This window comes from Lygodium microphyllum, chromosome 5 (assembly GCF_053477565.2).
Source record: "Lygodium microphyllum isolate KBCC chromosome 5, Lygodium_microphyllum_v1.1.10, whole genome shotgun sequence".
In the NCBI taxonomy this organism is placed as follows: Eukaryota; Viridiplantae; Streptophyta; class Polypodiopsida; order Schizaeales; family Lygodiaceae; genus Lygodium; species Lygodium microphyllum.
The window spans coordinates 15,913,071-15,985,159 of record NC_141139.1 but is presented as its reverse complement, the minus strand read 5'-3'; the positions used below and the strand labels follow the sequence as shown (position 1 = coordinate 15,985,159).

At 39.5% G+C, this 72,089-nt stretch overlaps 1 protein-coding gene across 4 annotated transcripts; it reads left to right on the top strand.

Moving 5' to 3' along the window:
- The first annotated feature begins 15,245 nt into the window (after positions 1–15,245).
- On the top strand, positions 15,246–59,908 carry LOC148035531 (ubiquitin-conjugating enzyme E2 7-like). 4 transcript variants are annotated; one of them, XR_015690832.1, is made up of 7 exons: positions 15,246–15,468; positions 15,550–15,652; positions 16,077–16,174; positions 16,374–16,474; positions 16,609–16,690; positions 58,528–58,643; positions 58,751–59,908. XR_015690832.1 is itself a non-coding variant. In XM_087677488.1 (7 exons), exons 1-6 carry the CDS (start codon positions 15,423–15,425, stop codon positions 58,603–58,605), a joined length of 504 nt encoding a protein of 167 aa, XP_087533614.1. In that variant the 5' UTR covers positions 15,250–15,422; the 3' UTR covers positions 58,606–58,643; positions 58,751–59,877. The 4 variants fall into 4 exon arrangements, 3 of the variants coding, with proteins under 3 accessions (XP_087533615.1, XP_087533614.1, XP_087533613.1); XM_087677488.1 differs by having other exon boundaries at positions 15,250–15,468; positions 16,609–16,686; positions 58,751–59,877; XM_087677489.1 differs by having other exon boundaries at positions 58,528–59,884.
- The last annotated feature ends 12,181 nt before the right edge of the window (positions 59,909–72,089 follow it).

Sequence of the window (72,089 nt, the reverse complement as noted above, 5' to 3'; positions counted from 1 at the left end):
CAAAAGGATAACCAACAAAAGTCTCTTAGGAACTCTACAATAATTAAGCAAACCCAAGTGTCAAGTGGATTTTTCCCAAGATCAGAGCTACCAACACCTATGGAGAAAATAGCCTATTTCATGCATAGGACATATTTTGTTGGATTGGGAGATAAATCAAACTCCAAGAAAATCTACAATATTATCCCATACCTAAGGAGCCATATGATGCAATATTCATGTGAGTGCATATATTTATATATACATTCATCGTGTATAAACACGGATCCATATCACTACGAGTATATCCCTATGAATGCATGAAAGTATCAAACTTATGGTATTATTCCCTAGGTGCTTGCTTAAGGCTATAAAGGCTCTTTCTCAACTTTCCACTAAGTGTTCCATGTCCTTTTCCATAAAGCCCTTAGTCTATTGTGCATATGTGTCCTCATGCAAGTCCTTATCATGTAGAAAAGCCATTTTCACATCCATCTAACAAAGGTCCATATCCAACTATGCAATCGAGGCCAAAACCAAGCATAGGATAGTCATTTTGACTACAAGAGAAAAGACTTCTTTCAAAGTCAACACTATGCTCTTGCTTAAAACCCTTAGCAATTAATCTGGCCTTATATGCTGGCTTGGGGTGCCCAAGGGTACTCTTCAACTTGTACACATACTTGCATGGCAATGTATGTTCCCATTGAGCAAAGGAACCAAATCCCATGTATGATTTTTTTGCAATGAATCAAACTTAGACTACATGGCCCTCTCCCAAGAGTAAATATCACCTCTATGCATGGCCTTCTCATAAGTTAGGGGCTCACTAGAAGTTCTTACTATAACATAGTCCTTGGAGGGCTCAAATCAATTGGGCTAACATCTATCTCTAGTAGACTGTTTCAAAACAAGTGGTGGAGCTTATACATCTTATCCAACATCCTGATCATGGGCTACCAGAACATTAGTTGCAAGCTATCTAGCTAGCTGCATGATAACAGGAGGCTCCTCCTAAAATATTACCCTACATACATCAACTACTAGGTTACTTATGTCAATATTGTGGGAGAGAAGGAAGGAGTCTCACTTGTAGCTTTCTTGCTTGCACAATGGGGGAACACACACACAGGTGGAGGTTGAAAACAGTTTTCATCTTCTTAGTTGTGTAAGCCAAAAAGAACTCAAGTACAAAGAAATAGAAGAACCCTATATATGGGTCTCAAACCAAACTCAACTAACTAAGGTGGCATATTAACTGAGCCACGAACTAGAGTAGATAAGGGTAGCTGTCATCTAGCTATTATTCATGGGTGGTGTACCAACCGCATCTGCAGCTAACAAGTCGGTGACATAAATGCACAAGGGTCACCCTGGCATATCACGAGTGGAGCTCGATATCTCAACACTCCCCCTCGAGCTCAATCCCAATTCCTGCACACCAAGCAGGTCTCTGAACTTGCGCAGCTTCTCTGGGCCCAATGCCTTCGTGAATATGTCAGCTACCTAATCCTCTGTGATGACATAAACTAGATCAATAAGACCTAGTAAAACCCTCTCCCGCACATACTGATAATGCACCTCAATGTGCTTTGTTCTAGCATGATAGACTGGGTTATTTGCTAAGTGTATACTACTCATGTTGTCACAATAAATGACAACTGGCCCATTTGTAGGCTGATGCATATCATAAAGTAGCTTATGCAACCAAGCTACCTCACATGCAGCCATTGCTGCACCCCTGTACTCAGCCTCTGTGCTCGACAAGGCAACTGTAGGTTGTTTCTTGCTGCTCCAAGTGACTACAGCACTCCCAAAAGAGAACACATATCCACTGGTAGATCGTCTATCAGAAATACTACCAGCCCAATCAGCATCAGTGTATCCATGCAACTATATCTAAATCCCAGTCTCATAAAATAGTCCATATTGCAATGTGGACTTCACATACCTAAGTATGCGTCTAGCCGCATCCAAATGTGGTTTCCTTGGAGCGTGCATAAACTGACTTACCAATCCAACAACAAAGCTCAAATCTGGCCTGGTAATAGTCATATAAATCAAACTTCCTACTATGCATCTGTACATAGTAGGGTCTTCCAGAAGCTCACCTGCATCTGCGCTCAGCTTCGCATTCTGCTCCAAAGGAACTGAAATAGTCTTACAGCCTATCATCCCATATTTGGACAGCATGTCCAATCCATACTGCCTCTGCAAGAGCCGTATTCCACTTGGTGATCTAATCACCTCAATGCTGCCCAAGAAATAATGCAGCTCTCCCAAATCCTTCATCTCAAACTTCTGTTTCAATAGCATTTTCACATGAAGGATATCTTCATCACTATCACTTGTGATAATCAAATCATCAACATAAATGACAAGCAGCATAATACCTTTCTCTGTTTTTCTCACATAAAGTGAGAAATATGCCTTGGAAATCTGAAAGCCAATAGTGACAAGATACTGTCCTATCTTGTCAAACCATGCTCTAGGTGCTTGCTTCAAGCCATACAAGGCTTTCTTCAACCTACAAACAAACTCAGGATGAATAGCATGCACATAACCTGGTGGCTGCTCCATATAGACCTCTTCTTGCAAATCACCATGCAAGAAGGCATTCTTTACATCCATCTGATGTAAAGACCATCCCTTTGATGCAGCCATAGCAATGACTGCTCTTACGGTTGCCATCTTTGCAACCGGACTGAATGTTTCTTCATAATCAATGCCATATGTTTGTGCATACCCCTTGACTACTAATCTTGCCTTGTATCTGTTCACAGCACCATCTGCATTGTGCTTCACCTTATAAACCCACTTACAACCAATTGCATTCTTATTTTTAGGCAAAGGTACCAATTCCCATGTAGCATTTGCTTCCAAGGCATCCATTTCTTCATCCATGGCTTTCTCCCATTTTTCTTTTCCCATGGCTTGCTCAAAAGAAGTGGGTTCTGGTTCATGTATCACTTTGACTGTATAGGCATAGTGAATGGCTGTAAATCCATCATATTTCAGCCTATCCATAGGATACCTAGCTCTGGTAGACCTGCGCAAAGTAGGTTCACTCCCAGGTGCTCCCAAAACATCCCTGGTCTTCCTTACTCCAGGTGTAACAATAGAAGGAATACCCAACTCATCATCAAAGCTCTATTCTGAGCCACTGGATTCACCATCCACATAAGAGTGACCTGCATTCACATCAAACATGGACTGATCTACCTTCTCTTTTCCTTTTCGTGAAACCTGCATACCGCTATCTGCATTGTTTTGAGGAGATTCTCTTGATCTCAATCTGCCTGTCCATGGCGAAGAATGTGAACCACTGCTAGAGGACACTCCAGGTCCACTAATATTTTGTGACTGTTGCTATGAATTATGTGCAGCATTGTCATTTTGTGCATCTACATCATCAATCACATTTACTGGTTTATACCAGCTACTCATCTCATCAAAAACAACATCTCTGCTCATTGTAAACTTACGAGTAGAAGGGTTATAGCATCTATACCCAATCTGCTCTGCAGAGAGTAACCAATAAAGATGCACTTCTCAGCTTTTGGATCCAACTTGGATCTCAACTCATCTGGCACATGAACATAGGCAATGCACCCAAAAATTTTCAAATGAGAAATATCTGGTTTCCTACCAGTATACCTCTCCTCTGGAGTCATCCCATGTATTGCTTCAGTGGGAGTCCTGTTCATTATGTAGACTGCTGTAGCAACTACTTCAGCCTAGTAAAAATCTGGTAAGTCTTTTTCGTTGAGCATGGCACGAGATACCTCTCCAATATGCCTGTTTTTCCTTTCTGCAATTCCATTTTGTTATGGGGTATGACTGCATGAATATTGCTGCTTTATGCCATGCTCCTGCAGAAACCTTCCAAACTCATTTGAGAGGTGCTCTCCCCCTCCATCTGACCTTAGGCATTTTATTTGCAGGCCTGTTTCTTTTTCAACCATAGCTTTAAGAGTTTTGAAATGCCCAAACACTTCACTTTTCTTTTTCATAAAATATACCCAAACTTTTTTGCTATAGTCATCAATAAAAGTGACAAAATAATGACAGCCTCCAATAGATACAGCTTTAGTAGTCCACACATCAGAGTGGATAAATTCCAATGGCATCTTACTCTCTTGAACATGTCTAGGAAATGGTTTCCTTGCCTGTTTTCCAAATTGACAGGCTTCACATACCTTATGCATTTCTGCAACCTTGAATTTAGGCAATCCTGCAACAATATTTTGGGCTTGCATTGATTTAAGTCGTTGTACATTAACATGACCAATGCGTTTATGCCAGATATCAATATCTACAACTACACCGGTCCCATATGCAAACATTGCTGTACTCAATTCAGGCATGTCTGCTTCCAACGTAAACATTCTGCCTTTCTTCTTTCCTTTTGCTATCAAGCGACCTTTATTTTTCATATCCTCAACAAAGCATCCATGAGAATTAAATCTGACCTGCAAGCCCTGCTCAACCATTTGACCAACAGAAACCAGGTTCTTGGTGATATTCGGGACATGAAATACATCCGACAGGTATTTCTTTTTCCCATCCTGCATAGACAAATGAATTTTTCCAATCTGCACAATAGGATGTGCAGTATCATCACCAATCTCCACAAATCTTGGTTTTTCCATTTTCCTTGCATCTTGCATCCATTCTGCATGACCTTTCATGTAGTTTGATGCACCTGACTCAATATACCACACATCGTTGCTTTCTTCCATACTTGTCACAGAATTGGTCATGTGCTGCACCATAAACAAATGCTCATTTTTGTCATCACCCTGTCTACTAGAAGATGCATAATTCCCTTGTTGCAATTTTCCATTCATGATGACATTCTGCTTTTTATAGCAGTCTTTAGCCATATGACCCATTTTACCATAGTAGTAGCATTCAACATTGCTGTTTGCATTTTGCCCTCTTTGCTATCCACCACGACCTCTTTAGCTCCCCCTGCCTCTAGAGTTACCACGTCCTCTTCCATAGGACTGGTTTTCTTGAGTTTGCTGCATATTCTGATTTCTACCACGGCCTCCAGATCGGCCTCCTCTACCTCTGCCTCTACCTCTTCCAGCATTTGAGTAGAAGACAGCTTCTTTTGAAGTTCCTCCTGAACAAGATGCACCACCATTTCTCTGCTCCTCAGAAATTAGAAGAGCAATCAACTCCTCAAAATTAGAAAATCTTTCACGGACGGAAATGGATGTTTGGAACTGTGCATAATCCTTTCCTAGACCATTCAAGGTCACAGAAACTAAATCATCATCTTCCACTGGCGACCCAATGGAAGCAAGTGCATCTGCAATCTTCTTCACCTTCATGTGGTAGTCATTGATGCTCATACTTTCTCTTTGCACATTGTGCAACTCTTGCTTGAGCTGCATTTTCCTGGCTTGCGTATTTATGCTATACATTTTTGACAAAGTATCCCGCGCCTCCTTTGGCGTACTTGCATCCTGAATATGCACAATCATAGAGTCTGAAATACTGATAGACAGCCAGTACATAACTTTTCTGGCTCTCTCATGCCATCCTTTAAATGCCTGCATTTGCTGTTGATTGGGAACATCAGGAAGAACTGGTTCTTCTTCATTTCCTGCAATGAATTCCCAATATCCTTTTCCCATAAGAAAATTTGTCATTCTAAACTTCCATGCTTGGAAGTTGTTTTTGTCAAGCTTTTCAGTGACAATCTATGAAAGAGAATCAGACGCCATTATAGAACACTGCAAAGAATTCTGTCACTGCAAAAAACACAGCTTCAGCCTCACAAGGGCAAATCTGCAAAACTGACGAAAGTGGTATTTGACCACATAGTCACTTCCTAGTGACGATTTTGCATCAACAGGCAACAAGGATGATTCTGTAACTCCCAATGTCTCTCGCACAGGCATACGATGCAATTTCTATGGTAACTTTTCACCGACCTGTAGAACAGTGGTCGCACAATAAAAAATAGGGCCTTTTCCTGAGTGTGTGCGGAAAACTTTCGCCTCCAAAACAGGCCGCGAAATGGCCTCGAATCAAAAAATAGGGCAACCATAGGCTAAATCCCCCTCCCGCAGCATATACTACCCTCTTGCTATACCGCGAAGGGCGTCTCAATCTGAAACAATGCACTCTTGCACTTCCCGACTGTGCTACCTGCAGAGACTTGCTCCCAAACTCGAAAAATGAAAGCAACACTGGTCCTCTTACCAGAACACCGCGAACTTGGTTTGCTTTCTTGAGCTCCTTACCACGAACCAGGCTCTGATACCATGTCAATATTGTGGGAGAGAAGGAAGGAGTCTCACTTGTAGCTTTCTTGCTTGCACAATGGGGGAATACACACACAGGTGGAGGCTGAAAACAATTTTCCTCTTCTTAGTTGTGTAAGCCAAAAAGAACTCAAGTACAGAGAAATAGAAGAACCCTATATATGGGTCTCAAACCAAACTCAACTAACTAAGGTGGCATACTAACTGAGCCACGAACTAGAGTAGATAAGGATAGTTGTCATCTAGCTATTATTCATGGGCAGTGTACCAACCGCATCTGCAGAGCTAACAAGTCGGTGATATAAATACACAACGGTCACCATGGCATATCACGAGTGGAGCTCGATATCTCAACAACTTATGCATCGTATTCGCACAGAAAACAACGTCATGGCTATGGATAACCTTTTGACCATATGAATCCCATAGGTGATAGCCCATTTCATCTACATCCCTGTAACCAAGAAAGATGCATTTCACTGACTTAGGATCTAGCTTATTGTGTTTGTCCTTCGGTACATGGCTAAAAACCTTATCCAAAGACTCTAAGATGAAAAGCGAGGGAGGTTTTTCAAACCATACCTCCTCTGTAACTTGACAATCAATAGTAGTGTATGAGGATATATTTACCAAATATACTACAATAGTAATTGCCTCAACCTAAAAATATTGCAATAAGCCTACTTGACTGAGCATACTTTGGACTCTTTCCTAAATAGTCAACTAATGCTCAATAATAGCATTCTAGGGGGAGGGGATGTATGAGGCAGTCAACTAATGCTTAATATCCCTCTCATCACAAAGTTGCTCAAATGCTTTGGATACATACTCATCCCCATTGTCAGACTTAATATATTTCAACCGATCCTAGACTAATTCTCAATAAGAGCAAGTCAACACTAAAAGATAGATAAGACATCCGAATTATTCTTAATAGAATATACCCATACATTATGCAAATAATCATCAATGAATGCAATAAAGTACTCTAGGCATGGGACCCTATACATCAAAATGCACAAGATTCCACCCATGTGCATGATACCAGAGTTCTTATGAAAACTACGTGTCTACTACCATAAAGGCAATGGTCACAAGAATTAAAACATTTGTAATCGAGAGGTGAAAGATATTATAATCGAGTAAGCATTTTTATTTCTTTTAAGGACATGTGCCCAAGGTGAGGATGCCATAAAGATATATGTGGTATGTTAGTCCCATAGCCAAAAACATGGTCAAGAGATCCATATACAAATAAAGGATAGAGGCTGCTAGGCTTGGCACCTTGAGTAAATACAAGATTCCCATGCATATTCTTCCATGCGGAAACACCAAAAGATACATAATAGTCTGCATCGTCTAACTATCTAGCAGATAGAAGGCTTTTGGTAAAAGCCGATACATGACATATAATATACAAAGTAAAAGAGATACTTGAGAAAAACTATAGCCTTACATCCCCAATACCAATAGTATCCAATGCCAAGTCATTTCCTAGTCACATAGAGCTTCTCATGCTGCACTAGAACTAAAACCAATCCTTGTACAAGGTAATATGAAAGAAAGCCCCAAAATCAAGTAGCCAACATCGAGAATATGTAGATGAAGCATCAATCTTCTAAGATGCATCAAGAGAGGAAACTGCTAAGATGTACTCATCATTGTACTCTGGCTACACTGCATTTATCTCTTCAATCTTTACACTGGACTTACTAGGGACAATGTTGCCATCATCAAACTTTTCCTATACTTTTCCCTTTTCTTTCTGGTCATGTTTACCATCATCATGCATCTTATGGCACTATTATTGAATATAAATTTGCTTTCCATAGTAATGAATATAACTTTTCTTTCCGGTCATGTTTACCATCATCATGCATCTTATGGCACTATTATTGAATATAACTTTGCTTTCCATAGTAATGATATGTCAGAGAGGACTTACAACCATGAGACTTACTATGAGGCTACCCACAAGACTGAGACCTGTGTGAATTTGTACCACGGAGGTCATCACTGCTCCTGTTGCCATCATGTATGTCCCTAACAGTTAATGCATGAGAAGTACAGGAGGCATCCATATTCTCTCTATTTATTTCCTCTACGAGTAAAGCACCCTCAATATCCTAGAGTTTCAAGCCATCTTTAGGAGTATTAGCACACATGGCTGTATGGAAATAGTATCCCATGACTTGGGAAGGGTACCACAAGCAAGAACAAGGGAGGTAGGTTATCTTTGAACTTTATACCTTGTGCGAGGTCGACTAGCTAAAAATCGAATGAAACTCGTTTAAATGAGCAGGCATAGAAATCCCTTTTTTCATGCAAGGGTCCATAAGTTGTTTCAACCAATATATCTATGATGCAAGACTTTGCTCATCAAAAGAATGCATATCTTTTCCCATAACCACCAAGCATTATCTTCAGGTACCACAACATTAAAATAAACATGATTAGACAATGACAATATAAGGGTGGATTCACATAGCTCATCCAACTCATTCCAATCACATTGATCGATACCTTAGAGCTTAATACTCTTGGTTTTCAATGGATTAATCTAATGCTTTTGTAGCAATACATACAATATTTGGATCTTCTAATAAGTAAAATTTGTGCCAAATAGTTTGTCAATATTGAAGATAGCACTATCATTCAAAGAACAAACCACTCCAAAATCCAAGAGAATGGGCTAATGCAAACGACTACAAATCAATCCTAAGGCTCATCCAAAACAAGGGCAAAACAAGAGGGAATGCCAAAGTAGAGAGCCGTCCACTGCCAACAAGCAATAGATTGCCAAAGTAAGATGTTTACTCTCTAAGACAATGTTGAAAACTATAATTGTAGCACTGTTGTAATAAATACAGCAGTATGACCAAGACCACTATGTGGGAAAATAATCATGAAATACCAAGCTTCCGCTTCTAGGAATATCTAAGTAACAATCGGGATATGTAAAAGCAACTAACAATGAATATGCATACAAATGGTACTAAAGTCAAACAGAAACTTGAGATGGGGGGGGGGGGGGGGGGGGGGGGAGCGTCACTAACCAATACATCCCATAGGCATGGACATCATGTATATAAGATATCTGAAGAGCAAGTGTAGCCATCAAATACATAATTGGTTGAGTGGAGAGTAATGAAGCTCAATACATAATCAAAAGGCATGTATACATTGTTAAATCCTATTGATAGAGGTAAGTGTCGGTGTCCAAAGCATGTAAATCAAATCGGCCCACTAGTAGGTGTAAATGCATCCAAGAGTATCCAAGAGAGCATGTACACATAAGGCAAGACTCCCATTGTCTCAGTAAACCAAGCTCAACTACATAGAAGATCCAAAGCTCTAATGCAATGTATCCAAGTAAATGTAAATATCTCAAAAGCACATCCACTGAAGCATACCTGAAGTGTGAAGGAGAGCAATGCAAGGCTCAATACATCGAGTACATAACATCCGAGTGCCCAAAGACATCAACCACTACATCGAAGAGCATAAAACCTAATGATTCTTCAAACTCGTAAAATGACAATCACTAAAGCAATTGAAGCATGTATCTAAAGCTCGAAGACATCAAAGGTAGCTCAAATATTAGTGCCAAAGCATTCCATAATCATATTCGGATCCAAGCATCAATGCTAAACATTAATCGATTCAAGTGGCATACCCATAGAGGATGTAGACTTCAAATGCATAAAGCTTACTATGAATAGCTTGCTACCCATAGTGTATACATCAAAGAATCCTGCTTAAAACTAAGATAAGCAAACTTAAACTAATCCAAAGAGCACCTCAAGACATGTGCCAAGCATATAAGCATCAAATGGAGCTTAAATAATGAAGAAATGGGTATCCTTATTTGCATGATAGCAAGTTGTCCTAAGTATACAACCAATGATTGAGATACCCACTTGCAAGTAGTGCTCAAATGGACCCCAAACAATTTTGGGTATACATACCGATAGGTTGAAGCAATGGCTACCATGAATTTGAGTTGTACATATTCGAATCTAGGACAAAGTAAATCAAGAAGAAGCTCCTTAAATGCTATGCTCTGATACCAATTGAAGGGTGGAGCTTGAGTGGAATCATGAGCAAGTGAAAGCAAGAGAGGTGTGAGCTATGGTAGATGGAGCAAGGGAGAAAGAGAGAGAGAGAGACACACACACACAAGATGTGGGAACTCCAACAGTCACAATGTGTGACCAACCTTCCCTTATTCAATAGTCGCCGAAAGAATAAAGAATAAAGTGATAGTGATGGGTGTTCACATCTACAATATACAAGTGTGAAGTCATGGTGCATGTAGTAATTCAAAGTGACGTATGCACATGCACCTTTACCCTCAATAGAAGAAGTGAATGAGAAGTTGCTAGATATGAATGAAGGAGGAGTACGAGTCCCATGTGAGAGATTGTAGCTTCCAAATATATATTCAATCAAAGTGCAAGTAAAGAAGGAAAAACCAAGAGGAAAAGTAGTAGCAACCAAGTTTATAGGAGCCTCTTGCCAAGTTGCAAAGCTAGAACTAAGTAATCCAATGACCTTGGCTCAAAACAAAGCACTAAACAGGCACGTGGCCAACACAAATACTAGTATTTGACCTAGGATCATGGCATGTAGCACCAAGCAAGTGGAGAAATTGGTGAAGAAAGGAGACATAATGTACTTACACTTAGTCAAATCACCATTAAAAAAAAGTACATGATGCCCTTAGTAGATGATCTTGTAGTCAGGTTGCATGGAACTAAGTACTTAGTCGCATAAATCTTAGATCAAGCTACAATCTAATTTGCATAACTCAAGAAAAACATCCCAAAAACAACGTTCCACATTCAACATGGTAGCTATAAATGGCTAGTCTAGGACTTAAACTTAGCAGGCATGTTCTACGTGGTGATGGATGGAATCTTTAGGGAGGGTATAGATGTCTTTGTCATCATCTACGTAGATAACTTCATACTCTTTAGAAAAACCTTAGAGGAATATACAACATAGTTGAGGTAGGTCTTGGACAAGCTAAGGCAATCCAAGTTGTATGCAAAATATGAAATATGTGAGTTTATAGTAAAAGAATTAGATTTTTTGGGATTCATTGTGTTTTGTTTGAGGTTTGTGGAAGATTATAGCACGGTAATGACCCTGCTTTCACAGTTTACCAAAGGAAAATTGAACTTCAAGTAGGCATGAGATCGTAGGTGAACAAAGGAATTAAAGACTATCTCAAAGCTATGCTTCAATGGATCAAGAGGATTGGTGGGCCTTGTATCTTGATATGCTAGAGTGGTTCCACTACAACACCACAATCTATAAAGCAATAGGTTACACCCCTTACAATTTGGCCACAAGGAAGGAAATCATCACCCCCTTGGCCTTGGTGTTAAGGTCAATGCAATAAAAATGCCAAGATGTAGAAGAATTCCTTTAAAAATGGAGAGAAAGAAATGCAATACCTAAGAAGAGTCTTGGGTAGAGTAAAGTCATTCATGACCAAGCAAGCCAACAAAAAGTGCAAGAAAGTACTCTTCACCAAGGGAATTTTGTCCCAGTCACTTCCAAGCACATGACACTGCCCAAAAACATGAGGAAACCATACAAAATCATTGAGGTCATCAATAAAGTTACCAAGAAGTTGGACTTGTCAGAGAGCATTTGTGTACATAATACATTTCATGTCTTCTTTTTACAAAAATTCCACCCAATTACCTGATTGGAGAGGCATGTTCCATTACTTCGTTCTAATGACACCTTCGAAGTCGAGGTAATCCTTATGTGCCAAGGACATATGTTTACCTTGAATACATCACCAAGTGGAAAGGCGGCCCTCTCAAGGACACTGCTTGGTTAAAGGTTGAGCAAGAGGTGAGAGCACAAGCAAAAACAAGAAGATGCAAGAGCTATGGAGGTTCAAGCAAGAGAGAGCAAAATATGTGTATGGGAACTCCAATAGTCACAATTTATGACCTTCCTTCCCTTATTATCATAGAAAGAATTAGGAATAAAGTGATAGTGATGGGCAATTACTACTTTTAATGTACAAGTGTATGAGCAATAAGTACAAGTAAATGTAGGTAGCCCATTGCAAATGCTATCTCAGGTCTAGTGGCTATCATGGCATACATCAAGATACCCACCATGGATGCATACAAGATCTTGGCCATCTTTGCCTTCTCATCATCTAATTGGGTATAATTTCCAAGACTAACCTTCACATGAAATGGTAACTGGGTAACCAATAGGCTTACCACCCTACATATGGAATAGCTTAAGGACTTTATGAATGGACAAGTAGAGGAGTCCCTTGGAGCAATTGCACATGGTTAATATATCATGTGAGAGGCATAACCCATGTCCTTTATCTCAAGGCTCTTCTTGAGCTAAGTCTTCAAATCATCCAACTCATGAGCATTCCTAGCAATCACTATGTCATCAACATATAGCACCAAAATGATAAGGCTGCCATCATAAGCCTTCTTCATGTAGACACAATCCGTATCCGTATGGGAATAATCCTATGAGTGCATGAAGGCATCAAAATTACGATACCATTCCTTAGGTTCTTACTTAGGTCTATAAAGTCTCTTTCTCAACTTGCACAATAGGTCTCAAAGCCCTTAGGCAATTTGCATATAGATATCCTCATGCAGGTCCCCATGTTAGAAAGCTATCTTAACATCCATTTGGTACAAGTTCAGATCCATTAGCACAACTAAGGCCAATACTAAGCAAAGAATAGTCATCTTGAACATTGGGGAGAATATCTCATTAAAGTCAATTCCCTTTTCCTACTTAAAACCCTTAGCAACCAAATGTGCCTTGTATGCTAGCTTATGGTAGCCAAGGGTGCTCTTTAACTTATACGCCCACTTACATAGTAATGCATGTTTATAATCTGGCAAAGAAACCAAATCCCATGTATGATTTTTTTGTAGTGAGAAAAACTTAGACTACATGGCCTCTTTATATTACACGAGATGGCATTATGTGAATGGAAAGATCGTGGCAATTGATCAAGACTTATAAGATGATGCTGATAATTTTATGATGATGTTGGAGGTTTGGTTGGAGGATGAGCTCTTAACGATACTCAATATAAGGGCAAACATCTCATTATGTCAACAAGTGCAAATGGACCTAATGAATGAGGACCTAAACATCCTTGTTGCTTATTTGTTCAAGTGCAATGGTTACAATGTAAATAGAATATGTAATCCAAAAGTGTATTACATAGAGGCCTCAAAACAATTAGGATGACTAGAGCATGATGATCATGCACAACAAGCAATCATGGACCATTATATCATCTAATGCTACTGTAGGCTATCTAATTAGGGCAGATTGTATTATAAGAGAAGGAATACAATGTATCTCAACTACATGATCTAGCCTCATATGCATCTTTTTCTCATGGAATACAATATAATAATGGTTGCGAATAATCTTCCGAGCTTACACGATAGCCCATCTCACATGCATTACCATATCCAAGAAAGATAGACTTAATAAACTTTAGATCCAACTTGTTGTGGTTTTCCTTGTGGATATGGCAAAAAGTTTGACATTCAACGACTCGCAAGTATGCATATGAGGGAGGTTTACTAGACTATACCTTCTCTACAACTCTACTACCAAGAGTAGTCTATGGGGATCTATTAATAAGATGAATTGTTGTAGTAATTGTCTTAGCCTAAAAGTACAATGATTAGCATATTGTGGAATCTTTCTTGAATAGTCCTATTCATGCACTTTACAACACCGTTTTAGGGTGGGGTGTAAGGGGCGGTCAACTAATGCTTAATACCCCTTTTCATCGCAAAATTGCTCGAATGCCTTAGAGACACATTCTTTTATCGATTTGTGATATAAGAAGAGGACTGATGGGCCAATCCCTAATTGGGTTAGTACACTTGTGATTAGAGGCCATGGCAATTAGCAGGGGAGGAGCATGTGTCACGTATATGTGGTGTACTAGATACCTTATGTTGGGTACTCCAACTCGGAGTTAGGTAGGAAATTAGATGAGTGGACTTACAATGTAATGTTTTGGAGTTTTAAGAGGTCTTCTAGTCAATGCTAGCCACTCATGGTTGTAGGGGCATGGGGGTTGGTTGTTTGATGTCTGACGATGAGCTTAGAGTGTGAGAGAGCCACTATCGATGGGCCCATTTTAGATCCCCATAAACCTCTTTGAAGGGGGTTGAGTGTGAGGTTTCCTCTCCCCCTTCTCCACTTTTGGGGCTTTGTAGCTATGCATTGGTGTTGAAGCCAAATGTACCTATATACGGGCAATAATGGTGCTCTTAATTGAGGTCTTCTATGTGTGATTCCTCATACTTCATGGTGAACCCTTACACATGGGACATGAGGAATAGCCTAGAGATGTATTTATGTTGCATCTTTCTTTATTTTGAGCAATACAAGAGGATAAAGTATACCGTCCCCCCCTCCAAAGAAGAATAATAAGAAGAAGATGAAGATACAAGGATGCCCTTATATGCAAAGGCCTTTGCCCATTAAATCCTCCCTTTGCACACAAGGTCACTTGAAAATGATGACTGTACCTAGGAACACTTAGGGATTCTCCCAAGGGTGATGGCCTAGAAGTTGACACTTGGGTTCACAATCATGAGGTTATGGTTTAAGTCTTGTTGGTTGCATCACTTGGTTGGACATCTATGTTCACATGTGTGTGATAAAGCTTTGCTAATCATTTGGCTTGTAAGCTATCCTATTCGTGCATAAGAAAAATGCTAGCTTGGCTCTCTCCCTCTTGCTCGCTCTCTTGGCTATATTTGGAAGGGAGGCATGCTCCCTTGAGGACGTTTAAAGCACTTGAATTACAAAAAATTCTACTCCTAACCAGCCTTGAAACCGAGGGCTAAAGAGCAAACGAATCAAATCCCTCTATAATATTGCAAGATTTAATTTAAGTTCATCAATATTATGAAATGGTAATTCAAACAGATGCCGCCTAGTCTTGGGGTTTGTACAGAGGAGACAATATTTGTTGTTGGTATGATTTTCACCTTTAAAGGCCCGTGGGAGACTGTTCATCTCTTCTGCGCCACACCTGGTACTTTTTTTCCTTTGGTTCCCTGTCTTTAACCACTCCAAAGTACCCCCCGTCCCTTGCCCTCGCGCACAACAGCAGCCATGGCAGATACACAAGCTAGCCTCCTCCTTCGCAAGCAGCTCAAAGGCATGTTTGTGTAACGAACCTTTGCGTTGGTGGAAATTTCTTTTGAACCTCTCTTGACGATTCCTTCCTTTTCCCTCGCAGATCTCACTAGGAACCCCGTGGAGGGGTTTTCTGCAGGTCTCGTGGACGATTCAAACCTGTTTGCATGGGATGTCGCGATTATTGGCCCCCCTGATACTCTCTAGTATGTATTTGCTTTTGGAAAATGTTGTGTTTATAATCGTTAACAATGCAGAATACAAGAACTGCACATACAGGCATTACAATTGAAAGCAGGCAACGTCTTCTAGCATCGTCAAGAAACGAGAACTGTTTCCGTTGGCATTACAATTGCTTGCAAAATTGCTGGAACTATTTGTATATATTGATAAGCAAAACATCAGACATACAGCCGGTGATATCACATTCTATGGTCAGGCATGTAATGATGAATCTATACCATAGGGTACATGGTTGTTGCATGCATAGGGGTATATTGATCTAAATGATAAAACAGCATATAGAAATGATCTGTCTTTTCACATATGTACACATCCATGCTCACTTTTTTGATGTCAAATAAGCAAGAGGCATTACCTTTATTGTCATCATGTGTTACATGAATGCAGTGAAGGTGGTTACTTCAATGCCATCATGAGTTTCCCAGAAGATTACCCTAACAATCCTCCATCAGTTAGGTTCACATCGGAAATGTGGCATCCAAATGGTAGGTGACCTTGAATCTTCTTGTAGTAATCTGATTAAACCTGAAGCACTAGCTTTTGTTCAGAGAATAGTAGGGTATTTGAAGCTTACAGCATGCATGTCAGAGTCCGCCTTGCAAAACACTCATATTGCCAGCCATCACACTTCACAAACAATTGATGATATCTCTTGTGCAATTTGTTGTCTTCTCCTCCTTTTAGTCTATCCAGATGGGCGTGTATGTATATCAATACTCCATGCTCCTGGAGATGATCCAAGTGGTTATGAACTTGCAAGTGAACGCTGGTCCCCTGTACACACGGTACATTCCATTTTTCAGATGTTGTTCTCAGAAAGCTGTGCAAGAGAACTGCTTGGAATTCTGCTACTAGTTTGAAACTTATGAAGTTCTAGATCATTTTTCCTTACACTGTAGAAAATGTATGTGGGTTGCAGGTAGAAACTATACTTCTGAGCATCATATCAATGTTGTCAAGCCCGAATGATGAGTCACCTGCTAATGTGGATGCAGCTGTGAGTAAGCATTTCTAGTGGGATTTGATAGATAGTTGGCGTATCATTCTTTCACTTTTAGGTTTTTTCTGGGAATTGAGTGCCTTTTTTAAACTGAAGGGAATGCTGCCTGAACGAATAGATTAGGTATGAGGTGGTAAGTTAGCAAGCATGAACTGATGGCTTTTTGGGGATTTGGTGATAGAAGATACTTGTTGATAATGCATCATGTGCTTGGTTGGCAAATTTGGAAACTTGGACCGGATGTATCTCATTAGCAAGACTGCTGAGTTTCATGACAAAACCATGATTAGATAGATCTTTGTGGGTGACAATCGTAACCTTATAACCAACTTATGCCATTGTTGACTTTGGGCATGTAGTGCATGTTCAAATTGTGCCATGCAATGGGACATTTTCCTTGTATCTTGATTGATTTGCCAATTTTACTTAGGAGTGTACTTCAACTATATGTAGTGTTATTGGGACCCTCACACAAATTTGAAAGTAGAATCATGTTCCAAGCCATTGATCATGGCTAAGCTTGGTTCATGAATTGTTCCTTAATAATTGGGAAGCGATCCTTGCAAGGAGACAACCCAACAAGGTATATCTAGGAGGAATCAAGCACAAAGTACTCCACAGGCCAGTAGTTGTGTTTTAAGAACGTTTGTTAGTTGCATTGATAGTCTCATCTAAAAACCCAGCTATTGTATTTTTCTAATCATGTGAACTAGAAAGTATCTCCATGTTGCTTGACGAAAACCATTGATGTGGAAGGGATGCCTTTGGCCCCTTCACTGTCGGACTATAGGTTCACAAATAAGTCTTTATTGCTTGCTAGATCTCTCACTATTGAAAAGGCCTCTTTGAACACATAAATAGGATGAAATTTTTATATTGGTAGCAAGAAGATATGCGTTTATACCATCCTTGCACACTTGTAAGTTTCCTTTAACTTGCACAAAAAACTTTTTAAGAAAGATAAGTGCATTTGCCAACTCATGACAAAACATAGTTAAAGCAGCAGAATTCAAGGTGAAGAGAACTCATAGTGAAGATAGACTATGTTGTTATGATACAATGGGCCTTAAATCTCCATGTCTTTGGTGCATCGGAAATGAGGTAATTTTTAAGAGGAGTTAGAGATGTCGATGATAGCTCTGAGAGTGTGTCATACCTTGAACGGATCCTTGAACTTAATGTATAAATTTGGGTCATAAGGAGTAGAATGGAAATTGTGAGTCCTAAGAGAATAATCCATTCTATGGAACCAAGAGTGTGGTGCTTGCTTCAACCTATAAAGAGCTTCCCACAAGTGAAAGACCTTGTTTGAATAGTTCGGAAGAGGTTACTTCACATAGATATTCTCATCCAAATATCCATTTAGAAAGATTCTTTTGATATCCATCTGATATATAGGCCAACCATGGTAAGAGGCCAATGCAAGTAGTAGATGGAATGAAATCAATTGTATAATTAGTTCAAAAGTTTTTTGATAATCAATGCCATGCTTCTGTCAAAACCCTTGTACCACAAGGCAAGCCTTGTAATATTCAAAGTTCCGTTAGCTTTCAATTTGGTGTGGAAAATTCATTTAGTCCCAATGACTCTTGTGGCTTGGATACTTGGCCTGTGAAAAACATGGATCTAGAGTATGGCTATGGTAGCTTGAAGACATAGAGTGAACTTATGAAGACAGAGTTGAAGATAGAATGTCACACAAGTGAATTAGGTTCCAAGATAGAGACTTAACTTATAAACACAATCTTGTGTGGTTGGATAATGACTCAGACACTTGATTGAAAGTACAAAAGTACCATTATATTGCATTTAAAATGAAAGGAAAGTACAATGCTTTATAGGTTCAGGATAGGTAGCACTATGCACCACTATGCTTATAGAATCCAGTAAGCTTGCATGTCCTTGGCCCAATTGCTCCATACAAAGAGGCACATTGGGTGTGATTGCCTAAATCTCAATACTCCTTCTCAATCATAACCAGAAAGACACAAAGTGTCTAGAGGTTTTAGGGAGTCACCACCTGTAAAGTGTGGGCATATCACAGACATGGTAAATACCAGAGGTTGTTGCAAAACAAAGCTAAGTGTGGGTACCAAAAACATGGTGGACATCTAGAGGTTGTAACAGGGGCCTCACAAAGTGTATAAATGTTGTAATGCCAGGCTACATGAGGAGTTTACAAAGCTTATGACAGAAGTATTATGGTTAGGTTATACAAGGCTTTAAAAAAGTCTATCAAAAAACTGGGAATAGAAGGACTAATGAGGCTTGTCCTTCCGCTCTTGATAGTCTTCTTCTTCTTCTTCCTTTGCTCTATGATCTTTTTTTTTTACAACCTGCAAGATAGGCCTTTTGAGACCTCTTTTTGGCACGACAGAACTTCTCAGTGTGTCCGGTCTTTTTGCAGAAGTCACAAAATAGCTGGTTTTTTTTTCCTTCGTTCCTGTTACTAACATACAACATTTGTTCGTCTTTAGAAGTATTTGACTCTTCTTTATTTTTCGCCTTTTTTTCTTCTTCCAATAGAGGGGTCTTAATGCCAACCAGTTTAGGGTTTGGCATGATTAAAGTGGTTGAAACATTATCATAATTAGGAGGTAAACTTTTCAACAAGATACCAATATATATATCTTCATCCATTTTTAGATTTATTCTTGCAAGCTGGGTTAAAAGATTTTTTGTGTAGTTTAGATGGGATGCTAGGGATGTATGAGGCTTCATGTTAAGTCAAAAAAATTCAATCAGTAAACTATACTTTGAGGACTTGGATCGTACACCAAACAAATCTTCCAATCTATCCCAAGTGTCATGGAATGTGTGACGTGTCACAAGCATCCACACGATGGATGTAGCTGCTATCCAACTCAAGCTTTATAATGGCTTAAGCCTTGTCATCTCCTTTTTACCAAGTAACTGCAAGAGTTGCATCCTGGGGCTTTTTCTCTTGTCCATTGGTGATGGCCCATAGAGCCTTCTTCATTAAGATGAGCTTGTGATGCGGGTTTGCCAGGTATAAAACTCGACTCCTTTGAAGCGACATGTCGATGAGTCTTTACCCATGCTGGAATTGCTAGAACAATAGCAAATTAGCACCAAATTCTCAGATTTGAGCAGCAAAATAGTTGATTGTATCAAAAGACACAAGTGCTAAGAGCACTAGACGAGTGTTAATAGACACCGTGTTTGTATCTTCTTCCTTGAATCTTCCAAATCTTCAAAATCCTTCAAGATCTTCCAAAATTGAATCTTCCCCTCCTTGTTTTGATGTTGGGAACTTCAAATTTGAGTGACAGGAACTTTAGAGTGCTGGAACGAGTGGGAAGATGAAGTGAAAAAAGCTTTGAAGAAAGTTGGCCATGGAGAACTAATAATTAGGGTTTTTGGTTGACTAGTTTTTCTTAGATTATTGTAGCTACAGTAAAGCATTTGGGCTCAAAATTTATCAGGAGGAAGCTCATGTGATGGGCTTCAAATGCCCTATAGGCATAGAGTGAATCGCAGTACGCAGATATGGATCAAGATGTACAACAACACGAAGGCGCAAAACACGACAACGACCACGAATTTCTAGAATGCTGGAGTTAGAGATTACCAATGTCTATGTTTGAGGTGTCAGGAGAAAGCGCCATGAGGTTAGGAAGATATGCCCAGAAGAAAGCTTCAGCTGAGATGGCTTGGTTGAAGAGATCGAGAGGCTCCAAGGTGGATAGGTGCAGTCTGCTATGGTTGCCACATTGTGGAATATGAAAATGAAGTTGAAAATGAAGTCATGAGTGGACACTGAGCTGGACTGAGGTTGAGAGAGATTGAGAGAGTAGAGAGAAGAGCTGAGTTGAGCTAAGCCATGCTCGGTTGAGCTCTGATACCATGTGAAAAACACGGATCTAGAGTATGGCTATGGTGGCTTGAAGACATAGAGTTGAAGACAGAATGTTGGACAAGTGAATTAGGTTCCAAGATTGAGACTTACACTCATAAACACAATCTTGTGTGGTTGGACAATGACTCAAACACTTGAGTGAAAGGACAAAAGTACCATCATATTGCATTTAAAATGAAAGGAAAGTATAATGCTTTAAAGGTTTAGGATAGGTAGCACTATTCACCACTGTGCTTATGTGATCCAGTAAGCTGTATATCCGTGGCTCAACTGCTCCATACAAAGAGGCACACTAGGTGTAATTGTCTAAATCTCAACAGTGCCAATGTTTGAGTTCCATTTTTGTCAATGCTCTTTAGCGTCTTCTCCATGCTTGATTGCCCCTCTAGATAGTTTAGAGCCTCTTGCTAACTACTTGGCTTAGAGTATGCTATATAATCTAATGTAAGTATGTGGAAGCCTAATAGATCTTCTAGGTCCCTTTGAGGTGGTATTCAGTAGAAGAAATCTTGAATCTTGCTAACTACGTTGCTTAGAGTATGTTGTAATTGGCCCACCGAGTATGCTTCTTAGAAATCATTGGTTGGTTGAGAAAATGTCTCAGACTATCTCATGAAAGATAGTGTCTTCAATCTTTTAAGTCTTGATTGATGGCCATCAACTTTTTTTCATGGGTAGTAGCATTCTTTTTTGCATTTTGCACCTTCTACTTGCTTAAGCAACTATATACCCTTCTTGGTTTAAGACTGCACCAATGCCGTTTCTTGAAGCATCCCATTCCATAAAGAAAGGATTTGACAAATTAGGTGTAATCAAAACGTGTCCTTTTTTGATATAGAACTTTAGAGCTTCAAAAGCTTCCTTCTCTGAGTTCGTCCATCGGAATTCTATTGCTTTCTTAGTCAAATTATGCAAAGGTGCAACAACTACGAATCATTTAATGAATCTCTTGTAATAAGAGCATAATCCCAAGAAACTTCGAACTTCATGAACACTAGTCAATTCTAGCCATTCTACAATAGCCTTGATATTTTTGGATCCACTCGAATCCCATCTTTGGATACAATATGGCATAAGTAGTGAATCTCTTCTAGAAAAAATTCACTTTTTTTGCCATTTATATAAAGTTTGTATGTATTAAGTTCTTGAAACACTATCTATTGTTGCTTATGCACTTTTTCATCTTCTGAATGAACCAAAATATCATTAAAGAAAGTACATGTAAACTTCCGGTATACTCTAACAATTCTTTCCATCATTCTATTGAAGGTTGCAGGAGTGTTGGTGAGATCAAAAGGTAGCACAAGAAACTCATACAAACTAAAAGTTGTCCTAAATGTTGATTTGAGAATATCTTGAGGAGCAACTCTTATCTAATGACGCTTGAATGGAAGGTGGATAAAGCTTGAGCTTAAATTGAAAGTGTAGATGAAGCTTGAATGGAAGGTGAACGAGGAAGAGGGATAGGGATACGGAGAGAGAGAGAGAGAGAGAGAGAGAGAGAGAGAGAGAGAGAGGGGGGGGGGGGGGGATAAGAGTAGGGTAAAGTGTAGATAAGCTTGAATAGAAGGTGTAGATGAAGCTTGAATGAAAGGTATCCACAAGCTGAACGCATGAAAATTGAACAAAATAGTACGAAATGAACGTACAGAACGGTACCACATAGAATGCTTTATACATGAATGAAATGCAACCATAAAATAAACCACGGATACCAAGTGCCTAAACTATATAGAATGGGCCGATTTGCTGCAATTCTGAAAATTAGGGCTTTGAAACCCTAATTTTCGTATACTCTAGGCAACAAGCTGATGTTCTTTTTTTGTTCTTGGACTTGATCAAGCTAAGTAGAAAGAGCTTCTTAAATGAGTGCTAGATTGCATGTGCAAAGCATGTGGCCGAAATTTTAGCGTTAGAGCCTGTTGAAAATGAAGCCAGAGACCTTCAATATATAAGTGTGGGGCTTGCATGCTTAAAAGTGGAAAATAGAGGCTATAAATAACAAGTGTTAGCTGAAAATGACAAGTTGTCTTTTCTTTGATATACCATCCAGATGATCCTATCTTCAACTCAAAAAGAGATGGATGACAACTTGAGTATGACACTAATGAGATTCCAAAATTCTCAACCCAAGGAGGACACACCAATTGGGATACATATTGTTGTTTAATCTAGGGCATGGCATTAGTCATGTCAGATTTGAAACTGATAAGGGCTCGGATCTCAAATTTTTAATGATGTTTATTGAGTCCTCTAGCTTGCGGTGAATCTCTTATTTGACCATAAACTTTGCCATTTAGAAAGATGTCTCTTTACACCAATTACGGTCAAGACACTTGATGCCAAGTTTTGTTTAGTAATTGCTCACAATGAGCTATAGCCTAATAGTCTATATCTAATGACACAATTTGTATACAAGCCAACGGCCACAGTTTTCAAGTTTGATCATATCCACACTTGATTGCAACCAAGACTCCTTAAGACAAGGAGCAACTTTGGCACTTTCGTGTATGACACCTTGGATACGACTCTCTTTATGAGTTGTCATGGCATTAGATGGTTAAAAGCCTTCCATACCTAAAACTTTCAAGGAGTTGTCATAGCATTAGATGGCTGAAAGCCTTCCACACCTAAAACTTTCCAAGGATGTGTGCAATGTGAGATTGCGCAATGGAAGACAAACATGAATGTAGAGAGAAGCGAAAAGAGAGATAAAGAGGAAGTACAAGAATATTGTAGTGATCGAAGAAGAATGTTGATACAATGATGATGGACTAATTTGTCCTTGCACGCAGTCCAAAGCGTGAGTGAGGGCACCAGATCAAGCTGATGATGATGGCAACACCAAGCACGGAGAGTTGGAGTGTGTACTTGCAAAGGGAAGATTGAAGATTGAAGAGTGTGCGTGTGTGCCAAGTGGGGGGGGGAGGGTTGGCTATAAATAGCAAAGACGTAAAAAAACTGGTCGACTTGGTTTGGAGAAGGCAAAAAATGTTGGCTGACCAGCAATAAAGACTGATCACTGAAGAAAAATGCTAGAAAAAATAGCGTACACCCCAACAAAAATCCTAGATGGCAATAACAATGTTTGACAGGTGTCGACAGACTATGGTAAGTAGTAACTGGTCTAGGAATGCACACAAGAAGCCTACAAATAAAGAAAGTGCGCCTACATTGCCAGAGCTCCTATGTCTTCGTTAGACTTTGATAAGAGCTCACAACCAAGAGATGACAAACTGACATAACTAATACAGGCATGTTCAGTTCCTGGGAGGGTTTGAAGACCCAATAACCCCATGTGATGAAGCATAGAAGCCTTGGGCAAAGTCTTCATGAAGAGATCTCCTGCATTATTCTCCATGGGACAATGGGCTATCGCCAACTCGGAATCCATGATCCGCTCTCGAACATAGTGGTACTGAAGCTTGATGTGCTTCATGTGAGCATGAAACATAGGGTTCTTGGTTAGAGCTAGAGCACTTTGATTGTTCACCTATAGCTCCGTAGGTCTTGGTTGAGGAAAGCCAATCTCTGCTAACATGCAACAAAGCCAAACCGCTTGCATAGCTGCAGATCATAAGGAACGATACTTTGTCTTTGTAGAAGAAAGGGCCACAATAGGCTGCTTCTTGATTCTCCAAGAGATAGCTCCCGATCTAAGGGAGAAGGCATAACTGGTAGTGGACCTTTGGGAATCCACATCACTTGACCAATCAGAATCACTCCAATCAAAGAGAGTAGCCCCCTTCTTGAGTGGGAGTCTTCATGAAAGAAGACAAAAGAGCCACAACAAAATAAATATCCGATCGAGTGTGAATAAGCCAGATGAGAGAGCGAACAAGACATTTGTAATGGGTGGCATCTGTAAGGGAAACTCTTGTTGCCAAATGCTTGGACTTTGGCTCCACAGGGCATGAAATAGATCGACAAGTGGCCATAGCAAACTTCAAGAGAAGCTCGAAAATGTACCTGTGCTGTGAAAGAAAAATGCCCTATGCCATCTGATAAATCTTCAATCCAAGGAAGAAGTGAAGGATCCCTAGATTCGTTATGTCAGACTCTTGGCGCAAAATCTCCAAGGTATGATTAACCTCATGAGTATGGCTTCCTGTAATGATGAGATCATCCACATACAAGATGAGCAAAACACTCTTGTTACCCTCAACCTAGAAGTATACGTTGGGGTCATGAGTTGATCGATGGAAACCACGTTGAAGAAAGAAAGAATCAATCCTTTGGTACCAAGATATGGGAGCTTGCTTTAGGCCATAGAGGCCCTTCCACAATCAGTAGACATGGTCCTCCTTCCCCCGCACAACAAAACCAGGAGGCTGTGAAGCATATATCTCCTCCTCAAGGACACCATTCAAGAAGGCAGACTTTACATCCATCTAATAAATAGGCCAGTGGTTGTGTGCTGCAAGAGTCAAAATAACCCAAGTAGTAGGCATTCGAACCGTAGGTGCAAAAGTCTCAAAATAGTCCAACCTTGCTCATTGAGCCAAACCCTTGGCAACAAGCCTAGCTTTGTACTTGTTCAAGGAACCATCTGCAAGGTACTTGGTGTTATAGACCTACTTCACGCCTTTCTCCTTTGGCTTCGAGGGACGTGAAACCAACTCCCAAGTGTGATTATGCTCGATGGAATCGAGCTCTTCTTGCATGGCCTAATGCCAAATATCTTGTGCAAGAACCTCCTCAACTGTAGTAGACTCACTAGCATGAAGAATTTATGACATAAGAGCACAGTTTACACAAAGTGAACTATTTTGCTAGGCCTGTAAGCGAGCTGATTTGCGTGGACGTGTAGAAGCAGGAAAGTGAGAAACACTTGATTCTTGCATGAGTTGTCGGTACCAATGCGGAATCTGAATAGGCTCGTCTTGTTGCGAGGGAGATTGTCGAGTCTTTGGTACTTGCAATGCACCTGTTTGGGGTAGGGACTCCCCCTCACCAAGGGAAGGTAAATCCTCCTCATTTGAAGTAGGCTCCCCTCTTGGATGGCTGAGCATCCTTAGAAGATTCCGGAGGGCAGTCAAAAGGGGTAGAAGTATGCGATGAAGTAGAAGAAGTAGTTGCATTTGGAGGTAGGGAAGCCAGATTGGAGAAAGAAGAAGAACGAGGGGGAGTAGCTGAAGACGAAGAAGGGGTGTGAAGAGGCAACTTGGAGGGGAGTAGAGGAACTAAGGGTGGGGGAGGGTCAGTCAATGACAGAATTATTGCAATAGAACCATCAATTGGATCCTCAGAGGTCGAAGCCTCATTGAACATCACATCCTTGCTCGCCTCAAGCTTTATTGTCGTCGATAGTCCTTCGTAGTAATGTTGTAGCCCATGAAGATGACCTTCCTTGACTTTGAGTCAAGCTTCATCTTCCTCTTCTTCTTGTCCACATGTACAAAAGTATCACAACCAAAGATGCGAACATGAGACACGAAAGGCTTTAGACAAAAGAAAGCCTCATAAGGAGTCATGTCTTGTAACGCGGTTATGAATGTGAACTGCAGTAGCCACCGCTTCACCCCAAAAGGAATGAGGAAGACCCCAATGCTCCAACATTGATCGGGCCATCTCTAGCATGGTTCGATTCGCACACTCCACCACACTATTCTCTGAAGGTGTGTTTGGATGGGTATACTCCACCCGAATGTCGTGATCCTTGCAAAACTGAGAAAAGAGGTTAGAAGAATCTCGCCACCATGATCTGCTCATATGCCATGAACTTTGGAAGTACTTTGTGTCTCCACAAACACCTTCTACTCGTAGAAATGAGAGTACTTTTTGCTCTTGTACTCTAGAAAATAAGACCACACATGACGATTGAAGTCGTCTATGATCAACATCAAATACTTGGCCTTCCCAAGGGAGGCCGTTCCCATAGGTCTGCAAAGGTTGGTGTGAACCAACTCAAGCGGTGTAGAAGCCTTCCTAGTGGTAACTTGGGAATGCTGCCTATGTTGCTTGCTCCTCAAATAGTTACGGCACAAAGTGTGAATAGGAGGGAAATCAAGAAGTCCCTCCACCATCTTCTTCCAAGAAGCCTGTTGGATCACATCAAAATGAAGATGACCATAATGAGCATGCCATGCAGCCCAAGCTCATGGAAAGACGGTGCAGTTAAGGTTGTGGGCGTGTAAAGCCCACTCTCTTGGAATCGTGCTCAAAGAATGGTACTTGTAGAAGTATCCTCCACTGACACCACATCCTATGCAAAGACCACACGGGCCCCAAGCTGTGTAAGACCATGAACAAACAACATGTTAAAACCTAAATCCATTACATAGGGAACTTTGGCGGAAGAAGACTACCTGTTTGGCAATATAGGAATAGTCCCCACTCGAACGGGAATGGTAGAGTTGTTACCAATGGTGATAGTGCCCCCTTTGGCACTTAGGTCCTGAAGCCAATCCTATCTATAGGTCATGCGAGAAGAGTCCCCATTGTCTACCAACCAAGGCTTCCCCTATGTGGAAGAAGCAAAAGCCTCCTTCTTAAATACATGCACAAAGACAGACTTTGTCATCGTTGGGGCAGCCTTCAAATCCTTCGAATCCTTCTCCTTCTCCTTGGGCTTCAAATGGGGGTACTCTTGCCAACACTTCTCCTCGAGATGAGTGCCCTTCCCATAGTGTGGGCACTTCGGCTTCTTCTTCTTCTCATTCTTCTTATCCTCTTGCTTCTTGTCCTTGGCCTATGCCTTCTTTTTCTTCCTTCCACCTGTACTTGCAGTAAATGCATTGGTGGAGCCAAAACCACGTGCTCCAACCTCACTGAGTCGCTTGCCATGCTCTAAGACAAGTAGTGAAAGCTCCTTCCATAAGAGCGTCTCGCATGTCATTAATGTGATAAGGTTGGTGTAGAAGACATCGAACCGAGGAGATGGCAGTTGAGTCAAAAGCATCATAGCCATGTCTTTAGAGGATATTATTCGACAAAGAGAGGCAAGCTTACCTCTCATGTCCTCCATATTCGTGATGTGCTCCTTCATCGAGGAGGAATCTAGCCAATTACCTATCATTGTCATAAATAAAGTACAATATTACTTTCTATTAGTACATGATTTTTTGAGATATATGTGGGTTTACTTTGTTAAAGTCAAATCTAAAGCCCTCACATACTTCTTCACATGGGTATGCTTAGTGTAAAATCAAAATGGATGTCTATATTTACACATTTAGAAGTGGAAATGGGGGTGAGTTTGTCTCCCATGATTTTTGCGAGTTCTCAAAAGAGCATAGCATCCAATATCAATAACCTTTACCAACTCTCCACAAAATGGAGTAGTAAAGTATAGGAACTGAGGAGTGATAAACATGGTATGCTTGAAAAATTGGTGCCTGATAGTGGTGATACCTCATAAGTTCCCCTTTGAGGCATTTCTTGGCACTCGATCTTCCCTATCCCACCTTCAAGCCTTTGAAGTTATACATACACGTATACTCCTGATGAAAAGATGGGTAAGCTTGTGCCCAAAGAAAATCTCTTGATATTTGTAAGTGAGTCTTCCAAATCTATGGCCTATCGATTGTATGATCCTCATACAAACAACAGCCTGACTTAAAGAGATGTTGTCTTTGATGAGAGGGATATTGTGCAGCCCCTTGTACTAGTTTAGACCTCTCAATCTATCCCTCCACCTACACTTCCTGGGATGTGTCGATTGAGCCTAGCCTCCTCTCAACTCCTAACCCATTTGCAAAACCTCAGACTCCACAAGCCTCCTTCCAAGCATCCAAAAACACAAGAACATTGCAAAAAGAGAACTCAGAGATGTGCTTGGGAAATGGAATCCATAAATTAAACACAAGATAGTCGCGTATAATAGTGAGTTATTGGTTGCGTGGGCATTGGCACTGGCCCCCTCCCTCCACAGGGCATGCATTGGATCTACAAGTGATGAATGAATGAATGTGAAGGGGGAGCTCAAATGAATAGTACAAAATAGTGCCAAGAAAGTGTTTAGGTTGGTCAACATTTAATGCTAGTTTACCATGAATCCCCTAGCTTTGGCAAAGACCACCAAGATGTTTCCTCATGTGAGCTCAAACCGAGAGTCAATCCCACTCTTTGTTTAATAACAATCCATCATGAATATAGAAGTCAATCCTAGCTTCAAGATTTCAAAATTTGGTCGATGCGTCATGGAAGTACCTCTTTGGAACGTGTGCACTTCTATACGGGTATAGATGAGGCTCATTGGCCCATATAGCCTCATACACCTTGCCAATGCAAGGTTGCATAGCATCCATAACCCTCAATAAATGCACAATAGGGGATATCATAGCATCTATCCGCTTTACATCATCCCAAAAAGCAGAGTTATTTGCTTTCTCCAAGCATAAGATACTTGTAGGAATATTTGCCAATGCTGATGCGGTGAACTCATCACTAAGGAATAATTGCCTCAAGGTACCATTGCGTTCTTTTAATCTATCTAGCATCAAGAAGTTAAGGGCAAATATGGTATCAGAGTATTTTAAAAGTGTCTTCTTTGATCACAAAGAGAATTGATGGCAAAGAAATTGGTGCTTCAAAACAAAGCTAACCATTCGAGCTTCTTGCTCTATGATAGGTGCAATCCATGACAAGTTACTAATATCCTTTAGTAGGTTATTCAAGCAATGAACCATACAATATGAAACTGTGATATGCGGATAATATACTTGGATAATAGCACGGATTGCCCTTTTTGCGGGCTTTCCATTTGCTACAAATCCCACAACATGCTTTGGGCCGATAAGCTCAATACCTGTAACTCACTTTGCTGCAAGTACATTTGCCAACTTTCCTAACCTCGATGCATCATGTGAAAATATGAAATACATTTTTCCATGAGAATAAGCAATCGTGCCATGAATGGATCACTTGTGTGTATCACTCCAACCATTAGCAATCAACAAAACTCCATCACTGGCTCTTTCTAGTCATTGTTGCTTGCTCAACAAGGCCCTTTTCCTTGTCAAGCAAAATGGTGCGTAAGGTTTTTGATGATGGAGGTACATACGAAGGGCCATACTCACCAATCTTCTTGCACATCAATTTAAAATACTTTGATTTGGTTGCACGAAACTGAATGTGGTCACGATAGAAAAAATGTGCCGTTGATGTATCCACCTCTTCCTTCTTCTTGGGATCCCAACTAACATCAAGTGTACTCTGTCTATGTGCAACATGTGGCGCTGTTGATGCCATGGCCAATGCAATGCTTGCAATAGATGTAGAGGTAGAACTTCTTGATATTGATCTTGCTCTAGGCACATTTGATGGGGATGGTGTTGCAAAAGTTGTAGGGTTAATTGCAATATGTCGTGGTATAGATGCAAGGTGAGCTTGTTGACTTGCTACATGGTCGCGAAGCTCCCTTTGCTTCTCCAAGGTCACATTAGGACAAAACCATATCTTTGAATTTAGCTCATGTAGGAGATGAGCTCGGACCTAATTATGCATAAGATGAAACAAGCCGCAATTGGTATTCCATATTCTAATATTTAAGTAACTTTGAAAAATTAAAATCAATAAAAATTTGAAATAGAAATGCTCGGTTCAATGGATTACCTTGTTTGCTTCACTAGTTCGCTTGTATGGGCAAAGCTTGCAAGCCCGTGGTCGAGATCCTCCACTACTCAATGGGAGGTCATCATTTACTTCTTCCTACCATGACCAGTCATCGGACCTTCTTCCCTCAACCGCCGGCACGATAATAAGCAGGGCAAGAAGATGAAGCCATTTCACAATAAAAATTGAAGTAAAAATCGCGTAAAGTACACACACATTATTTAGCTGTACATGTGAATACACCCTTACGTGTTGTAAGTATAAATACATTTCATTCTTTGTGTCCCAACATATAGTTGGTACACTCAAAATCTAATCGTACTTTCACTCTCCCTCTTTGAGTCTCTCCAGCCGTCACTCCCACTCCTCGAACTATTGCATCTAGCTGAGCTCCAACAATTGGTATTAGAGCACAGAGTGCACGATTCTCGAGAGCTGACCGGATCAGCTGACAGAGTTGATGACCAACAAATAGTTGGAGTTCCTGGCGACCAGCGTGTTGGGCAGTGGCAGGCGAACAGTCTAGGCGGCAGGTCCAACGCGACGCAGGTCCAGCAGGATAACAAGGGACCACACGGCACAACGCGCAACAATTGGGCGACAGGGCACTTGCGTGATGGGGCAGACGGTTGGCAAACGTGACTAGCGTGTTGCTGACGTAGTGCAAGGCTGACGGGCGCGGCAACTGACGGGAGCCACGCGGCAGAATAGACGCAGCCTGTCCTGACGGGTCAACGGTTCCGTCATTCCATTTTTTTAAATATATAAAAAACCATTATTTTCTTTAAAATCCCTTTGAAATTCCTTCCTCTAACCGGGATTCACGCATTGGAGGCATAGATCTCAGATTTGTGCAAATTCGAGCTCGGAAATTTGGGGCTTTTCTCGGATTTTATATCGTCCATGCCTGGCAGTGACATTCAAGTCAAAATTTGGAGACATTGCGTGTGGTGACCTCAATTAAATTGGGGATTTTACCCAATTTGTCAGAATTTTGCTCTTTTGAGTAAAATTTCTTGACATTGAATCCAAGAAATTTGGGGCTTTTCATGTATCGGTAAAATTTTGCTCAAGTGGGTCAGATTGGCTGACATTTATGCACTTTCGGACCTGAAATTTTGGGGGTTTGTGCAAAATTTGGTAAATTTCTGCATTTTTGCTAGTGTGGTAGCTGGTTCATGTACAAACAGCAGAGATTTATTTTTAGTTGGGAAATAACAATAGTGTGTTTGTTGGTTCAGCTTGTGCTTTTGCAGTTCAGGGGTATTTACTCTTGTGTTCGTGATAAAATGGTTGCAACTTCTTCCAGTTTAGACATCAAGAGTTTAATGGAAATCAAACGGTTTGATGGTCATGGCATTGACCTTTGGAAAGACCGTATGCAAGGCATATCGTTCCTAAAGGATTGTGAGGATGCTTTGCAGGAAGATAAACCCGCACTAATGTCTGATGCAATTGGGCCAGAGTCAACAAAAAGGTTGTGGCTTACATTAAGATGGGTGTTATTGATGACATCTTGATAGACATTAAGGGTTTAGATACATGTTATGCAATATGGGAGAAGCTGAAAACTACCTATGAGATCACCACACCTGTTAATGAGGTGCATTTAATGCACAAGTTGGTGAATATAGGATTGGATGAGTCAAAGCCTGCAGCTGAGTACTTGAGTGCATTTACATGGATTTTAAATCAGCTCAAAGATGCAAATTTGGACTTTGATGATAAGTTGAGGGTGATCTTTTTGATCATGACATTGCCTGACTCTTGGGAGACCTTGGTGGTTTCTCTCAGCAATAACCCCAATCTCTCATATGATGGGGTGAGCTTAATCTTGAATGAAGAAATTAGATGTATGTCTAGTGGAGAAGGCAGCAACTCAGCTTATAATGTAAGAGGTAAGATTGAAAAGAAAAATGTAAATGCAGGATAGAGAAACAGGAGCAAGAACAAAGGAAAGGAAAAGAGTGACATTACTTGCTATCACTATGGTCGGAAGGGCCACAAGAAACTTGATTGCAGGTATTACAAGAAGGAACAAGAGAGAAAGAAGAACGCAAGAGACAAAAAGGAGGAGGAGGATAAGACAGATGCATCTGAGGCAGTCAAAGGCAAGGAAAAGGCCAATGTGGCCTCTAGTGTGGTCATAGAGGAGCTTTCGGATACAGAGACTGATGTATTATGGGCAGTTGATTATGATGCCCTTGTATGTCACATGTAGGATATGTAGATTACCAAGGCTGATGTGATTGATGCACTTTTGTCAGTTGATGATGGTGTCACTCAGACTTGGATTGTAGACTCTGGTGTCTCTTTCCATGTAACTCCTTGCTTGGAGTGTTTTGCTATGTTCAATGCAAGCAGTTATGGAAAGGTGTATCTTGGAAATAACCACACTCGCAGCATTGATGGGATTGGCACTGTATACTTGTCTTTTAGACAATGGGCAAGAGCTTGTGTTGAAAGATGTTAGATATGTGCCTGGCAGTAAAAAGAGTTTACTATCCGTTGGCTAGCTTGACTTGCATGGTTACACTACACTGTTTGGTGGTGGATTGTGGAAAGTGAAAAAGGGTTCCATGCTGATAGCAAAAGGAACCAAGAAGGGCACTTTGTAATGTTTGCACTGTAAAGCCTTGAATGGCAAGTTTCTTGTAGTTGCTGAAATTTGTAGTCACTTGGAGTTATGGCATAAGAGATTAGGCCATATGAGGCACAAAGGACTTGATGTCCTTACCTCTCTGAAGAGGGTTGATGGAAAAGGCTCTAAACTTGACTTTTGTAATGAGTGTTAGTTTGGAAAGCAAATAAAAAATTCCTTTTACCCTGGCGTCTCTCGTAAGTCCAATGTCTTGGACTTACTGCGTTCTAATGTATGTAGTATGTCCATGAAATTGTTGGACGGTGTTGCATATTTTATCTCCTTTATTGATGACTATTCCAAAAAGATTTGGGTATACTTGTTGAAAAAGAAAAGTGAAGTGTTTGTTGTTTTTAAAACTTTTCATGCATTTGTGACCACTCAGACAGGTAGAAAGTTTGAAGTGCTTGAGAATTGATAACGGGGGTGAGTCTTTTTGTGACTTGCATGGTATTAAGAGGGAGCTTACAGCTCGTTATTGCCCTTCTTCGAATGGGGTGGCTGAAAGACAGAATAGGACTTTTTGTGAAAGAGTGCAGTGCATGTTGTCCACTGCTAATCTCCCTCATGAATTTTGGGGAGAGACACTCAAAACCGCTTTTCACATTTGCAACTGCTCTCCAAACAGGTCCTTAAATAATGGCATCCCTGAGAAGGTTTGGTTTGGCAAATTGGCCTTATATGACCATTTATGCATATTTGGCTGTGATGCTTTTGTGCATGTTAGAGACGAGTTAAGGAACAAACTTGATCCAAAATCCACCTAAGGCATTTTCATGGGCTGTGGTGATGAGGGTGAATTTGGCTATAGAGTGTGGTTACCCGAGTCCAAGAAAATTATTCGCAGCCATAATGTTGTGTTTAATGAGGCGAAATTGCTGAAAGGTACTTTAGCCTCTAATGAAGATATGAAAAGGTCAAATTTTAAGAGTTTGCAGCCACCTATTACTTCGAAAAATGAGCCTCATGGTGCTGTACCACAGGCTGAAACTGATAATCAGCTAGTTATTTTTGAGCTAGATGATGATGGACAGCAAATAGGAGCACAAGGAGCTCATGGACAGCAAGATAGACTTGTTGATTATGAAAATGCAGGTGTTGGTAATGAAAATGAAGGTGCTGTACAGCATGAACAGCATGCTGAAAATGGCTTACAGCAGCCAATAAATCTTGAAAATAACATACCTCCAGATGTAGACCCAATTCCTGAAGATGTTGGTCATTGGGTATGTAAGTCTACACGGGTAAGAAGGCAACCACATAGGTTTGACCCCTCCTTGCATTATGTGATGCTAACATATGAGGGTGAGCCTCTTACATACAAAGAGGCCAAGTCATGCGAATTCAGCAGTAAGTGGGAGCTAGCTATACAGGAAGAGATTAAATCTCTATATGCAAATGATACTTGGGATCTTGTGTCGTTGCCAAGGGAAGGAAGCCTCTTTCAAACAAATGAGTGTACAAAGTAAAGACAATTGATGGGAAACTCGAGTACAAGGCAAGAGTGGTTGCCAAAGGGTATGCACAGAAGGAAGGGATTGACTTCCAAGAGGTCTTCTCACTTGTTGTGAAGATGACCACTCTTCGTGTGCTTTTTGCTCTCACTGTTTTATTGGACTTAGAGCTGTACCAAATGGATGTAAAAACAACTTTCTTGCATGGTGACATTGTTGAGGAAATTTACATGAAACAGCTTGAGGGCTTTGTAGTTCTTGGAAAAGAGAAGATGGTGTGCAAACTAAAACGCAGCCTATATGGGCTGAAGCAAGCACCATGGCAGTGGTACAAAAAGTTTTACACTTTTATGCTATCTCATGGATTTATACGCAGCCATGTAGATCATTGCTTGTACATGAAAAAGGATACAGATGGCAGCCCCATCATACTTGTTTTGTATGTGGATGATATGTTGCTAGCTGGAAAAAGAAAGACTAGCTTGGATGCTCTCAAAAATCGGTTGAAATCAGTTTTCTCCATGAAAGATTTACGGAATGCAGAGCATATTTTGGGCATGAGGATTCGCAAAGATAGAATGCAGAAATTGCCGTTTTTATCTCAAGAAAAGTACATTGAAAAGGTACTGGACAGATTTAACATGGCTAAAGCTAAGCCTTTTGGGATACCCTTACCTCCTTATCGTAAGCTTAGTAAAGCTAATAGCCCAAAAGATGACGTGAAAGCAAATGCTATGAAGGGAGTTTCTTATGTATCAGCTTGTGGCTCTCTTATATATGCTATTGTTACTACTCGTCCAGACATTGCTCATGCAGCGGGAGTTGTTAGTAGGTTTATGTCAAATCTTGGCAAAACACATTGGGAGGCAGTCAAGTGTATTCTTCGATACCTCAAGGATGCACAAAGAAAGTGTATTTGCTACGGGCAGGGTGCACTTAGTTTGTAGGGTTATTGTGGTGCAGACATGGCAGGTGACTTGGACACTCTTAGGTCCACCAACGGGTATGTCTTTACAGTTGTTGGTGGGGCTGTTTCTTGGTGTTCCAGGTTGCAGAACATCTTTGCATTGAGTGCCATTGAAGTTGAATACATATCAGCTATTGAAGCTTATAAGGAAGCTATAAGTTTGAGAAGACTTGTAGAGGATCTCGGCATATCTATGGGTACTGCAGTTTTGGGATGTGATAGCCAGAGTGTTGTGTATCTGGCTAAGAATGCCATGTATCATTCACGCACAAAGCATACAGATGTGCGATATCACTTCATCAGACAGATTCTGGAAGATGGTCTCATCACACTGACCAAGATCAAAACACTGGACAATCCTGCAGATGTTCTCACTAAAAGTCTAAGCAAAGCTCAGCATGAGCATTGCATATGGTCTCATCACATTGACCAAGATAAAAACACAGGACAATCTTGCAGATGTTCTCACTGAAAGTCTAAGCAAAGCTCAGCATGAGCATTGCATACGACTAGTGGGGTTTGGTTAGAGGTTCACTTTGGACCTTTAAGTGGGGGAGGTTGTTGGGATAAAGGCTCGTTTGACCTCCGTGTAAAGTACACACACATTATTTAGTTGTATATGTGAATGCACCCTTACGTCCCCTAAGTATAAATACATTTCATTCTTTGTGTACTGACATATAGTTGGTACACTCAAAATCTAATCGTACTTTTACTCCCTTTCTAAGTCTCTCCAGCCGTCACTCACTCCTCGAATTGTTGCATCCAGTTGAGCCATTTGACCTCCGTGTAAAGTACACACATTATTTAGATGTACATGTGAATGCACCCTTACGTGCCCTAAGTATAAATACATTTCATTCTTTGTGTACCAATATATAGTTGGTGTACTCAAAATCTAATCGCACTTTCACTCTCCCTCTCTGAGTCTCTCCAGCCGTTACTCTCACTCCTTGAACTATTGCATCCAGTTGAGCTCCAATAGGTGGGAGTGAAATGAGGCGTAGGGATAGGAGCTGATCGGGTAAGTGGCGTGCCAGGTGGCATTCCCTATCGTGTTTCTCAATTTTCGAACACAATTCGTGAAGGATTTGTGTCGGGGACAGTGTTTCGATATGCCGGGGGGACTGTTCCGGCCATTTTCTGTTTCTATGAATTGGAGAGTTGTGAGGGATGACCGCGTGACTTGCACTAGAAAGTAGGAGGAGGGGTTGCCAAGCCCTTCCCGTGATCTAAAGAAGACCACTCTTTCCATGCCTTGGCCTTGGCCAGAGGATCCAAGTCAGAGTCGGAGAAGGAGGATGACTCGATGGAGAAGTTTGTATCCTATTGTTACTTCTTCTTCTTCTTCTTCTTCTTCTTCTTTTGTGAAGCCACTAAGTGTTTGCAATCCTTGTGCAAATGTCCCTTCTTACCACATTGAGCGTTGGGTCTTCGACTTCTTCTTCTTGTCACCCCCTCTTTGAAGTTGCAAAGGCCTCACTGGAGCTGGCATTTTGGGATGGAAGCTGCCCATGTAACTGTAAAGATGCCTCATGCTCAAGTAGCATTGAGGACACACGTAAAACTCATTGGTGTTGATCACATGTGAGCTCGCAAAGCGTTGGCTACTCCATCAAACTCCGGAGGAAGCTTGTAGAGCACAGTTCACACAAGATGAGTCTTTGGAACGGCGGATTGCATGTATCGAAGCTGATCCTGTACTTGTGTAACATGAAGCAAGAAGGAATGGACGGTATCCTTCGGCTCAAACTTCATTTGTTGGAGCTGGTCATGAGGATAATTGCATTGCACTAAATGGAGTTCTCACACAGTGTAGACGAACCGATCACAAAAACAAATGTTGAAATCAAGGGAATTTGTAGGAAAACAGCCAACAAATGGTCACCCAGCATTGTACCAACAGCAAAACCTGGAAACACAGGTTTTCTGAGGAGTAGCCAGCAGTTGCCTGCCGATTAGGAGCCGCCCAAAGGTAGCAGAAGCTGATCAGTCTGAAAAGGCAGATGCTGACAGTCAAAATGTAGGCTGTAGGAGCATTTAATGCAGTAAACACAGACTATAGAGGTTGGGAACATGACGATTTGCAGCAGGTACAGGTCTCTTGATCAGCAAAGGGTAGGAAAAGATCAGCAATCAGCAAAGAAATACCTGGAATTAGCAGAAAGCAACAGCAAGAGGGTAGATCTTGAAGTTTGATACCATGTCAGATGTGGATGCAATAATGGAAGCATGAAAGAATGCTAAAATAAATTGTTGAACACAAGACAAAAGAGAGAGGAAAGAGAAAACACAAGAACATTGCAAAAAGAGAACTCAAAGATGCGCTTGGTTTGGAATCTATATACTAGACACGAGTGACGAGACAATCACATACAATAGTGTCACTGGTTGCATGGACACTAGCACCGGCTTCCTTTCTCCACGGGGCACGCATTGGATTTGCAAGTGATGAATGAATGAATATGAAGGAGTCTGAATAAATAGGACAAAATAGTGCCAAGAAAGTGATTAGGTTGGCCAACATAAAATGCTAAAATAATCACTTCCATGATCGCTAAAAAATACCTAAATAACTCAGTAATACTTGGCACAATCTTGACTCATACATGAGCTGACTACTTTGCTAACAATTCTTGGGAAGCAAAACAAGGTAGTTGATGCCTTGTCAAGAAGACCTCACATTCATCTAGTGTCCATGATTGATCATATAGATTTTACTAATATGTGTAATGGATGCTCAAGTAATGTAATGGACGACGTTTAAGTAAGGATAGCCCTTGGTTTGTATGCAAGCTGGTACAGCCTCTGGTTCCATGAAGTTTCTAGTAGATTCCACAACATTCTAGAAGATTCTACAAAGATTAACATCAACGTTGTTTACGTCATCATCTAGAAGCTTCTCCTTGAATGTCCTTAATTCTAGTATAAATACGGGTCTTGGGCTACAAGCCCTTTGGTCTTGCCAACACCAGTTGTGAGGCTCCTATGAGGTAAGTTCTCTTCGAGTCCTTGTCTTTTTCTAGTCATGTATTGTATCGAGTTTTCTCTTGTAATCAAGCCACGCTGTTGTGAACATTCTCTTGTAATCAAGTTATCTCACAATCAAGTTTTAGTTCAATTTCTCTTTCAAGTTTTTCTCTTGTAAGTTGTGAGAGCAATCTCCTAGCTCTCGAAGAGCACTTCTGTGCTCATAACAGTTTGGCAAGACTCTCCTACCACGATCTTGCTTAATTGTGATGGGGTTTGTGATGGAAGGTATTGTTGCTTCTTTACAAAGTATCCAATAGCAAATCCAAGAGTTTCAAGAAAGTAATGCACGCTACAAGCAGAGTAACCACAAGCTTTGGGCTTGGCTTTGCAAGACCTACAACGATAACTTCAAGAAATTCAAGAGACAAGCCTACATCAAGCTAGAGGTCCATCAATTGGCAATCTTTATGGTCAACATAGGAAAGAACCAAAGGTCTGTCTTCTAGAGAAATTTGATGGCATAAGGTTAAAATCCAAAGGTTTTCTCCAGTAGGTACGATTGTTTATACATATGCAACTAGATTGTTACCCAAATGATTGCTTCTCGGCTTGGCCTTGTAGAAACTCTCCTCTTAGGTATATCTCTCTCTTGGTTTGCTCTCTTGCTTGAGAAGGAAATTACAAAAGACTCATTTGCCAAGGATGTGAGGAGGCAATTACATCAAGACCAAGAACAAACTCAAAGGGATTTCCAAGACATGGATGGGTTGCTCTGTTATAAAGGACTCCTCTATATTCCTCTTGGTCCTTTGCGAGTGGATATACTCAAAAAGAGACATGATCTCTCCTTTGCAGGGCATTTTGGGATTAACAAGACAATTGAGCTGGTTTCAAGGGATTTTTAGTGGTTGCAAATGTGGAAACTAGCCAAGGACTTTGTGAGTTCTTATGACATGTGCAATCGAGCAAAAGTCCCTCATCATCGATCTCATAGCCTTCTTCAATGATTACCTATTCCAAGTAAGCCGTGGTAATCTTTATCCATGGATCCATTGTCGAACTACCTTCTTCCAAAGGGTATGATTCCATTTTGTTGGTGGTTGATCGATTCACAAAAATAGTAGACATTATCCCAACCACCAAGACTATCAATGGGGAAGGACAGCAAGGCTCCTCTTGAAACATGTATATCAGCATCATGGGTTACTTGATGATATTGTCTGTGATTGTGGCTCCTAGTTTATATTGGGTTTTGGAGAAGCCTCCTTAAACTTCCAGAAGTACAAGTGAATCTTTCTTTAGCTAATCACCCATAGAGTGATGGACGAATAGAAAGAGTGAATCAAATCTTGGAGCAATACCTTAGATACATAATCGACTATCATCAAAGTCAATTGGGTGGATCTATTATGCCTTGCTAAGTTTGGGGATCTATCAGGCCTCGCTAAGTTTGCATACAACAATTTCTCCCATATCTCCACTCAATTCACTCCATTCTTTGCTAATTATGGTCAACACCCAGAGATAGACAATCATGTAAGATCACAGGAGAAGAATCCAGCTGCTACAGACTTATCTCAATTTCTCTTTGATATTCATAAAGAGTTGCAAGCACATATCAAATAAGTTGAAGAGAAATATAAGAGAAATGTAGATAGGCTTTGCATGCAACGCCCATCATACAAAATTGAAGATCAAGTTTAGCTTCTTTGACGTGATCTATGTGTTCTTTTTGCCCCTCCCAAAAACTGGATTATCAATGACTTGGGTCCTTCAAGATTCTTGGCTAAGTAAATCCAATCACCTATCGTCTCTAGTTTCCTTCGTCCATGAAAATCCATCCTATATTCCATGTTTCAGTCTTGGAGCCATGTCATACATCCAGTATCCCTAGTAGAATACCAAAGCTATAACCTCTAATCATAATTGAAGATCACCAAGGATATGTAGTAAAATCTTGAATTCAAGAACTTCAAGAAGCAGCTTACAGTATCTTGTCCATTGAAAGGGCTATGATGCAATTGAATAAACGTGGGAATCGGCTTCACATTTTCAAAGAGCTCTTGTTAAGATTCGTGAATTTCATCTTCAACACCCAACCAAGCCAAGATCTATTCAAAAGCACACCATCCTCCCTTGTGGAACTTGGTGTTAGAAGAGGGGGTAATGTAATGGACACTCCAACAATGTAACGGATGCTCAAGCAAGGACAGCGTATGCAAGCTAGTACAGCCTTGGTTCCATGAAGTTTCTAGAAGATTCTAGAATATTCTGGAAGATTTGACAAAGATCAATATCAACTTGCTTATGCCATCACTTATATCAAGGATGCTTATGTCATCAATGATGTCATAATCTAGAAGCTTCTCCTTAACATTGTCAATTCTAGTATAAATAGGGGTCTTGGGTTATAACCTCTTTAGTTTTGCCAACACTAGTTGTGAGGCTCTTGGGAGGTAAGTCCTCTTCCAGTTCTTGTTTTGTATCGAGTCTTGTTTTGTAATCAAGCCACGCTCTTGTGAGTATTCTCTTGTAATCAAGTTTTCTTGTAAGTAAGTTATCTTGCAATCAAGTTTTAGTTTAATTTCTCTTTCAAGTTTTTCTCTTGTTAGTTGTGAGAGCAATCTCCTCGCTCTCGAAGAGCACTTGTTGTGCTCATAATAGTATGAGGACATATATGCTTATGGCGAAGACTTTAAAATCATTTGGGAGAGTTCACAACTTGGTAAAAAGATAAACTCTTATGCTATCAAAGATGGATTTCTTTTGATGAAGAATAACACCAGTTGTGAGGCTCTTGGGAGGTAAGTCCTCTTCCAGTTCTTGTTTTGTATCGAGTCTTGTTTTGTAATCAAGCCACGCTCTTGTGAGTATTCTCTTGTAATCAAGTTTTCTTGTAAGTAAGTTATCTTGCAATCAAGTTCTAGTTTAATTTCTCTTTCAAGTTTTTCTCTTGTTAGTTGTGAGAGCAATCTCCTTGCTCTGGAAGAGCACTTGTTGTGCTCATAATAGTATGAGGACATATATGCTTATGGCGAAGACTTTAAAATCATTTGGGAGAGTTCACAACTTGGTAAAAAGATAAACTCTTATGCTATCAAAGATGGATTTCTTTTGATGAAGAATAAGTTACGTATTACTAAAAACTTCACACTTAAAGTAATGGAAGAATGTCATGTTGCTCTCTATGTAAAGCTTGCTTTTTTTTTTCTCTTATCATTCTCAAACACGTGGTCAAAGTGAGATAGCTAATCTCACAACATTAGATATATTGAAGTGCTATTGCCATGAAACCAACCAACAATGGAAAAAGTATTTACCTTTGGTAGAGTATGCATGTAATAACACAATTCATACTCGTATAGGTAAGACACCCTTTGAGATTATATATGGTAAACTAATTTTACTTCCTATTCTCAAAATAAAGGAGGATATATTTCATGTTGATGGATTCGTACATGATATGGAGATAGCTTAAGTGAGATGAGCTATATAAAGATCTCAAGAAAAAAAAAAGTTACAGATAAGCATAGAAGACGCTTTGTTTTACGAGGAGATTTGATATGGCTGAAATTTGACAAAGCTTGTCTAAGAAGCTCTTATAAAACTTCATTCCAAGTCACTAAGCTCATAACAAGAAATTATGGGCCATTTAGGTCATTAAAAAGATTGATGATGTTTGTTACAAGTTTCAACTCCCATAGGATTGGAGAATTCACAATGCTTTTTATATCCATTTTCTAAAGCCTTACAAAGAGCTTACGCAGCTGGAACCTGTAATAAAGGATCCGCATGAAGTAGATGACAATAAGAGATACTTCAACTAGTATAAATAGCTTTTCCTATGATCAAGAATTAAGGAAAGAACATTTTGAGAATATTTCTATTGAGATTTAAAAATTACTCTCACTTAGATTCTAAGTGGATTCTATAAGAGTATTTTAAAGAATATTCAAAAATACTTGTAGCTTATAAAAAAGCTGTAGGACTAGAAATACTTTAAGCAACTTCTTGAGAATAAAGACGGATTTCAAAGATGGAGTGATGTAACCAACCTTTTGTATATCAACTGTTACAAGATATATTTGGCTCAATGATTTAAATTAATTTGATGCTTATATACCTTGAAATGGATTTACATATTATTTGAGTATTTTAGAAGTTCGGCTAAATGTTTATCTTTTGATACAAGTTACCAATGGCGAAAATGCCCTATAATTATATTTGGGTTGTTATCGATGAGATGTCCAAGAGGAATCAAAATTTTGGCCGGGCAGTTAGATTGATTAGAAAGTTGAGATGACTAAGACTTTTTCACTCGTATAGTCACATTGACTAGAAACCTGCATAATGAGTGGTTTGATAAGCGAAAATAGATGCCCATGATCAAAGAACCAAATCATGAACCAGTGAACCTATACAATTAAGCTATTTTAAATCCAAATTTGGCAACTCCTAAAATTTAGGAGACTGTCAGTTTTAGAAGTTATTCAAATGGAAATTCTATTTGCATCAAAGGCTCCAAAATTTTGCGAGGAATAATTTTGTCTTCATCATCTATCTCAATTTCTCAATAATTTGAGAGATTTTTAGAGCAGAAGATTTAGAATTGCTTTCTCTAAGTGACATGTCTCTTTCTCTCTCTCTCTCTCTCTCTCATCTTTTAAATTTCAGCATGGTAGATATTTCAAGTTGGATAGTTTAAAGTATAGTCTTTTATCACATTAGCGCTTACATCTATAGCTAGGCAGCTCATAAATATTGCTGTCCTGTGTTGGAATGTTGCAACTTGCACGAGTAAGGTCTCCTTAGATTGTTGCTTGTTATCTTGGGTGCAATGGCTTTTTAGATTCACCTTATGATGGCTGTAATAGTGTAACAAACCTTTTGTATATCAATTGTTACCAAGATATATTGGTTTAATGATTTCATATTAATTTAATGCTCATGTTCTTTGAAATACGATTTTTATTATATAAGTGTTTTAATATATGATTAAATATTCATCTTTCTATTTAAGGGTGGCCAATGGCTAAAACACTCTATAATTATACTTAGGTTGTCATTGATAAGATGTCCAAGAGAAATTAAAAGTTTAGCCGGATGGTTAGATTGGCAAAAAAACTCAGATGACTAAGACTTTTATACTTAGATAGTCACATTGACTAGAAGTCTATATATTGAGTGGTTTCAAAAAGTGAAACTAGATGCTCATTATTGAAGAAACAAATCATGAACTGGTGAACCTATATAATGAGTTCTCAGAAGCTAAATTTGGTGACTCTTAAAATTTAGGAGGTTACTATTTTTAGAAGTTGCTGAAATGGAAATTTTGTTCACGTCAAAGGCTCCAAAATTTCGCAAGGAATAATTTTGTCTTCAATAGTTATCTCAAATTCTTAATCATTTCAGAGGACACGTGTCATTTTGAAGAGATAAATGTTCTTACACTTGTCATTTTCAACAAACACTTGTCATTTGTAGCCTCTTACTTTCCACTTTATGTGAAATCTTAGTGATTGTGATATTGTATTAGGAATTCCTTGGTATAGAAAAAATTAAGTTTAGATTTCCTTTCAAGGGTAAAAATGCATCTTTTGATGTGGGAGTGAAAGGAAACTCTATTTTCATCTTATCTTATATACAAATTTATAAAGCAATGAAAGTCTATTTTCTCATACATGATTTTTGTCAAAGATTCTAACAAAGAGTCTAGATTTCAAGAGTCTATTTTATAGTTGAATGAGTCTCAAGGATCGAATGAGTTTCTTAAAGGAGTATAAAGATTATTTTATAGATACTTTATTTGATGAGTTACCATCAGAGAGGCCAAAAGATCATCGCATTGATCTCATTCCTAGGAGCTTATTTCCAAATAAGCCACCCTATCATATGAGTCTAACACAACAAGAGGAGATTATGAAGCAAGTGAATGAACTCTTGAAAAACTATTAAGATCTAGTTTTTTACATTTTTGCTCTCCAATCCTCTTAGTGTAGAAGAAAGATGAATCTTAGCACACGTGTGTGGAATACAGGGTCCTCAGCAAAATTACAATTCCGAATAGGTTTTTCATTTCTTTGATGATATTTTGATTCATTCAAAAGATGAAAAAGAGCGTAAGTAACACTTAAAAATAGTGTTTCAAGAACTCCGTAAATACAAACTTTATGTGAATGGCCAAAAGAGTGAATTTTTCTTAGAAGAGATTCACTACTTGGGCCATATTATACCCAAAGATGGGATTCAGATGGATCCAAAAAAAGTCAAGGCTATTGTAGAATGATTAGAATTGACTAGCGTTCATGAAGTTCGAAGTTTCGTGGGATTAAGCTCTTATTACAGGAGATTCATTAAATGGTTTGCATTGGTTGCTGGATTTATTTTTGGCTTGTTAAAATCAACAAACGACAACGATGGTATGTGTACTATTATTGACAGGTTTAGCAAACATGCTCATTTCATTCTAGTCAAGAAGACTATCAAGTCTCAAAATATGGTTAAAATATTTATTCAAGAAATCTTCAAGTATCATGGGTTATCACAATCTATTGTGGTTGGGTGATAGAGATCCACGAACGACTAATAGTGAGCTCTTTTTAAAAATTTGTTTGATAGAATATTCCTAGAACGTCAATTTATATTTCTACAGGCAAAGTACTATTTGAGATTGTATATGAAAAACCACTCTTATTACTTGTTCTAAAAACAAAGGAGGAGATATTTCATGCCAATGAGTTCGTGCGTGATATGGATATAGCTTTCGCCCAAGTTAGACGAGAGATCCAAAGTTCTTAAGAAAAACAAAAGAAAGTAGTAGATAAGTATCGTAGGCAATTGATTTTACAAGAAGGAGATTGGGTGTGGCTAAAATTTGACAAAACTTGTCTAAGAAGCTCTAACAAGCCTTCATCCCAAGTCACAAAGCTCGCAGCAAGAAATTTTGAGTATTTTAAGTCACTGAAAAGATTAATGATGTTTGTTACAGGTTACGACTTCAAGAGCATTGGAGCATTCACAATGCTTTTCATATCCAGTTTCTAAAGCCTTATGAAGGGCCTCCAGCATTGGAACTTATAATAGAGGATCCACTTGAAGTAGATAAACAAGAGAAGATACTTCAACTAGAGCAAATAGTCTTCTATGGGATCAAAAAATGAGAAAGAAGCATTTCTAGAAAATCCCCTTTGAAATGTAAAAAACACTCTTATTTAGATTCTATATGGATGTCGGAAGAGTATTTTAAAGACTATTCAAAAATACTTATAGCTCATGAAGAAGTTGTAGGATTAGAAATACTTGAAATGTCGTCTTGAGAACAAGATGGATTTCAAGAGAGAAGGATGTAACAAACCTTTTGGATATCAATTATTACCAAGATATATTGGCTCAATGATTTCAAATTAATTTAATACTCATGTACTTTGAAGGGCTTTGTATTATTGAAGTGTTTTAAAATATGATTAAATATTTAACTTTCTATTTAAGGGTGACCAATGGCTAGAACGTCCTATAATTATACTTATATCGTCATTGATAAGATGCCCAAGAGAAATTAAAAGTTTAGTCAGGCGGTCAAATTGACCAAAAAGCTCAAATGACTAAGACTTTTATACTTAGATAGTCACTTTGACTAGAAGCCCATATAATGAGTGGTCTCAGAAAGTAAAACCAGGTGCTCATGATCAAAGAATCAAACCATGAACCGGTGACCTATATATTGAAGCTCCTTAGAAGCTAAATTTGGCGACTTCTAAAATTTAGGAGGTTACTATTTTTGAAAGTTGCTTAAATGGAAATTTTGTTCATGTCCAAGGCTTCAGAATTTTGCAAGGACAATTTTATCTGAGTAGCTATCTCAAATTCTTAACCATTTGGGAGATTTTTAGAGCAGAAAGTTTGAAAGCTTTTTTATCTAGAAAAGTAACATGTGGCATCTAAAAGAGGACATATGTCATACACTTGTCATTTTCAGTAAACACTTGTGATTTGTAGCCTCTTACTTTCCACTTTTGAGCACCCAAGCCTCACACCTATATATTGGAGTTTTCTCTCTTCATTTGGAATAAGCTCTCATGTTGAAATTCAGCCACATGCCTTGTACTCTCTTATCTATAGACTCTCTCTCATCCAAGAAGCACTTTCTACTTAGCTTGATTTATTCAAAGCAGTAAAGAAGAAAATTAGCCTGCTGCTCGGAGTTTGTAGGAATAAAGGGTTCAAAAAGCTTAATTTTTAGAATTGTAGCAAATTAGCCCTTTTGTATATAGTTCAGGCACTCAGTGCGGCTCATGGTTTGTTTCAATAAATTCGTGTAAAGAGGGAGGGGCCGGTTTCCCTCTCAACATGGTGTCGACTCCTCTCTCTCTCTCTCTCTCTCTCCTAATTTTCAAGGTGATATTGATTGAGTTGGTTAAGTTTAACGTATTGTCATCTCACACAGCCTTTTTTTTTGTTGGTTAATCTTTGAAATGACTCTTTCTCTCTCTCCCCCAATCTCCAACCATTGCCAATTGACAACTTTCTAATTGCATTTGTCAACACTTTTAACCAAATTATATTAGTGTTCAAAATTTAATTTTGCAAGTTAATTTAGTTATTATTTCTTGCTAAAAAAGTAACTATACCAGCCAACAATTAAATTGGCTAGGCAAGTTTATTATCCAAGCAATCTTGAGTATTTGTTAGCCCCTAAAATGCCAAGTTCCTAATGCAACTATCGGCAGTAGTGCCTAATAAAATACGTAAGGCCAAAATTTGGCACTAGGCACCATCTAGTATATGTCAAGTATAACTTATTACAACTATTGCCTTTGGTATCCATTGACTTCTTAGGGTCCTTGGCTTGCCATTGTAAAATAACTAACTTGCACATCATATGTGCACCTTACTTTTGCACGTTTGATTAACAACTTAATCAAATGCTAAGCAAATAATTAAAATTTCACGTTCCCGCGATACATCTTTCCCTTGAAATCCTTGTAATTGTCTTGATTGCAATGCTATGTGCCAAAAGCAAAATACATTGCTATGGAATTTCCATAAGGCATTAGAGCAAAAAACATGCGTTGCTATTGCTTAACCATGGTATTGCCCAAATATTGGCAAAAAAAATTCCAGCCAGTATAACTATATTATATTGAGAGATTAGATAGTTTGAGATGGCAACAGAGCTTGTGGGCGTAGAGAGCTTGAGAGAGAGAGAGAGAGAGAGAGAGAGAGAGAGAGAGAGACGGGTGTAGCTGAACATGTTAAGTTGAATGCATGATGATTAGATGGCTTTGAGTTGAATTCCTACATCTTTACAATCACTTAGTTAAGGAATAAAAAAGGGAGATTTGAACCTAGGTCAATGGGTTGATAACACAAGTGGTTTATCATTATGGTAGCCACTTGATTACACACACAGAGAGAGAGAGAGAGAGAGAGAGAGAGAGAGAGAGAGAGAGAGAGAGAGAGAGAGAGAGAGAGAGAGAGAGAGAGAGAGGGGGGGCAGTTGTTGGGTTGTGACTCACACGTTGGAGGAGGATGAAATGGAAAAAGAAAAGGTCATTTTGACTGTGTGGTTGGATGCTTTTTGGTGTTGACTGGGCGCCATTGGATGGCTCAGGACTAAATTGGACGGATCACATGAGATGGGTTGGATCGAACTAACAAGTTTGTCCGTTGGACACAAACAACATCGCCATTGAATATGCTTTCTAAAAATCTTTGGTTGGTTGGAAAAATGTCTTAGGTTGTCATGGTCAGGTTTGATGAGAAATTCTCTATCCAAGAAGTAGTGCCTCCAATATTTTACGCTTTGAATGATGGCCATGCATATATATTGTAGCATTCTTCTTTGCATTTTGCAACCTTTTGCTCTCATAAACAATTGCATGTTGTTTCTAGTTTAAGACCCCGCACCAATGCGATCTATTGAAGTACCACATTTTGTAAAGAAGGTTTTGATAGATTCTATATAATCAAAACTGGCCCGTTGTTGAGATAGAATTTCAAAGCTTCGAAGGCTTTGAAATTCATCAGAATGCCATTGCTTTCTTGGTCAAATCATGGAATGGTCTAGCAACAACCATTGTATTCTGTAAACTACTTGATGAATCTCATGTAATAAGAGCATAATCTTGAGAAATTTCTACAGTGGTCAATTTTGGCCATTCAACATAGCCTTAAACTCCATCTAGATCCCATATATGGATACAATTTGTCAGAGCGCATTGAATGCGGAAGCATATGACCGGACTGAGAAGAAAAGGCGTGAACATGAGAGAGAGAGAGAGAGAGAGAGAGAGAGAGAGAGAGAGAGAGAGAGAGAGGTATGAATGCTGTACAATTTCTTCTTTAGTCTTCAACGTTCTCTCTCTCTCTTCCCCCCCTTCCCCCCCGACCTCATAGAAAACTGAATGTGCGTGACCCTTGGGCAAGCTGGCTATAAATAGCCAAAAATAATAAAATAAAATGCAATAGGTTGGTCAGGTTGAAAACTGGCTGAATGCAGCAAACTGATAAATAAAATAATGAAATAATCAAAATCTGCTGTGATCGCTGCTTGTATACAAACTATTGGACGTACTTCAAACTAGGAAAATCTGCCCTAAACCGTCTAGACACAACTTGTGCCCCGCTGTCTTGGGAATGACCAAATCTCTAACGTCCCCTCTCAGATCTTGGATATGACATGGCTTATGGATTTGAAATGCTAATAAAGAATGGCCTAAGAAAGTGCTTTGGTAAACAAATCTGCTACATTATCCTCTATCTTACAATTTTGCACATTTATGGTTCCATCGAAGAGCTTCTCATGAATGTAATGATATTGTATCTTGACGTTCTGTCCTAACATGGAAAATGAGATTTTATGCCAAAGTTATGCAACTCTCATTGTTGCACAAAAGTGTAGTACCTCTTGGCTATGAACAACCAGGCTCCTTCAACCGCCTTCGAAGCCAAACTGTCTCACAAGTAGTAGCAATAAGTACAAGCTGCTCGATACTCAGCCTTCGTAGATGATAGGTCTTGCTACTCCACGAGAGAGCATGTGTATTCGAAATGAAGCAATAACTTGTTGACCTCATGTGGTCAACATCTCCAACCTAGTTTGAGTTCATCTAGCCTCGTAACACCAAAGTTGAACCATTTGCACGTGTTGGATAAGATAGGCCAAGATCGAGAGTATCCCCTTGAAACTAGCCTTCCTTCTTGTAAAGGGTGGTAATTCCTTCATCAAGCACTTAATTACAACAACTATTAAATGAGCATAAACTAAAATAGACACATTACCTTATCAATCTTGGACAATAGACACCTGGTTAGCCCCATAATTGGTAACCCTTTTAATATTTCTTTAACTTTGATTGCTAATGGATTGAGTACAAGTTGAGATTCCACAATCTGCTCTGTTGATCCAAAAGCCCCTTATACATACAATCAACAAGCAATTTGGGCCAATTGCCCCTTGATTTTCACCCAAGAATTGCACAAATGGAATTATCGACTAGCCAAATGTTGCCCCAATTCACAATGGATGGCTTGGTATTTGAAATCCTCGTCAATTCCATGAATTTTAGGTTCTGATTTCAGTATACTATACCTTCTCTTGTTGGCATGGGTTCCAAGGTGGTTGCTAAACCCTAATTTTTACAAATATTTAGGGTTAACAGTTGTCCACCAAATTTAGTTGAGATCTGCTAAAAAAGGTTGAGAAATGCTGATATCTCTTGAGAATGGATTGAAGAAGGTGAAAAAGAAAGAAAGAAAGAAAGATATATTAATGTCTACATAAGGATAATGTGGCCTATGAGACAAAATCCAGAGTACATCCATGTCTAATATCATCTCATCAGTAAGGTAAAGATAACATTACAAATAAGTGGGTTGCCTATGAAACAATACTGAAAATAACTATACCATGGGACTATACTAGGGTTGAACCAAGTGTAGTGTTGTCCATCGATAGAAAAGAAAAGGAAAGGAAAGGAGAACCGGATTTGATAGAGCCATGTACAAAAGTGTGGTGGAGACTATGGGCTGTAGCTGATCTCAAGATCTACACATGATCTCAGCTATGATGCGGTCCCTAGTTGCTTCACTGATATGCCTGGTGGCGAGTCTTCGGTGTCTTGTGATAATGGCTCTAATCCGATTGTGGTGTGGCCTCCTCGAATGTGGTCCTGGTAGACGGGGTCGTCGTGCTTGACGAAGGAAAATGGCTCTATCCAATGTGATTCCACGGTGTGGCTTGTAAGGTGTCTGGCAGGGTGGCTCTGTCTCTGCTAGGTTGATAGTGTCAGTAGGGTCGGCTTTGTAGAAGAGTTCTGTCACTGCTCTCTGTGTGTCCCCTTTTGGATGAGCTGGCCTCTTGTCTCGTAGTAGTGCAATTCGGCGCCTCTTGAGCTCCAGGAGGAAAAGACCTAGGCATATCTGGTCCTCGTACTCCATGATGTGACGAAGGGGTCCAAATCCATCACAGAAGAGACAATGGTACCGTCCTCGTATGTCATAGTATACTATGCATCTGCAGCCTATGTGAGGAGGTGCGAATCTGTCCGATAGCAATCCGTACGCTATGGGAGAGATGAGTGTCCATATATGTTGGCCGAATAGTGAAATCATCATTAGAGAGACACAAGAAATGACTCCTGTAGAACTGCATCCTCCATCCTAGAGGGAGTGGTGGATGGATCCATGTCCTTGCTATCTCAATCCTCAAGATATCAGCCTTGATCACCTGGTTCAGCTTTGATTGACTGAGAGAAAGTGTAGGGTAGTCAAGGCTATAATCCAAAGGCGGAAGATGATGGTCAATATCCAAGCCATGTAGGCTCATCCAAATAGCCATCTGTGAAAACCAACAGTTCTCGCTTCCTGTTGCTAGTTGTCTAGATGAGGTTAGTGCCAATCTAGAGTATCTATGGTGTGGAAGTTTCCATAGTCTGTGCCAAAAGGTCACTGCCTTGAAGAGTGCCTTCGTAACTATAGGTGTTGTCCCTAGCTTTGCTCTGACAATGGGATGTGGGGTGGAGGGCTTACTCCTAATCATGCGTGCTATCATTATCATCAATGGCCTTTCCATGCTATCCCAACCATCATAATAATCCCTCTCTACTCCATTCTGATTAGTGAGTGGGCTAAAACGCCTGTGGTACAAACTGCAACCCCATACCTTTGCTCCATATAGTAATGTAGGTGTGAATAGGGTGTCAAACAACCAGAGTTTGGTGCGGGGCTCCTAGAATTGTATGTGAGCACATCGACTCTCGAGTGCCCCTAGTGCTGCATATCCACGTGCCAGACGTGCCTCTGATGCCCCTCTCAACGAAAAACGTGGTCCAGAGAAGGTGACTCCCAAATAGACATATTCCCTCACATGTTCTAGTATGTCTCCCCCAAATGTGAACTGGTACATAGATCTAGTCACCCATGTTGTTGAAGTATTGAAAACCATGGTTTTAGTCTTGCCAAGGTTCACTGTGAGGTCTTTATCTCTATAGAAGATGTGCAGAGCGTCCAGATATGGCACTGCAATCCCTCCGGTGAATCTGAAATGAGAATAATATCATCTGCATACAGTAATATCGGTATCAACACCCCTGCCAGGCTGGCTCCAGCTCCTCCTCCTCGGTCTATGTAATCAGACACTTCATCTATGTATAGACCAAACAATGTGGGTGAAAGTGGATATCCTTGTTTCACTCCTATGGTACTGTCAATCCTCTCTGATAGCCCCCCAGGTGCTCATACATGACTTGTCATTGTCTCATATAATGCATAGACACCCCATCGTATACCCTCTGGTACTCCAATGTCTTGCAATCTCTACATGATGCGTGTATGAGGCATTGTATCAAAAGCTTTGCGAAAGTCTACAAAGCAACAATAGATCCGCTTGTCCTGGGCTCGACCCTCCTCAATAATGGCTCTTAAGTGTGAGAATATGGTCCAGTGTGGTATATCCTCGTCTGAAACTTGCCTGTCCTTGTGCTCTCTTGCCTTGCATTTAGAAACTCTATGAACCGTATATCTCGACTTGTGTAGATATCACGTGAGATGGGATTATATTTCCTGTATCTGTGTGACTTAGAGCTATAGCCAACAAACACTTGTTTCTTGAAAACCGAATCAAACTTATCTCTATTTCTTTGGAATGTGAACATAGGTATCACATCTCAACACCTTTGAAATAGGAAATATTCGGCTTTAGCCTAAAATACACTCAAAAGGATTCATACTTGTGTGGTAGATGTAGGTATACTTGTGATGGTAGATGTAGGTGACCGATTTAGAATATGAAGTGTGGTGGTTTCTACTTTGGCCCAAAGACATCAAGGTGTCTATCCCTGCGATGCTCCATCATAGTTCGAGCCATCTTGATCACACTCTTGTTCTTTTACTCAAAAAACCGCTCTCTACTATAGGAGTGTTTATGTCAGCATACTCTTGATGAATTCCTCGATCTGCAAAACCAAGACAATGCGTTGGAGACGAACTCTCCACCTTTGTTGGATGCTACTGTCTTAAGCTTGTCTTAAGCTTCTTGTCTGATGAGTTTTCCTCGAAGATGAGTCTATTCTTAAAATGTGAGAAGGCTTCGAATGTGAGTACTAGAAAATATGCCCATGTCATCTTGCTGTAATCATCCACAATCAACATAAATTATAGTCTACAGATTCCCCTCGAGTGACTTAGTCTGCATCCGTCCACACACATCTATAGAAACAAGCTCCGAAGATTCCTTTGCCCTTTTTGAAGCCGTGTTGGGAATTACATCTCTATGCTGTCTACCACGGATCTAAGAGATACAGTGGATGGCTCACCCCAACTAGTGGCAATCCATGCAAAAGCTGGCCATTAGTTGCCTTCCTAAGGTACTCGTAGTTGAGGTGGCCGTATTGAGCATGCCATAGCTCAGATTGAGACTGAGAAGTAAGTTTGAGGAACTCCGCATCTTATAGACACCTTTCTTCTCATGCCCTTGGCAAAGCACACGTCCTATCTTCCCATCAAGAACTCGAAAGGAGTCCTTGTCAAACTCAATTGTGAGGCCAAGTCCACAAATCTAGCTCATTGAAAGGAGATGATAACTCGAGCTTGGAACATAAAGAATCTCCAAAGTGTGAGCATAAGCATGTTCATCGAGACTTAGCCGCATATCACCCTTACCTTGTATAGAAAGTGAAGAATTTATACCCTTCAATTGTTCCTCTTGGTTCAAGAGCATAGAAACCAACTCCTCCCATTTAATGGTCTTCTTCTTTCCTGAAGCAATCAAAGCAGAGCAGAATGCATTGAATCTAGGGGGCAACTGCAACAACAAGGTAATTGCTATAGCGCTCGAGGAATCGGCCTGCCAGCATTTTGAACTTGCATCGGTAGTTGTCAAAGCTTGTTAACATACTCCCACATGGAAGCAGACTTGTTGGATTCAAAGTCCATATCTGCACCTCCAAAGAAATCCTCTTCATGATAGCCATCCTGTTATAGAGCTGATTTAGTTTTAGCCATATCTCTCGAGCATTGGTAAGACGTATAATATGGGCTATCACGGTTGGAGCAGAAAGAAATAAGAAAGAAGAGATGTAGGCGTTCAACTTGTCCCAGTGTGCTTGTACCTTTACCAACTCCGCTTTCTCAGAAAGAATAAAGTTTGGAAAGATCTTGGGATGATGGACAATCAATAGGCTGTCAAAAGATGACGTACCAGCGAGACAGTAGGGTTTGCGGGGAGGAACACGGAGTGAACTCGGCAAACATGGAGAAGAGAAGAGAAGAGAGAAGAAACTCTGATGAATGGAATGATGAAGTTCCGAATCATGGAGTGAATGTGATACAAGGGAACAAGGGTGCCGTAGCACAAGGAAGATGATGAAGACAGTCACGAACCACGAACCGCAATGTCCTCTTGAAGGGATGTGAGGGTAGTGGAGAGGTTGGAGAGGAGGTGATGGACTGAATGAATCAACCGTAAGGAATGAATGAGAGAGTGGCCTATAAATAGGCATAGTCAGTCTAGGATGGCGCCCCTTTTTGGGGTTGCAAACCCTAAACGCAAAACATAGAAACGTAAAAAACGGATAAAGGGCAAAGGGTTTCTCAATACCCCCTCTAAGACCCAAAAAGGGGAACAAGAGAAGAGTGAGGTGGAGATGCAATGCTACATGCTGAAGAATGCTCATGTAGCAAGTGCCACTTGGACAGTGTCCCTCGTGGGGAAATTGTTCACTTGCCCAAGCGACCTAGTACAAAGATGATGAAAACATGCAATGCATAGGAGGAATGTCGGACTTTGTGTGGTGTCGAGAACCATAAGGATATGCTCGTACTTGATCTCAGGAGGTGGCTCCATACTAACCAAGTGACCAAGGTAAGAAGAGAAGAGGAGGAGGAAGATGTAGAGGATCCCTAAGATCCAAGATTTCCATCGGAAAGGGAACCTGCAGTAAAGAGCAGTAGACAGAGTAAACTGGAGAACCTGAAACTCAATCTTGGGAGAGAAGCCACTAGCTCCTTGTATCCATGCTGGAAGGAATACGAAGGTCTCGTCACCGAGTCGTGGCTGAACCTTCGAGGTCCCAATTTAGGTGGTACTTGAAGATCTTGGGTATCAGTAGAAGAGATGACTGGTCGAAGACAAACACCCCAAGAAAGTAGAGGATGGGTGAAGAACTTCATGTGGAGTAGGTTCCCCTGTTGAGGTGGGAGATGGAGGGGTCCCCACTGAAGTCGAAGAAGAAGTAAATGCCCCCTCTAAGGGCAAAGAAATAACATATCCCTTTGAATCCCCCTCTGAAGTAGATAGGGAATCCAAAAACTCATGGATCACAAACTCCGAAATGTTTGATGATGAAGGAAGTGCCGCCGGTCATGCCGAAGAAGGTATCTAGGATGCTGAAGAGCTCCTAAAGATAGCCTCTCGAACTTGAGTAGTCGAGGGTGGGGAAGGGTGGGGCTCAGAATGAGCAAGAGATGGGCAACAGTTGTTGTCTCTTAGTGGAGCAGACTGGGTAGCCGAAGAGGAAGGAGTAGAGCAGCCACTGTCTCTCAAAGGAGCAGACTGACAAGGAGACAGTATCAAACAATCACTGTCTCTCAATGGAGCGAACTGTAGATCCGTAGGTCGTGGAAGCCACTGTACTTGAAAATAAGTGGGAGAAGACTACTGCTGGCATTGCGACGATCTCTCGGAGGTCGTAGCGCCAATCGATCCTCCATGTGGTCGAAAGGACTTAGTGCGCATCGGATGTGTCTTAGTGCCTTGAGCATAGTACTCTGATAGCTGATGCAGAATAATCTTTGTGGCCTAGAAAGAAGAGGTGGCACAAGGAGTGCCTGGTGGAAGACACATGTACTCTTAGTGCCTTGAGCATAGTACTCTGATAGCTGATGCAGAATAATCTTAGTGCCTTGAGCATAGTACTCTGATAGCTGATGCAGAATAATCTTTGTGGCCTAGAAAGAAGAGGTGGCACAAGGAGTGCCTGGTGGAAGACACATGTACTCCGAAGGGGTGGGGAGCAAAGGTCGAAGCCGGCAAGCATTGGTGGTGTGTCCGATGATGCCACAGTAGGAGCACTCAGTAGTCTGGTCATCTATTGGTAAAGAAGCCATGGATACCAGTGTGCCTTGCTGAAGAAGGAAGAGGTCAGCCACCATGAACCACGAACCGCAATGTCCGCCTCAAGGGGTGGGAGGGTAGTGGAAGTACTGGAAGTGAGCTGCGAGTGGGAGGAGGATGCGGCCAGTAGTAAGAGGTTGCAACTAGTAGAAAAACTCAGGTGAGGAGAGAGAAAGACTAAAAACGTAGGTGAGGAGAGAGAAAGAATAAAAACGTAGGCAGGACAGCTTGTAGGAGAGAGAAAGACTAAAAACGCAGGCAGCAGGACTGTGATGATGTGGCAGGCTGTACGGCAGCAGGTTTGCACAGGAACAATAGTCGCCTGGCTGAAATTAGCTTCAAACTGCGCGAAGAGGGTCGGAAATCAGGTGTCAATTGATGGAGACAACAATGGACAGCTTCGGTTGAGATGTCCTCTGCGAATGGGGTGTGGGCAGTAAGCTGAAACACTTGAAATCTGCAAAAACGAGATTTTGATGCAGCGGAAGAAGAAGAGAAGTGGATGCCAAACGTGTCACCGATCATTGACTTCACTGGAGTGGAGGATCTTCGTTGCTAGATGAGCAGATCTAGCTCTAATACCATGTCAAAAGATGACGTACCAGCGAGACAGTAGGGTTTGCGGGGAGGAACACGGAGTGAACTCGGTAAACATGGAGAAGAGAAGAGGAGAGAAGAAACTCTGATGAATGGAATGATGAAGTTCCAAATCATGGAGTGAATGTGATACAAGGGAAGAAGGGTGCCGTAGCACAAGGAAGATGATGAAGACAGTCACGAACCACGAACCGCTATGTCCTCCTAAAGGGGTGTGAGGGTAGTGGAGAGGTTGGAGAGGAGGTGATGGACTGAATGAATCAACCGTAAGGAATGAATGAGAGAGTGGCCTATAAATAGGCATAGTCAGTCTAGGATGACGCCCCTTTTTGGGGCTGCAAACCCTAAACGCAAAACGCAGAAATGCAAAAAACGGGGTGAAGGATTTCTCAACATAGCCTCTGTCAAGAACTTCACGAAATCATAAGACTCCAAGATGGCAAGCATCATCATCCGCCAAATGCAGTAGTTCTCTCCATATAGCTTTTGATCTTGTGGAAGAGCTAGTAAGATGCGGACCTTCTAGTCCATAGTCGCCTAGAACTCCACATCAATTTCGGACAACATGACTCATGAATAACCTACACAAAAACAAGGGTAGCCCCCTCTGACTCCAAAAAGGTAGTTTGCTAGGGCTTCCGCCACTCCTCCGTCACATGGCCTTAACTACTAGAGGCGATTAAAAAACAAAACCTGCTGTAAAAGGCTGAAAACACAGCCTTTTCTCCTCCTTTGATGGCAAAAACCTACAAAAAACAGCAAACTTCCTTTCTTTCTTGTGCGTCTCCACTCGCTTCAGCCTTGTGTCGATTTGCAGCCCTCACGCTCACCCTCAAACTCTGAACAGTGAAAACACAGCCTTGGGAGGATAGAAAGTGTAGCCAGCCCATCAATTTCTTTTTCGGAGCTTTTGGGCCAATTTGTCGAACTGAAACACTGAAATCTCATCTTTTCTACCACTCTAGAATTTTTGTTTGGGGCTGTAGCTTGACATCCCCTCTTAGGAATACAATAGAATCCTAAGGGAGATGAGAAAATAGGCTCTTTGCCTGGCCCAAAAGATCTCAACCCCAGAGAAACCAAGGCATTTGACAAAGATGTCCCAAAGGACTGCACTAGGGGATGGAGAGCTGGCTCATCCTGCTGTGCACATTTCCCAGATCTTCAGGTATGTCTTGGCACATTGTATTAACTGCATATGAGGAGAGGATAATAGAGAACCAACATCTTTCAGAGCTACTACTCTTTAGCTAGTTACCTCATATTGTCATTGAGCTCTAGATATATTTGGTCTTCCTTCCTTAAGGCTAACTCAAGAGACATTTGAGGTTGGAGTGTGGTAGAGAGGTAGACCACTCACATAGTGTAGACAATCAGAGTAGACCAGGGTGGGGAGTTTATGTTCCATAAGTCTCGGTGATATTGTTCATCATATGGCAGTGGCACTGAAGCGGAGTGTGCAAGTGTCTACACACAGTAAAAAATCGTCTAGACAAGCATAATAACTGGCTACTGTTGAGCGCAGGGGACTACCTACATCGTGAGAGATTTTGATATCACTCTGCATGCCTGGGGGCAGGGGGTTTTCACAGACTTTCACTGTTGGTGAGGATATGGAATGTGTAGACACATTGTGCCATCGATTTCTCGTATTGCCTTCGTACTTATGTCGCACCTAAATATATTGTCAGTCTTTTGCTTTTGGTGGTATTGTAGCATTCTCTTTTTTCTTCTTTTGCTTCTGCATTTTGCATTGCTAACACATATGGCTTCTCTGAATCAGCTTGAAGTGTTTACGTATGTGTTGGTACACTAGGCAGTGTGGATTGGGAAATCCAATTTCTTGCTAAGTGGGTGCAAAGAATACATGCACATTTTATCAAAAGTCTTAGTGCAATACTGTTAAGGAATATATCACGCGAACCTTCTGTTTTTACAATGTGTAACTAGTATACTCTTGACTGCAGAAAGTGAAACACATTTTGTTTGAAGCATCAATGTAACGGATGTTAAGGAACATGTTAGTGCCAGCCTTGATGCCTCTAATCATCAGACTGAATACTGCTGCACTGCCAACCATTCTTCATAGGTGTCTTTGGTTCGTTAATGTGGGGTAATCACTCAGGCATTCTAAGTACTTGCACATGTTGATAATTGCAGAAAGAATGGCGTGATAACAGAGAAGAATTCAAGCGTAAAGTCAGCCGCATTGTGAGACGATCTCAGGAAGCCCTGTGATGAACAAGGGATTATCTGCACATGCTTAAGCCTTACGGGTATGTTATTGTTTTGTGGGTGTGTAATTGCTGGGTATTGGAGTTGCAGACTACAATCCGGGATTTTGTGCTGAGATTTGCAGCCATGATTTTGATGTATACAATAGGTGAATCTTACTTTTCCAATATCCAAAAGCTTGTAACTGGGGTTTGGTATAGACAACAAACTTTTTGGATGTGCCATGCAGTCCAGCAAGCTGGGTTCTTTTCAGCCCTTCAGTTGTATTTTGATATGAAATCGTATCATCCAGCATCTGTCACAAGTCAATAAAGATGTGTGGCATAGATTTTGACTACATTTTCTCAAATGGGGCATGCCTACTCAATTATGCCGCTACACTTGTTCCCTTACTTTAACCAGGAGAAGAGGACTTTGTTTCCTGTATTTCACCTTGATCAGTCCAGCCATGTAAAGTGTCACAAGGAACTCTTCTCAAGTATGATTACAAATGCATAGGGTGATATTTTGAGTGAGCAGCATGGTGAATGCCTTGTGTCCATGTTCTGCAGTATTTACTTGGTCCATGCTAGTCATAGTCTGGAGGACAAGTGGCAAGTGTAGTGAAGTCGTTTGTAACTAACAGGAATAGTGCCTGCCCCCCCACCCCAAAAAGAAAAACAAGAAAAAGAACAACAAAAAAGTTCACTCCAGTAATTTTTGCAAAACACATTTGTCCCTGTGCAATGACTTTCCTGCAATTCTAGGGGAGTTTCTGACTCACAGGGTTACGATATAGAATACCAACTAATGGTGATAAGCTGCTTTATGTAATGGAAATTGTGTCCTACAAAGAGTAGCTTTTCAAGAGTGCCTTTTGCTGGGTCCACCCTTGTTGGAGAACAGTAGAACAGAAGCTACTAAGAATCCCTCCCTTGGTAGCTGGCATTGCGTTGGAACTCTACAAGAGAATATTTTTGTAGCAATGTGAAAGTACAATCAACAAGGTATACCACAGTTTCAAGTGCGCAGACTTGGAGATTAAGCCATTAGTTTATGTGTTGCTTTGTAGAATGCTAACGTGGATCTTAAAACATAATTGATTGGATATGCTGTCCCTAGGGAAACTTTCATGACAGGGAGAGGGATGGCAGGGTTGGGACAAATGGCACTAGAGTCAATTGTTATGTGGAAAAATATACTTTTACACATATCAATTTTGTAAATCAATTGTAGTGCTGTACTGACAAGGAAACCTTGTAAGGCAATCAAGTCTCATATTGATGATACAGATGTTTGATCCGAGAATTTACAAAGGTCGTCTTCAAACTGTTATAAGGTGCATGAGACTAGCAATATACTAGAATGATATACATTAACATACAAATATTGTGGGTTTTTTTGTAATTTATTTGATGAAATATGAATTAAAAAATAATATGGCATGACAAGAAAAAGTGGTTTGCCACTTCAGATTAAGTGGAGATTTCAACGCATTGAGAGCATATTGTTGTTTTGTGTGGTGGTTGGCATGCTTTTAAAAAAAGGATGATTCTTTAAGCTTTAAAGAGCTAAAAGCCACATGTAAGCATAGCCTTACAGTTTGAAGTGGAATTCCCACAATTATTTGCTTTGAGGGTGATTTGTATGGTGTATTGTTTTCGTCACATCATGGAGCTCTTGATATGTGGAATACCATTAATGTATGTCAAAACATTAGGTTTCATACATCAAAACTATGTTATTGATTGTTGGTGTTAGCTTTGTATCTATTGAGGGGGAGAATGTGATTAGTTAATGTGAGTGATAGTATATGGAATTTCTCATGCAAAAAAAGGCTAATGTACTGAGGCAGTGTATGCAAATATACTTTAGATTAGTCCCATAGTAAGAGTCCCATGTACTCTTATCTTATTCATCAAGAAAAGGCGAGCAGTTATGTATGTGCTTGTATAAAATATAAACCATTATATTGTATGTGGTACCCCATACTCAATAATAGGTGTTTGTCATGTATCTGGGGTGAATCACATACCACTTCAAGACCAAGGTGCTTCAAATTGTCATGCCTCTATTTCCAACCACTGCATGAGGTAAAGCTGGCCAATGGTGCACCATACTCAATAAGAGGTCGTTGTCCATGTATCTTGGGTGAATCACAAACAACAGACCAGTGTTATAATTTTGTACTTTTCAATGGCAAAGTGTTTGTTCATGATTGAAGCGCCTATATCTATTAAAACTTCAGTACATGAAAGTTTTAACTACATGAAAGTTTTCCTAGTTCTTAACTTTTCTTTTTGAAGGAACAAACAACTCATTTCCTAGGTTGTCTTATTATGCTAAAATTCAGGATATTGAACAAAGTAATTTGACACTATCGTTGAAGGGTGCAGGTGCTTAGTTTTAGTCTTAACGTATGAACTCATAAACTTTAGAATTAGATTATTATTACTTTGCTTAGTTTTAGTCTTAACGTATGAACTCATAAACTTTAGAATTAGATTATTATTACTTTGCTCATAGTTTGAAACATTATAGCATAGATGAGGGGTTTGGGAGAAAGTGCTTCAAATTGTCCTCTACTTGCAACTACTGAGGAGGGGTAAAAGCTGGCCAATAGTACACCATATTCAATAAGAGGGGTTTGTCCATGTATCTTGGGTGAATCGTAAATGACTCGAAGACCAATGTTATAATGTTTGTACATTTAAATGGCAAAGTGTTTGCTTTCGTGGTCAAACTATCTATACCTATTAAGACTCGACTGCTTGAACAAAGTTTTTCAAGTTTGCAGTTTTTTAAAGGAACAAACAACTCATTTCCTTGGTGCTTAGGTTGTCTCAATGTACAAACTCATAACTTTAAGAATTTAATTATGACTAGGTTGATTTTAGGTTTAAACAATAAAGCATTGATGAAATGGACAAGTACATTAATCTACTTAGAAAATCTAGAAAATTACTTCCACAATTATGTAAGGATATTTAGTAAAACCTTAGGGTGTCAACCCAAAATATTTATTTGAGAAAAGTTGTGGAAAAATATTTTTAAATATCAATATTTCATGACAATTATTTGTATTCAAAATAAACTAACATGATGGCTATAAATATTAGAAACTTATCCCACAGTGTGGATAAATGATTAGTGGATTGCATGAAGGCAATTCATTGTTGAGAGTGAACCACTAACTAAGCTATTGAGTTAGCGATTGATTAAGCATCCATGTTTAACAAGATTAGCATGTGCTTTTAAATTTTACCTATGAAACACACTAAATAAGAGTCATCCCTTCTCTTTTTACATAAGTTCTTCCAATGTTGGACTTTGTTGAAATCCTTATGTTGTTAATCCATATGGTGTTTATGACTTAGTCTATGTCATTGATGGCTATTCTATTTTAATCTCCTAAAATGATTGGTTGTTTAGTCTTTCCTAGAAACCCGAATGAGCCAAGAGCTAGGGGCTATATTATCAAATTTGTCATAAACTTGTATAACTTTTCAATTAAGAAAGTTAGATTGCTTAGTTATGCTTACTAAAATTTTACAACAAGCTATGAGCAAGTTATGCTGCTTGATTTACATTAAAGTTTTTAAGCTTTTGATTCGAAAAATTGAGATTGATTTGAAGTCCTTATCATTTACAAAACAAGCTACATATGATTGACATCATTTACAATGGGCCATGAGCAAATAATTATGTTGCTCAATATTGTAAGATTTCTAAACCATTTTTGTTTTGGATACTCAAGTGAGCAACTTCTTACAATTTGTAACTTGTCGAAAGCAATTTGGTATAATGCCCATTTTTCCTTAATGCTAAAGTCTTTGATTAAGGGAAATGGTGTTTGCTAGATGTATCCCTTGCCCAAATAAACTTTGTTGTGTTGCCCAAATTTATGTAAAGATATATGTGTTTCAAGTAGAAAAATTAGTTTGGTTGAAATCACACAATTTCCTTTATATCAAGACATGAGCAAGTTGTTATGTAGGAATTTTCACAAGGTCTAAGCTAGAGAGTCAAACATAAATATGCTTTGTTTTAAGCTTCTTATATTGTTGTAGTGTCATAATTTGACATGAAAAATTGGTCTCTAAATGTGATTAGGAAAAAAAATTATGCTTTGCCATTGATTTATAAATTTGATGGGGACCAAGGGTTGGGAGACATGTAAGCCAAACAATATGAGAAATGTGGTGATTGATGATGGTATTGGGATTGTGGCAATGATGTGATGGAGATTTTTTTAAAGGTGGTTTGCATTATGATTACATGTACGGAGGGTTGATTGGCCCACAATGGAGGACATTCTACCTCGTAAATTAGAACTTTTGATCTTGCTTAGACAAAACAAGAAGTTTCCAAACTTCATGATTGTATTACTAGCGTTGATGTGTAAAGAATTGACAAACCCTTATGGATCATGACCTATTTGCAATTGGCAAAAAAATCCTTTGTCAAATGTAGAAATCAAGATTTTTCCATGGAATGAAAATCATATTGAAAAATTTAAAGGAATTTGTCTAAATAACAATTTTTGGGCCATTAAGTTGATTAACCTTAATTGGTACAACTTGGAAAATCTAACCTATTTGTTATGAATAGTTAAAAGGAAAAGAATGGAGAAAGAGACTATGTTTTGCATTTGAAAAATTTATCTCAAAATCTACGTATTGTTGTTATGAAATCACAATTCATTTATGGTTATTGATTGCAAGATGTGAGAATAGTTATGGCATGAGACTAACAAAGATAATTTGTTATGGTGATGGTTTGTGTTTCTTCCTATTCTATTGAATTTGGATTAGAAAATGTTTGATTTGCTTTGGTAAATGTGCCTTTTATGCATGATTAACCTTGAGTGATTATGGAATGATTAAAATTGATTTGCAGATTGTAAGTTAAAACTTTTATTTTGATTAAACTACATTGCACATGATAACAAAACCAGAAGGATTAAGTTTTGAAATTATGATGGGACCTCATAAAATTCTTACATATTGACAAAAATTGAACTAAAATCCACAAGCTCATAGAGTTCTTAGATGGATGTTGTGTAGAACTTCAATAAGAGCACTAACAATTAAGAGTTGGAAAGTTGATGTTAGTGGTCCAAATTGAAATCTATTGCAACATTAAGGAGAATTATTGAAATCCCTAGTTATATTAAAGAGATTCGTTTGTTATGTGATTGACAACGTGTTCAAAAAGTACTCTAGAAAATAAATCCTATGGTTAAATGAACAACTTCACATAATAAGTTATAAAAGACCTTCAAGGTTCACAATGATAACAATGGATTTATTCTTAGAGATGGGAATTCTAAGATTCATTGGGCATTTGTGCAAAGTAGGAAGAGAAGATTTGATAGAGTAACCAATATTACAAACGGTTTATGTTGTGGGCTGCTGGATTTCCCATTTTGTTGGTTGATTTGGGCTTTTACCCAAGAGGGAGTTCCTAGGTTGTTGCACATGATCTAGCTATCCATGTATTGAATTGAGGGCTATTGCATTAAGTAGTGATGTCCAAGAATGCAAGCCACCTATTGTTAAGATAGATAGAGAAAATGAGCTTGCAAATAAGTGAAATTGGTATTTGTTGTAATCATATGCTACATATGATATTTCTATGCATGTTGATTTTGATCTATAATCAAGGAATGTCTTACAAGATAGAAAGGAATCTGCTACTTACATTTAACAAGAAGATTGTGCACTTGAATTTAGGCATATTGACGCTTGTTTAATAGGTGGCTTCTTTGGAAATACTTTATTTTTTGTGAAGATAAAGGGCATACCTTGAGTTGTAGGGTGCAAACTAATGTAAATAACTTTTAGTAGAAAATGGGAAAAAATCCCCATTTACTTAGTTTAAGTGAATCCTTAGTAATTTTATACCTTGGGTAGATGGAGGTTTCACTTTAATGGGAAAGGCTTCTCTAGTACTGATTGGTAACCTTATGGGCTTCTAACTATTGGTGACCCCTCTACTTCTCAAGATGGAACTGATTAGTAACCTTATGGGTCTCTAACTATTGATGACCTCCCTACTTCTCAAGATGGTATATAGTAGGAGTAGCTAGAAAGTTGATTATAAATGAGAAATGTGATCTCAATAGAATGTTAACATCACCCTAGTGGCTTGGTATGTGTACTGGATATCCTTGATGTGTCTAACTCAATGATATCCATCCTTATGATCTTGTTGAACTCCTCTTGATTGACCTCATAGAAAGGAGAGTCCAAAGTGTACTATAAAGATGGGAGGTGATGCATATATAGTCCATGTAATTGTAGCCATGTGCTTGTCTTAATGTATGAACACTTTCTCATCTTTGTAATGCTACCTATTTAGATGGCTCTAAGATGGAAACCTTACTTACTATGTAGATGGAAGGTGATTCATATATAGCCTATATTACTATAACCATGTGCTTGTTGATGTGCACCAACACTTTATGCAACCTTGCAATGCTAGCTATATAGATGAATCCATAGCTAGTTGCGAATTGCCACTTTAACAAACCCTTGATAGCATGATTTTGGAAGTCTATCAAGGGATGTATCTAGGTGACTCCATTTGAAACTCCTGAGGAATATTTGACATAGGACCACTTGAGTCTATCCTTGTAGGGGAAGCTATGCCTCATCCCCACAAGGATTGACATGCAAAAAGGGTAATAATTAACTTCTAAGGTCTACTAGAAAATGTTTTGCTATCATTTTTGGATAGACACTTATGGAAGGCATCTTGAACATAAGTGGACTAGTGTTGCACTTTGTTGAAAGAGAGTGAGAAATGAGGGGAGATAGACATGTACACCTCTCTAATCAAGGGTAAAATTTTACTTGGGTCTCGTAAAATGACACTAAGTTAGGATCCATGAAGACATTTTATGACAATCATGTGTTTAGCTCTTCCTAAAGTTTCTAATTTAACCTTTCATAGGAAACCTCTTGGGTAATTGAGACCACCTTGCCTAGGATGACCTTGTAGAGGATTCACCCACTTGATTTCTTGGAAGATGTCGTTTTAGTTTTCTAGGTAATCCTACCATGATTATGTTTGACACATACAAACATCTTCTTTCATTAACTCATTAGAACATTTTCCTTTGCACAATATTATCACATACATGAATACAAGTAAAAATAATGTTTGAGAAAGAATTATATTTATTAAAAAAGATATATAATCACTATTTTATTCCATCAATGTCTAGTCTAGAAATCAAACTTTACTGCTTGGCAAAGCACCAATCCACTCTTACCTAGCATTGAGGCCTTCTGGGAGATCTATCTTGGGCTCGTAAGGGGTTAGATTAGTCCTAGTATGCCCAAGGAATTATGGCAAGAGCCCTCCTAGCTCCTTGTTAACTCTTAGCTAACTATCAGTCCATAATTAGAAGAGACCTCTTGCATCTCATGTTGATCCTAGCATTTGGAGCGAACAATAAGATCCTTAGTGAAAGAGCCCAATGGCTAAGGTTGGGGCATGCTAAGAATGCTCCTACAAACTCAACATGTGTTAGCATATCATGGCTTAGAATACACAAACAATCAAACAATTCCTTGCAGTGCATCAAGTAGTTCTTTGCAATACAAATCCATGCATAGAATTCATCTAAGTGCTTTGTCCTCTAGCACGGGGTGTTATTCAACTATTCAAGCTATCATGAACTTGAGGTAGGCCTTAGCCTATCCCCTTTGGAAGGGAAATCAACCCCTAGAATCCTTAACCCATCCTTAGATTAGTTTAGGCCCTCTTCTTGAAACTTTATTTGTTCCTTCATTCTTATCTTACTGATGTCTTGGGAATTTTCTCAATCTTAGTCTCCAATTCCCAATCTAGTTTAGCTATGATCCATCCCAACGATTTGTTCTTGGATTTAGAAGTCTTTCCCTTGTGATGGGATCTTGGAAGATGGTCTCTCTCGTGCATAGACTTGATATTACTTTAAGTAATTCCATTTTGGATCTAGTAAAGACAATAATATTGTTAAGAAGTTAGTATTCTACTAGTTAAGAGGACAATATTCAAGAAGATAATATTATACAAGCTTAAATATCTAAATGATTTTTTTTTCAAGTACAATAATCAAGATTACCTTAACCTAGTTAAGCCTAGCTCTCTTTTAGGTATGGGATAATTGCATGAGAGTTTATAATGTACCACTCATTATACTTGCTTTTCTTACAAAAATTTGAGTACTAATCCTAATGCTTTTTCGATTCCTAGTCGTAGGGCCATGAGTTTCCGAATAGGAAAACCATAACTGCTCCTTTGTTTGTACATAGATCAAATCAAATTCTAAGTATGGACTAGGTGCCATAACTTGAGGGGGATGCTCCTTGTGGAAATTCTCTCTTAGACAACCTATCTATTGTCTATCTACTCAAATTGAAGGTACCCATAAGGATCCTTGAAATTCAAATAGCCAATCTCTACTTTGACCCTTTTATTAATATTCACTACTGCAACTAGTTTGTAATGAAGAACACATAATTTATACAATGAGGGGTACTTGAGCTTAGGTTGGTGTTGGTGGAACCTTGTTTGCTAGTCATTGGCAACTTAGGCATTTAGTGACATAAGTACATTACCTCTTAGCTTCTCCTAATGGGTGTAGCCCTTCCTAATACCATTGACTTGGCATAGCCAAGGTGTCTTGAAAATGGGTTTTCATGTGCCTCCCAAAGTATCTTCTTCTTTAACTCTTGATTGGCTAGGATGCATAGCCTTCTTTTGTAGTACATAAGCTCTTTCTAAATAGAAAATTTTGGTGGTTAAGCTGTAAATTAGGAGCTTGTTCCTTAAGTTGAACATCCATTCTTAGATGTCGATATTTTGCATTGTTTTTACCTTCTTTCTTTGTGTACAAGATGCCAGGTTACTTGGCATTGACACTATAAAAGCTATTGATTCTTCTCTTGAAGGTTTTTGTAAGATGAGAGCATTGATTTGGCTTATTGCATCCATAATGATATTCTCCTTACCTAGCAAGTATTTGCTCTTCAAGTCGTACTCTTGTAAGTCCTTGATCCATCTTCATTGTCTCATATCTAGATCCAATTGGTTGAAGATTCACTTGAGAATCCTATGATCCTCCATGTCGATCACCTAATGTGCCAATGAGTAAAGTCTTGCCATGTCACCAAGGCATGTAGTGGATGCTAGCTCATGTGGAGCTCGACATCTCCATAGAATATGCATAGAACAATCTAGATCTAAAACATCCATAAATCAAAATATGTTGTATAGAAGCTTAAAGAACCTTTTCTTAGTCCAAAATCCCCATTTTGGTTCACCTACAATAGAGCAATAGGTAAGTCTAAGATCTATTCACAATAGGCCTTTAATTGAGACATCCAAGAGTAATAGATTGCACCCGAGTTAAGGTAGAACTCCTTGTCAAAGTGGTAAACAATAATAGACATCCTCTAATCTTTGCATACATTAGTTCACAATAGTCCTAAAATACTCATTTTGGTCCCTCTTCATGCATACATCCACACACATCAATCAATATTCTCTTGTCTTTCTTCAATGCTTTCCTTGATCTTGTTTTTTACACAGGCCTTTACTTGGTTGCAACTTATTTTTGCCATAACTTTATTATACAAACTCCAAGTAGGGTCATCCATGTACTCAAAACCAAGTGAACAAACCGGATTGGCAAGCCAATGTGGTAAAATTACAAAAATTTCCCTATATAATTATAAACACATCACTTTTTTATGTTTTTTGGCTTGGATGACTTGTACCACTCAGATAAGTCCTTGTACGTATTTAGATTCACCCAAAGTTCCTCATTAAGTCATTAGAACTTAATCTTGGATATTTAGACTATTTAACTAAACATCTCATGAAGATAGGTGATTAGTGTTCTATATCCATGTAAGTGAAGCACTAGTGTAGATTGATCTTTCTATTATTTTCATTCTCTTGACTTATAGTCATAAGAGAGCAAGTTGCTTGGATGGATGGTGTTTTTCAAAAAAAGATACATATAGGAGAAAATGATTGCATCCATTATGACAACCGCTCTTACTTTTTGGCAACACCCTTGGAATGGGGGAGAGAGGAGAAAAATGAAGATGAAGAAATGTAATAAAACAGAGAGAAAAGAAGAGAAACAATAAACAAATCTTATGAAAGAAAAGAAAGAAATTCCTTGCCATAACAAGCCAACTTGTCCTTTAAAAAAATGGAAACAATCTCATGATAATGAGTTGTGACTAAGGAAAAAGTGAAAAAACCCCTTGGCTCAAATCCTTTTTGGAGTGCCAGGAATAGTACACCTTTAAGTTACTATTCCACCTCCATGGATGCAACCTCTTTTCATCTATCTATACATTTCCTTAGGCACCTCCCTTTGTGCACTATACTTTGATTGCAACCATACCCTTTGTAATCAACTTTATTCCTTTACCCTTTGTAAAATGACAATTGTCCCTTTAGTTTAATGTTGCTTTGGCAATCTCCTTAGGTGTGCTTTCCATTTTGATTATTCTTGGTCAACCTCAATGTTTTCTTCACTATCCAAATAAGTGATGTGAGATTTCATCCTACCTAGTTGGGGTTGTGAGCTATGGTTTACCCTTTATGCTCATTGAATAGGCCTAGGAGGCCGCAAATTGGCCAAGACTTGAAGGGGTACAGACCAATTTCAATGGGACATGGGCCAAAGATTGAAGTGTTAGCAGCCTTGGAAACCACTCAGTGTCTCATTCATGTCATGACATGTAGGTGGTTAACGGGTAAGTGGCCTAGTTTTTATAGCAAATAAAATTCAATTGATTATATTTTTTGAAAATTAAGATTTTTAAGCACGAAACATGCATATTGGTAGTACAAGGTTAGCTATGGTATCATGCATAGTGATCTAAGTGAAAGAACATGTTAAATTTTGATAAAGAATATTGAGAATATTATTTTCTTATTTGGATATCATATCTAGTGCGAATATGTGTGAAATATGTACCCAAAAGTAGCACAAGTGAGGAACGCTCGATGCTTTTGGGATGTATACAACATTGATGCAATCTGTAGTTGAAAGTCATGAAATGATATTAGACTTTTTTGTTGCACCCTCTTCTTTTTTTGTCACATTAAAAATGCTTGTGCGTTCTCATGAATACTATGGATCAAATAATTTTTATGCGTATACCGTTGCATAGCAATTGATTCCTTGAGTGAGTGGGTGAAGAGATATGAGCCGATTAGTGTTGAGGGTTCAAAGGGGTTTCTAGTGAGGATGAGTTGAGTGTAAGTGTTAGGTTTGTGCTAAAAGACGAGGACCAACGGGTCAAATTCCTAATTGGGTAGATCACTCATATGTAGAGGCAGTGGCAATCATGTGAGTAGGTGCATTTGTGACGTTTGTGTGGTGTACTAGACACCTACAGTTTGGGCACTTTTGCTTGGAGTTTGAGACAAGCAGTTAGGAGATTGGACTACAATGTAGTGTGTCAATGTTTTGGAGAGAGACTTCCTAGTTTATTGCCAGTCGCTTATGGCCATAGGGCTATGGGGGTTGGTCTTGTGAGGCTCATCACTGAGCTTGAGTGTGTGAGAGCCACTCTGTCAGGTGCATTTTAGGTCTTGAAAAAGGACATTCCATTCTTATTTGTGTCTTTCAATACTTATCAATTGGTTTTGATCTTTTAGATGGTTTCCCTTTTAAGTTTGGGGACCCAACTTTATGATAGTCAAATTTGATCTTTTCGATAGTCAATTTTGCATGCGAATACTCACTTTGGGTTTGAGGTGACCTAACCATATTTCCACAATGCATAGTTAGACTTAATTACACGTAGCCTTACCCTTTGATCTATTGATTGTAGATGCCAAGAAAAAGTGGTAAATTTTAATATAAAAGCCATGGTCATAGTGAGATTGTACTCATTTCGTTCAATGTCTCATCAACTTGATTATTGTGACACTATTCATTGTGTAACTTAAAGAAAAAAGTACAATGCCCATCAACTAAATGCAACCCTCCAAGTCGTTTAAGCAAATAGCACCTTGACACCCACCTCCCTCCAAGATTTATGACTTTCTTTTCCTCAACACTATCAATATTTCATATCGCTTAACCATGGAGACTACCCTTATGCATGCATATATGCACATGCATGTGTGGACGCATGCACGCACGCGCGCGTGCACGCGCACACACACATAGAGAAATGACAAAAAATAACAATGTTTAAAAATTTTGATAGCTAGAAATAGTATGTGATGAAGGATAACAATAAATAGCAAGAAGAGTTTGAGTGCACGCGCACACACACATAGAGAAATGACAAAAAATAACAATGTTTAAAAATTTTGATAGCTAGAAATAGTATGTGATGAAGGATAACAATAAATAGCAAGAAGAGTTTGAGGCAAGAGCCAAAAAAATGATGTTATAATTTGCAAAGATATTTAAGGCTCTAGTTAATACATGTACTACACAGAAAAAGGTTTCTTGTAAAATCTAAATACAAGTCCCACAATATGCGTTTTGTACCCAGTATTCACAAAGAATGTTTCTTATGAAATCTAACTATTGGGCTTACTCATATGCAAATTGGATAAAAATGATGTAAAAACAAAATGTCTAGCAAGTATGAGTGTAATAAAATATTCCACAAGCTAAATATATGAATCACATGCATACATTTTAAAATCCTATGGGAAACATAAAAGTGCCTAGTTTAAAGATTGGACATCCTAAGTGGATAAGAGAGGGACAAAAGAGTTGAGAGCATCTAGACCAAAAGATAACCTATGCTTTATGATAGAGCTCTCATTCTTGTGATGAAAATTTGAGAGCCTTTGCTTCTCAATCTTATCCCCGAGAGAGAGAGAGAGAGAGAGAGAGAGAGAGAGAGAGAGAGAGAGAGAGAGAGAGAGAGAGAGAGAGAGAGAGAGAGAGAGAGAGAGAGAGAGAGAGAGAGAGAGAGAGAGAGAGAGAGAGAGAGAGAGAGAGAGAGAGAGAGAGAGAGAGAGAGAGAGAGAGAGAGAGAGAGAGAGAGAGAGAGAGAGAGAGAGAGAGAGAGAGAGAGAGAGAGAGAGAGAGAGAGAGAGAGCTAGCTTAGGAGAAGCTCCCCTTCTCCTCTTGCTTCCATTCTTCTTTTGTTTTCTTTTCTTCTCCTCTTGGTGTTCTTGCGGTGCTTGGAGGAGGATAGAAAGGATGGCTTGGAGCTTCAAAGGAGCACATAGGAGAATCATGAGATCATCAAAGCTTCCTCTTAGAAAATCATCCAACAACATGATATGTAGAATATGATGGGTCTACTATAATTAGTTCTTTACTTCTTGCTTTTTGTATGTGTGTGGGTGTGTATGTGTATGTGTATATGGATAAATATGTATATAGAGATAGAAAGGATGAATATGAATGTGTGAGAGTTTTTTTTTTTGGGGTGTGAGGTCTCCTTTCCCCCTTCCCCACTTTGGGGCTTTGTAGATATTCCTTGGCATTAGATGCAAATGAACATATACACGGA

Excerpts from the sequence above, each read along its gene's own strand:
- LOC148035531 (XM_087677488.1), top strand. The coding sequence starts at position 15,423 with ATGGCAGATACACAAGCTAGCCTCCTCCTTCGCAAGCAGCTCAAAG. Across the intron at positions 16,175-16,373 it reads GGAAATGTGGCATCCAAATG|TCTATCCAGATGGGCGTGTA; the intron begins GTAGGTGACCTT and ends TCCTCCTTTTAG. Across the intron at positions 16,687-58,527 it reads CTGCTAATGTGGATGCAGCT|AAAGAATGGCGTGATAACAG; the intron begins GTGAGTAAGCAT and ends TGATAATTGCAG.